A 60,948-nucleotide genomic window follows, 5' to 3' on the forward strand; every position below is an offset into this window, starting at 1 on the left:
ATCTCCCTCTATACGCAATGTTATTTCGCATATTTTATGAGGTATGCTGACTCTGGTATCTGCAGTTTCCACCTGAATGTATTCATTCGTGTCCACTGTCTCCAGATGATTCATCAGGATCTTGCGAGCTATTGTCACTTCTGCTGCGCTGTCTAGCATTGTCTGGGCCCACTCTCCGTTTTTCAGCTGTGTCCTCGGTATGTTTGATTATTTTAATACTGGCTACCTTCTTTCTTGGAAATTGTAATTTTTTACTTTGAGCAGGTTCCTTGTCTTTGGACTTGGCGTGCTCTTCCCTGTGTTCTGACCGTCCTCTTCTTTCCGATTTCTGCGAGGAAGTCTGAAAAGATCGAGAGGGACGTGTATCATTATCTTGATATCTATCAGGCTTTTTCAAATTATCCCTATTTCTAAGGTTGTATCTTTTCTCAGAGGGCTCCCTCTGGGGAGACTTGTGTCCTTGGTCCGGAGATCTTTCTCTCCACCGAGGAGACCTTCCTATGGACTGGAATATTTTTTCTTTGGGAGTGGATTGTTTATTTCCATCCCAACTCTTTTTTGGAGTGTTTAGATTATTTTTAATAAATATCTTTTCAGCATTTTCAGTTAGTTGGGGTTTTACCGGTTTCCCACCCAAACTATCTCTTCCTAGCTCTTCATAGGATTTTTCTATGATTGTGGCGAGTTCAATTGGTTGGTCTGCTATATCTGTTTCTTTCAATTTCTGGCGGATCGCCACAGATGCTGCTTCTCCTTTTATGTTGGCTAATAATATAGCCGAGACATGCTTGAACTCTTTCAGTAATTTCATACCCAGATTTAAAGCAGGTTCTGGACCGTATTCATTTTGAATCTGTCTTAGTACATCTGGTATTACCGCCATGGACGGAACACCATGTGTTTTTGTGTAAATGGAAGCAATGACTGTGCCCCAAGTGTCACAACCCTCCACATGTGGTGCGATCCCCATTGGAAGGCAGATAGTCAGAATTCTGTTTTTCTCACTAGGGGTAGTATCCGGAAATACTGCCTCTATTTGAGTTATTTTTTGTGCTAGCCAGAATGGAATTTGTTCCCGTTTTGCGGGTGTTTTACCAAGACATGATTGTATGTTCTGTGGTGTCATTTTGTTTGTGTTTCCCTGATGAGGGGTCAGCTGTGGAATGTTAATAGCTGGTTGGACTGTTGAAGTCCGCATTACATATTGGACTAATTGTCTATGTATTTTAATTTGTACTTTTAGCTGGGCTAAAATTTCCCGGTCTGACATTTTTTCGATGTCTGGATGTGGTGTGTAGCTGGCTAGAACCGGCCGTGTTGCTCCTGGTCTACCTAGTGGACCGAGCCTGGTAATGTGATCTATATGTTTTGGGGCGCCATTAAACCAGAGCATATGATCTTGGTAATTTAGTGGGATTTCAACGTCCTCGAAAGGAGTGTATTCATCCGGAGGTTCCTCTATTTTGTAATAGTGGAAGTGTTTTGTCACAGCGTGTGCTGCTGGAAAGTTTATCCATGAATAGAATACCTCTGTCTGCCGATATTCATGTGCCTCTACCACGAATATGACTGTACCACCTCTCGGTGTCAGTCCATTTTCTATGAGTTTAAGAGTGATAGCTTTTCTTATGTTGACCGGAATGAGTATAGCATTCGGGTCCGTCTGTAGGAGTCTACTGTAATCCTCTATGAGTTGAGTTGCTATTCTAGCTGTCTCCCTCTCTTCGTCACTTTCTATCATTTTACTGGCAGAAAGGTTTTTGTTGCAGATCAAGTTTCACGGAAACAAAGATTAGGTGCACAATATTTTGGAACACTGTATCCTTCAACGTTGACTAAACCAAAAACTATACATAGGAATCTCTTCCTACTAAGTTCCGGCGGATTTTAACCTCTTACCCGCTCCAGGCATCTTTTGGAGTATTTACGGGACAAAGGGTCTGTGTGAAAAAGCACGACTGAGTTACTCTAACGTCTTGCGTTAGTTTTATCGCCTTACCAAACGTTGGGCGCCATGTAGTGTAGTTCCTATATTCCCAATAGGCTCTGCGCATTGGAATAATATATTCAGCAGTGTAGACGTAGGACTGAGGTCGAATAGGTCTCTACTGACTGTATTAGACTTAAGGTTTGCCAGCTAGCTCAGAGGTCACTAGAAACGTTCTCGAATAAACGAGGAAGAGTTTAACCTCCCTGCATAGACAAGAAGGGATTAGCTTCTGACAACCGCATAAACATGACAACTTTGCTCCCTCTGAATAAGAGTGTATCTCTAGAGTCGTGTGAAAACAATAGATAGTTATTTCACTCAGTCAATAGTGCGTACTTAGTTTCACCAGAGTGCAGAGAAAAGAGAGACGGGCGTTTTCAATAAAAGGTGTAATTTATTGAACAGTCTTCTTTCTCATGCAAGAGAAATGAATTGCCATGATTGCAATACTTAATGCAAAGTATAGTGCGTACAGTAAAAGGAGTATTATGAAATAATACTGTAAAAGCATTGATATGGTTTCTTAGCCATAAGATACTTAAAATGGATAAAATATATACATACATATATACATTGACTAACGTACTCAACTGGTGCTTCTAAATACGCCTACCCCGGTGTACCTGACCTAAGCCTAATACGTGGGATGGAGTAAGTAAGTAGCAGTTTAAGTTAAGTTGGTTTTGCCAAGAATCTGATTCAAGAATTCTCTTTAAGGGTTTAGTCAGCTCCGTACCTGTGTAATAGAATGCAGGAGAGTCTGGTATCTCTCTTTCAAGACTCGATATTCCAGCAGCCCGCGAAGGCGGCTGAGAACACCGGAGCTGGATTTCTCGGCAGGAGAAAAGACAGCGTCTCTCTCAGTGCGTCAAAAGGGAGGGGCAGCGTCCGTGGGCTCTCGCATCAGCTGGGCTCTCGGGCAAGTAGATAGCTGCTCGGCTCCAAAACCACCACTGTGTGTTTGCTTAAGGCAACATTGGTATATTTATACGTGAAAGGTGCCGGGTTCGACGTAAGGTTGGACATAAGACGTCAATAAAGATGTCACTAAGAACTGGACGTTCTTACAGTACAGGAGTTCTAGGACGAAATCAAAACAAAAGCAAACGGGGATTTCCCAGGTTGCTGGAGGTTTGGTTTGTTTAGAGAACTCGTTGTGCTTTCTAGGAGTCCGAGGAAGTAGCCTTGTTTAATGTGACTGAAAGGACTACAACTAAATATGGATATGATTCTTATGCCATTATAGGGATATAGTGATTATAACCGGACAAGGGCATAAAATAGAAATATCGATTTAGGTTCCTAGATAAAAACACAATACTACTAAGCTAATCAACTATTGTGCCCCACTTCAAGATGACGTTGCCTAATTCACACATCGCCATATGACCCATGGGAGATCACTCCTCTCAGTATTTTTTACTTCCTTTGGGACTTGTCCCATACTAACATGGTGGCTCATTTTTTCCGTTGCCTGGTTGCCTGTTTCGGTCCTTTAACTCCTGTCGTCGGTATTTAAATGCACGCATTGTAACTCACACCATCCCTCTACCACAGGGACTTTGGACACGTAAACAGACATTCGTCCGTTGAATAATTAGAACTACATTTGATCTATTTTAAGCACATACCCTTTATACTTTTCACTAATGGTGGCTGTGTAGCATACCTATCACTTCCGGATTACTTACACATATTCTGACTATTTAAAGATGGTTGCCGACATGAACGCCAATACTCCGTCGGTTCGTATGATAAGTGGGAATACCCTGAGACGACTTTGCTGCTACTAATAGTAAGTGGATACCCACCGTTTTGTGTAATTCCCTAGTGTACCGCTTTTACCTATTTAAATTACTCCCCGTACCTGGCCATAGCATTTAGGCTGTCCTGTTCCTTGTCATAGTGTCAGCGGTCTTTCCGCTCTAACTCTACCCATCTATAAATACCACGTCCATTTCTAATTGCTAGAGCTTTCTCTTCTAGTAAAAGGTGGATATGCCTTGCTTTCTTACAAGACTACAAGAAGGGCTTAGAGAAGTACCAGACTGTTAGAAAACCTAATTTAAGTATGCTACATGCTGCCCGCATCGAGGGGTGTGGATAGTTTAACGTGTACTTTGCTTATTGGATTAACTGCATAACTGCCCCTTATAGTGAACCAGAAAGGTCTCTTGTTTGCCTACTATTGTTGCCATACGTGTTTTATTCCTGGCTTTGTAAAAAATATTTCTTCACCACAGTAAGAAAATGTCACTTCTTTCATCCTGTGCCCCTTACCGCTCACCTTTTAATTTTGTTTTTGTCTTGGTTATCCTTTCTTTTTTATCTCAAACTTAACTTAATTTCCCTTAGGTTTCAGCTGCTTATACATTGTTTGATTATACCCTTAATAAATGCTCTAATGACTTGTGAATTGTCCTACTAGGTACTGTAGTAGTGTATAATTCAATTTTGTATTCAATGTCACGACCCCAATAAGCATGTGCTCACCTACCTAATAGTAATAACTCTTGCTCGACAAAAAATACTTTTGGGTTTAAAAGCATGAAACCCATACTAGCAGCATGTTCTCAACGTCATAAAAAGCCTCCAAATTGCTCTTATGACTAATAATAACGTTTGGAGAGAAGCTCTTGCCAGCACCTAATTCAATGTAATCTTAGTTTCGGATCACCTTATTTCCCTTTACTAACCCGGCCAAAATTACCTCCCTCCCCGATTGTTATATCTGCTCGCTTCTCTCAACACTGGCAGTCCCTTTGGACCACCAAGCGTGCGTGCATTAATTACACGTTAATATTTCACTATCACTCCTTTCCTAAAGGCACTTTATAATAAAATAAAACAAAAATAAAATCTCCACACAGTGCTCTTCCTGGTGTCTTACTCTCTTGGATTCCGCATTAGCTCCTATACTCATGTTGTTTTTACTGCATCTTTTCTCACAGCCTTGAGAAAGCCCGGGTCTGATTGACCACGAAGGTCGAAACAAGTGTTGGCTGGTGCGCTCATAAAAGAGCATAGAAACTGCCCTATGGACCAAAAAGATGTTGATGTCAATAAAGTAACCTCATTTAACAATACAACACATGACAATTGTTCTTCTTTATATAAAGGAATTATACTAATGACTGATATTGTCTACCTTCTGGAAGGAATGCTCAACCCCCACTATATACTTTTTAAGGTCCAGAGCCTCAAGTACAGTTCCTCCATCCCTAACCTACTTAAGAAGCAATTCCATCAAGAACCAGGATCTCTGGACCGTTCCCTATCGCTGTGAACATTCCCTACTGTTGCAGTCAATGCAGTGTAAAAATTGAGTTTTAAAAATTAATAAATATTTTAATATATATATATATATATATATATATATATATATATATATATATATATATATATATATATATATATATATATATTTATGTTACAGGTGTATGTATATGTATTATTTAAATATATTTGAAACATTTTATAATTTATAGAAACAATATTTATTAATTATTATTAAATAAAAATAGATATTACATTTTATATATGTATGTTTAATTTATTTTTACATTATATTTATTATTTATAATTTTTAACATTTCCTAATAATTTTAACTAGAACTGGGGGGAGTGTGCTGGGCAGTGGAGCGGTTAAACCAACACACATTAATTACATTGTTTTATTTTTCTAAAATAACATTAACAATTAGTAAACAAAAATCTAATAATAAATACCAATATCATGAAACCGTCGCTCCCCTCGCACTCTCCTCACTTGAGGTGCGGACGGTCGTTCCCGCGCTCATCCTACGTCACGGCACGTGTTCGCCGCGCGTCACGCCGCACGTGCGCCGCCGCCGCCAGCCGCTCTCTCCCAGCGGCAGAGCGTCACGGCGCAGTCCGTCCTCTGTGTTTGCAGCGCCGCCGAGGCTCTTTGTGCTTCCTCGCGTTGATTGGCTGCACAGAGTGGGAAGCCGGAAGTGGGTACTGGTGGTGTGTGTTGTTGTGCCGCCGGAGAGGAGACCCCCGGCCCCCGCTCTTAGGCCGCAGCTGCGCCCGGCGCGTCTGGGGGCCCGCAGCATCCCCGGGGAGGGACACAGCTGCCGAGGATCACACGGCGGGGCTGAGCTCGACGCCGGGGCTCGCGGCAGCATGGCGCAGGTAGGGCCCCCTGGCAAGGGTGGGTGGAGGGACCCGAGCACTCCTCCAGGAGCCCTGTGGATATCAGGGGAGGGGGGGGCATGATGTGACCATTTGTGCAATGAGACACTATACTAGCACCTCAGTAAACCCCTGCTGCCCTCTGTTGCAGGGGGTGCACTGTCTAGTAGGCATTACTGCACTGTGAGGTGGACATCAGTGAAGTTTGAGTGGGAGCATCTGAAGGCTGTGAAATGCCTAGCCTTAGGATGCGCTAATGTGCACACTCCAAAAGAGCGACAAAGAGACGGAAATGCGTGGATTGAGACACACTGGGACATAGATACAGGAACCGACGCGTATTTACAGACACTGGGGTTTAGAGAGAGAGACATGGGGGCATAAAGACTTGGGCAGTCTGTCACTACCATTTAATGCAGACACAGGGTGGGAACTCACACGAAAAGGTAGGGACACGTTAATGGGGCTTAAAGGTATGGGTGAATTGGCACTGACAATTACAAACACAATGCAGAAAGATAGAAACAAACTTAAAGAAACTGAAAGAGATCGAAAATTGGGTAAAAGGCTTAATAAATGAATGTGGCCTTGAGGGGGTAGTGAAAAGTGAGGACATGATGCCAAAATCAACTGCATGACTATAAATTGCCCGACCCAGAGACACGGGCCGCTTTTTAATCAACACGAGGCAGCACTAGGCTAATGTTTACCCAAAATCACCAGTAAATTATGCTACAAAAAGTCAGAGAATAGCAAGTCTTAAAGCAGTCAGATTTATCAATTACCTGGCTGGAAAGCGAAGTTCCAACTACTGATAACACTGCAGCTGCTGGTTTAGGGAAGGCAGTGGGGCATGTAATCGGCAGCCCCTCTCTTACTTACACTCCCTCTGCTGTTCTCAACCTCTCTCCTCGGGCTCGACTCTGAGTCCATGAGGTCTCAGCGCTTTAAGCTGATATGCTTCCCACATCTCTAGGCCTTAGCATAACACAGTATGTCAGCAATGCGCGCACGGTAATGAGGTAATTGGACCTGCACAACATTCATTTACTCCATCTGCCTGAGCCTAAAAACTGGTTCTAAAGTGATTCTTTGGTTCGCACTTTATAAAACCCTAACTTCGTTGCTGCCCGCCCGTGGATACTGGCAGGAAGGGAGAGCCTGCACTTCGTGACAGCAGAGGATTCCCGCAGCGCCTTGCGCATAGGAGCCAGCAGACCTTGGAACTGTAACCAGCTGAGGACAGGAGGCGCGGGCAGGTGAGCTAGCCGGCGGGGCTGCGAGCACGCAGGCAGGGACTCCGATGACCAGGAGCCCCTGCGCGCCCATTTGACACACCTGGGCTGCTCTCCCCGCTGGCCACACCCCCCTGTACGCCAACCAACCAGCAAGTGCCCTTAGACTATACCTTGAACTATTGTCCCCGCTGCGCGGGAGCGCGCCGGGAGAAGCCCGGGACAAGGGCGGGACCGTCTGTGACCGTCCGGGGCCGCCGGAGGCCGGGCTGGGCCAGGTCATTTTTCATTTGCATAGCGGAGGTCACAGTGTACCACATAATGGATACGGCTACCGAAACAGAAACCCCGGGGAAAAAACCTAGATTACGTAATGGATCCCTGGAGAATTACTTTCCCAAGAGGAGCGAGGGGGATAAGGATCTCACCTTAGCGGAGCGTAGGGCAGAGCGGCGTCGCTCTGTTGAGAATATGAAACATAGACCCCTCACTGACAGTCTACTCGAATTGAACCGGGAAGGTGACTCGAATGGCCTAAGTGAGGATAATGTAAGTCAAGATGGTATCCCCTTATTGTTTCGTGACTTTGTAGCCACTCCTTGTTTGACCGAGGATAATATCATAATTGTTTCCCCCACCCCTAGTGTTAGTCGTGTGACCGATAAATCCAAATCTAAGAAGCAGAAAGTTAACATTTGTCCCGTCGCCCAGATCCATCGTCCGCCCCCTAGTAAAAAAAGAAGGAAACATAGGGTGGTCACAGGTAAAGCAAAAGCACTACATGTTGAGTTTGGTAAAGGGATTAAGACCCAGACCTCATCTGAGACTCCCACAGTAGTTGAGCAGGAGCACACCCCACAGGTAGTTGCTACACCGGGTCCTAGTCCAGCTTTAGCAACCAGGCAAGACGAGGTCCCTGATAACCCCAGTAGAGCTACCCCTCCTATCATATCACCTCCACTTCCGGCCGCAGCATCAGCGAACCTGGAATTTTTGTTAAGATCTCTCCTTCTACCAATTAATGAGTCTATTAAAAAGGTGGAAATTAGATTAACTATATTGGAAGCCGCCATAACTAGTATGGCTGCACATACCAAAAATAAAGGAAGTGTGGCGGTACAGCCGATACCCCCTCCGACCACACCGCAAAGTAAATCTAGAATTCCTCCCGCGTCTGCTTTGGCTAAGCAAACTGGTCAGCCCTCGGGGGGAGTTGTGCCCCCAACTCATAATATACCGCCATCTAAACAACCCAAAACACCAGCTACCGAGTTGGGAGCAGGGCCCTCAAAACCACCCCCAAAGGCCCCATCTAGTAACAATCAAACTGCACAAGGAGACGAGGGTAAAAGCAGAATGACTCATAAAAAGATCCCACAAGTAGAGATTCCCCCAGAAGCCGTGCCCTATGTGGTGATCTTAACGGGAGTCCCGCAATTATCAGAGAACAAGAAGGAGGGATTCTCTGACCTTAAAAACAAAATTATCCATTGGTTAAGGTTGCATAGGCCGATAGCACCTAACATAGACGGGGACATAGTTCATGTTAGACGGATCAATTGGCTGGGGAGTAGAACCAAAGATATTGAGGGAGACCTAGTGGTGGTCAATTTTAGAGACCCTCGGGCAGTCGATTACATTTTAAACTGGCCACCTGGGAATGGTGAAACCTGTGTTATTCCACGGGCCTTAACATATTTTTATCCCAGGTCAAAAGTTACTAACTCTAAACATACAAACAGACCCCAAGGTTATAGGCCACTCCTTATTCCGCCCTATATCAATAACCAATTTCAGTATGCCCATCAGCTGACTAGGGTGCCAGACCTACACTCCTCCTGGTCCATGGTCCCCCATAGACACATGCTGAACCAGGGTCCTAACATGAACCACTTGATGCCCTTTACCCCGCTGGATACCTACAATCGGTTCTCCCAGCTGTCTGGACTGGAAGAATGCGATTGAAGGTGGGGGCTAGGGGGAGGGGGAAATGATAATGAACCTCTAGGGGCTGAGGACTCTTGCTCTCGTTGGGATAGCACTGGCAAAAAAGAAGTTAGTCTAGCTGTAGACCATATGGTGACCACCTTTGTAACAACAGAGGATTCCAGGCCAGCTGGGCCCGTGATGAGCACGGCTGGCTGCTCTGCAACCCTCACCACACTAACTCAGGAGGGGGGGCGCCCTCCGACCAGGGTGGTTAAGGAGAGGTTGCCTAAGGTGGGTTATACTTCTATGCCTGGAGGAAGGAGGGTAATAAACCTCCTTTCTTGGAATATTGCTGGGCTAAAGCGGAATTTAGACATCCCGGAGTGGCACACACAAATTGAGCAGTTCGATGTCTGCCTGTTTCAGGAGACATGGAGCTTTGTTCCGCTACATAAATCGGGGTATACAACCCACTGTGTGCCCGCTGTAAGCAAGGGAAGGGGCAGACCTTCGGGCGGCCTGATAGTATGGATAAAAATAGATTTGGATTGGGTGGTTACAAGACACAGCTTGGAGTGTAATGATATACTCCACCTTTCGGTGAAAGGAGGGGAGGATGTTGTCAGGCTCGACCTTTTTAATGTTTATGCAAGAGGGACACAGGGTGCCTCCCCCTCCTTGACCCTAACATCCTTGGACCTGACCTTAGCTGAATGCCCCTGCTCAGCTAAAATTCTGGTGGGGGGTGATTTTAACTGTACATTTGAACCCCTTCTCGGAGATGATCCCTTAGGAATCGAAGAGGAGGATTCAAAATGGTCTATCCCATCCCTTTCCCTGCCCCCTGTTAGGAAATGGTCGTCCAGAGCTATACAAATTAACGCACTGACAAGGGACCATAAATTAAGAGCCCTGAACGGCAGGACAATATCCGACCGCTCAGGTGCTTGGACCTTCAATAGACTTTCGGGCCCGTCCAGAATTGACTACATCCTGATAGATGTTGGATCCTGGCCGGACCTGATTGATATGGAGGTCGTCCCAAGCCAGGATAGTGACCACAATCCCCTGTGTTGCAAGTTTCACTGGGGAGCACGGGAGGACAGGCGAGGGGTGGTCATCCCAAAAACAACTAAAGAAGTTATCCCTTTTAATAATAATCGCAGGCTGAAATGGGATAAGGCCAGGCTCAATGAGGGTGATATAGGAAGTATCAAAGCACTGGTTGAGGGCTTGTCTTCTACCTTAGATATATGGGTTGGTGAAAACAGGACCGTCACTCCCCAATACCCCACCCTTGACTCTGCCTATAAAATAACAATAGACCAAGTTGGTCAATTTTTCATCTCCAAGAGGAAAGGTAATAGGGCTCCTGCTATACCCTCTACTCTTAGTAAAGTATGGTATAATGACCAGTGTAAAAACTACAGGAAAAAATTGACAGATGCTTTGCTTTCAGGGAACCCGCCATTGGTTAGAGCGGCCAGGAGGGATTACCAGAAAGCATTGTCATTGGCCAAGAGGGAGTGGGAGGAACAGCATTGGTTGGATCTTGCCAATGCAGCGAGTGGCAGGAACCCAAACCTCTTTTGGGAATTGGTCAACAGATCAAGGCAGAGAAGATCCCAACCATTGGCTGATCATATAACTTGTCAGCAATGGTTTACACATTTTTCATCCCTTTACGGCGACTCGGAAGAACTAACTAGCCCAGGGGTGAATAGCCAGGGTGAAGGGGTTCCTGCGGATAAAAGCGATCTTTTGTTCTCAACGGGTGAAGTAGTTTTGGCGATTAGACACCTAACCCCAAAAAAAGCCGCTGGGCAGGATGGGATCCCTGGGGATCTATTGTTGGCGGATCCGGAGGCCTGGGCTAAACTAATCGCGACTATTATGAATCTGATCATGAGGGGACACCAGGTCCCAGACTCCTGGAAAGGGGCCGAGGTAGTCACGGTGTACAAGAAGGGGGCTAGAGATGACCCTGCAAACTACAGACCCATTAGTCTGATAGATATAATTCAGAAAGTGGTCGGCAGGGTCATCATTTCAAGAGTAGGTGACTGGATAGAGGAGGCTAGTATCCTCTCCCACTTACAAGCGGGGTTCAGAAGGAGGGTAGGAACGATGGACCAGGTCTTTCGTCTGTTCGCCATATACTGGAAGGCGGTTGTTATTATGAAGGGTAGTTTGTATATGGCGTTCATTGATCTTAAAACCGCATTCGACCTGGTCCCTCGCACAAAACTCTGGGGAATTCTAAGAGAGATGGGTATTCCCAGTGGGCTTCTGAGCCTAATTGTTAAGCTGCACGAGGGGAACTATGCAAGGGTGAGATGGGGATCCCAGGGTCAACTTACAGATAGGATCCCTGTGCGGAGAGGAGTGCGTCAGGGATGTGTTATGGCTCCGACTCTCTTCTCCCTATTTGTAAACGGAGTGGTGGACCATCTAATGGGGGTGGAGTCGGATGCCCCATCCCTGGCGGGGGAGAGAATACCCACACTTCTTTTCGCCGACGACACCCTATTAATTTCTAAATCCCCGGTGGGCTTGCAAAAACTCCTGGATCGGTTTAGCTCCTTCTGCACCATCAGAGGCTTAACTATCAACACATCGAAAACCAAGTTGATGGCCTTTGCACCCTCGAAAAGATTCAAAAATAATTTTGTGCTTAACAACGCCCCCCTTGAACTGGTTGAGTCTTTTGATTACCTTGGCGTCCGAATTAACAGCCACATGTCCTGGAAGGATCATCTGTCCAAAATGCTACTAAACCACCAAAGAGTATCCGGGGTGACGCTGAAGGAGATACGTGAGTCAACCAGCAAACCGGTCTCCCCAGCTATGACCATCTATGGGGGTCAGATCCTACCTGCAGCACTTTATGGATCGGAGTTGTGGGGGTTTGAAGGGATTTCTGACTTGATGACAGCGGAAAACAACTTTTTTAGGAAAGTGGTAGCCCTTCCCACTTCCACCCCCATGATCCCATTAAGATTGGATCTGGGCAGGAAATCAGTAAAGGATTTGGTGAGGCTCCGCCCGTTGTTATTTTGGTCCCGATTACGAAGAACTGAAGAGCTGGCAAAGTATGCAGAAGGTCTAGATGAACTACTTTTACTGGACACCTGTAAAAAAATAGCATGGTTAAATAACCTGAAGGAACTGGTTTTTACTTTGGGTCTCAGAGAGGCATGGGAGTTGCAATCACCTCCACCGAAAGAGGTCATAAAAAAACTATACTGGGACTGGGTACAGAACAATGTTATGCGGTCTAGGAAATTGGGCTCTCTTACTGACCAATTTCTGTCCATTAAGTGTACGCGCAAAATGGAACCTTTTTTAGATTTAATAACTAAACCACTGGATCGAGCACTCTACCTAAAATTACGATATGGGACGCTCCCGGTGTATGAGTTTACGGGTAAATGGAAGAACACAGTTGCTAGCTCACAGGGCTGCCCGGGTTGTGCAGCCCCTATGGAAACGGTGGCCCACCTGTTCTTCGCTTGCCCAGCCTACAAAGGGGCACGGAAATTCTGGCTGAAACCCGTCTGTAGGGAACTAGGACTGAGGTGCCATAGCCAGGCATTACGTGTCCTTACTACAGACTCTTCATCTGCTAGTATGATTTGTGGGGTGGCTAAATTCCTAGGGAGTGCGTGGAGGACACGTTGCCGTTTGCTGAGACTTCAAACTGGAAATTCCACTAGATAAGGACGTTTTTATTGCCAGCAAATTGTGTATGTTGTGTCACTGTTCCTACTGTATTTTAATCTTTTATCAGAATTGAATTGTTTTATATATTGTGTTCTTTTATGGTGAAAATTGCCGAATAAAGATTATTCATTCGAAAAGTACAAGAATGGACAACACAGAATATCAGAGATATTAAGTGTTCTCAAAACACGGACACTGTAAACGGCTGTGTATTACGAGCGCATATAATACCGGGAAAACTGAAACAGTTTAAAAGATGTTTTAGCGCTGCAGCAGCCCATGGTGTTAATCAAAACTCGGTGGGTGGCTGGAACTTTGAGTCTTTACCTGACCCGCCTCCAAAGTCCAGGGCTGTCTGCTATTGTCCGGTGACAGACACTGTCCTGGGCGGCCTCTGCAATCGCCGGTCACAAGCTCCATGTGAGCACCTCAGCAATTAATAATCGAACTTACCACTGTACTTGATGGTGGCCGGGCCAAGGTATGAAGAAGCAGCAGGCAGTGTTGCGAGCTCTCAGGCGCCATGCTGAGTGAGGCTTCCAGGCCTTCCAACACCGGTAATAAAGCGCTGCGCAGCCTAGGGCATAATGAGTTAGCACACAGAGTGACTGCCCGGCACGAGTCCCCACGGATTCCAGAATCCTATCTGGACGTGACATCATATCCCCCCCCCCTATCTGGACGTGACATCACTCTTCCCCCCCGCCCTCCCCCCACCCCCCACTCCGGCCGAGCCAGCCAGTACTCGACCACTGCTGAAGGCAGGCCCCGGGTGTCTCGGTATTGTCTCGGTATTGGGCCCAGCACTGCCTGGGCAAGCTGATGTCAGCACAACCAGCGGGCGGAAATTTCAATGCAGCCAGAGCAGGGCTATTAAGATGCATTGTAACAAGCTGCAGCAGTGAGCATTAACCGTTACTGAGCCTGTGTTGGTGGCAGCGCCCGGGTGAGCAAGTCTGCAGGGGGCAGCAGAGCCGGCGCACAGATGTCACAGGCGCCTGAATGGGCGCTAAGAGACTGACACAGTGGCATTAAAATGCGTAACAATGCATTTTAGTGCTGTGTTGCGGAACACCACACTGAAATGTGTTAGTGTCACATCTGATGCGTGATACTTGGCATGCCTGGCAGGTCGACCAGAGTTTTAAAGCCACACACCGGGAAATCTCTCAACAAAGAATAAATAATTGAAGGAGCACAGTTTATCTTCAACCGGAGCACAGAGTGAGAGCAGAGAGTGACCTAAGGGGCAACGAGATCAAACATCAAATGCAGTTTCAGAGCCGGTCGCAGGGCTGGTATTTAAAATGCTATGTTTGTTTTTTTATAACCGCTGCTAACTATTCCTGCTCCGCAAAATCTAAAAAGCTGCCCCCTGTCGTTGCCCCCGTGTCACTGCCCCCTGTCGCAAAAGGTACAAGGTAAAATAAATTTGCATAAATAATTCAATTATGAATCAGAATATTATTTACCTATTCGAAATCTGGAAAACTATAGGACAGAATCAAGACAGGACAGATACTTACTAGTCTTCTCTATCAAAACCCCGAGGCACCACGGCGCATCCCTCTCTTACACTCTCTCCCTCCCTCCTCGATGTTCTTCTGCAATCTTCAAATCTAATCAGGCTGTCATTCGGATCTGAATTTTCCCAGTCTGCTCTCTCTCTTCTCCTCAAATCTTCTCGACCCTCAAATCTCAGTTTGCCTTCGCTCCTCTTAGCCTCGCTTCCCCTCTCTCAGCTAATTCATATTCTAAAGTCAATCTAGTTATAGTCTTCATTTCTACATGTCCCACCCTCAATAGTTGCAAATATGAGTAGTATACAGAATATGATTGGACAGGACATGGGGAGTCTTCATCTCGCTATGCTGACATTCATTTTTATTAAGGTAACTTTACTTTCCAAACCCTTCCACTTCAGCTCATTCATTACTTTTTACATTCATTATTGTAACATTCTTAAATATCAATATCTGATGGAAGCTCCAAGAACGAGTCATACACGTCTTCTCTTTCCTACATTTTTTGTCCTTGAATCTTGGCAGCGGTGCATCTTTTTGGTCAGTAGGTCATGGTACGAATCTACTGAGCATGCACAACTCATTGTCCGACGCCATTTTCTCTGTCATACGTGAAAGCAGGTACAAATGCACACTATTGATATAAGAATTGTTAGAAATGGGATCCCTGGCTGGCCAGGGCTTGCGCCAAAGTCAGTCAGAGACTACCACTCCTAAGTCCGGGCAAGGGAGTTACACGCCAAGATAACCCCTGCTCACCCTCTAGGTAACGTGGCGCGAGCAGCAAGGCTAAACTTGGAGGCGATATGAGTTAAGTATTTGCGCACGCACCCCAGCAACAACACCCAAGGCCCACCACAAAGGAAACTCCACACAAGGTTATATAGAAAAATAGCCTTTGTATTACACCAAAACACATTAGATAAAACACACACTTTACAATGTGCCAACAGGCACGGGCAGAATTTACAGGGGATAATGTACAGGACAGGGCCACCTGGACCACTGTCAAGGGTATGCACTTTTAGAAATAACACTTTTAGAAATAGCACTTTAGAAGGTAAAATCACTGTGGCACATAATATAAAAATAGAGCACACAACCAGTAATCACTGGTAAAAGGACCTCACTAGCACCACCTGCGCTAGGAGGACAACAACCACCTAAGTATTACAATACCTGTAGGGGTGTAAGAACATAACACATGATGCAATGCATAACATTCATTCAGAGGTGTAAGGGAGGAAAACACATGATGCATCACAATACATTCAGAGGTGTAAGCAAAATGAACAATTGCGCCAAACTCACTTAAGTCACTACCTGTGACTGTCCCTAGGCCCACTGGCCTCTCTAGGGCTAGGACGCCCTGTGTCCAATGTCAGGGGGCCTAAACGGAGCAGCTGCCCACAAAGTGCTGGGCAGCTGTGTAGCAATTGATGGGGCCAACACGATGGGGGAGCCTCACAGGCTCTGCAGAATAACTGTCCCCTTGGAGCCTCGCTGGGCTCTGAATAAACAAATGGCCCCTGAGCCTCTCTGGGCTCTTAAACAACAATGGGGCCCTGGAGCCTCGGGGCTCCTAAATACAAATGCCCAAGAGCCCCTTGGACTCTGTAAAAAAAAATGCAGCCACTGGTGGAGCCTTCAGGGCTCAAAACAAACAATGCCCCCTTCTGGAGCCCTCGTGGCTCTGAGTAACCACTGAGCCTCTCTGGGCTCGAAAACAAGAATGCAGCCCGAGTGGAGCCTCTCGGGGCTCAAGCGACCCTGCAATGCCCCCGGAGGTCGCGCTAATGAGAGGGGGCGGAGCGAACACGGCAATGTGTCCCGACGCCCCCCTCTCCTCTTTCACAGCACCAGCACTCACCGGGTTCTGGCGGGGGTTGTCCCTGGTGCTCCGGCTGCTCCTCAGGTGCCGCGGGCAGGGCTCCCCTCCTCCGGGGCCTCACCGACGGCCGAGCCGCGCTTCTGCTGATTTACCCCGGGGCTCTCCCTGCACATGGGAGCCCCGGCAGGCAGCTTCCGCCTGCCTCTCTCCTGCCCCCGGCCTGCCTGACTTCCGGGTCGCGGCTGCGGGGGCGGGACTTCCGGTCGGCCCGCTCTCTAATTGGCCGGCCAGCAGGAACACTTCCGGGTCGTCGTGGGCAGCGCGGCGGCCCGTCTCCGGCACTTCCTGGCGGGGGTGAGCTTACCGAGGAGTGGGCTCCCTCGAGGTAAACTTAAAAGATAGTGGCAAGGTCCCTGGCAGGGTGGGCACCTGCCAGAGGGCCAATTAATCAAAAATAAGCGAGGTGGGCACTCGCTAGGCAGGCAAAGCGCTCCTCAGCGCTAAAAGGCAATTTACAGCGCTCCCTGCGCTAAATGCAAAATACAGCGCTCTTAAGCGCTAGAAGTAGATAAAGGCCCAGAAAAAGTCCTTTCAAGGGGCAGGGGGCAAGGCTGGGCCCAGAGCCAGCTCACTGGGTCTCCAGGCAGGGAGACACTCCAAGTGGCGGTCCTCTGGCCCAGCAGCAACAACAGCTGCCCCCTCAGGATCCTGGAACAAGAACAGATTCAGTGGGGACACAGCCCCATTTTTATACACCTAAATCCTTTGTTTGGAGGTGCAGGGGGAGAAACCAGTCGCAGCTGGTTTGGGAGTACCCTTGATGGCCCAACCACCCCTTTCTATTCACTGGCAGGGCTAGGGACATCAGTCGCACCACAGGGGGCGGAGCCAGCATTGTGTAGGGAAAAGCCCAGCCCATTCAGGACACAGGTACACTCCTCCCCAGCCATCAGCATGCTAATCTCCCACTCACCACCGGGGCAGACCCATCCAGACTCCTGGAGCCAGGCTCACCAGCCTGCTCCAGCCAATCACACGCCAGGCATATTTTACACTAATATGCCAACTCCTGGAAATGGCATTTCTACATATGACACACTCATGCAACACACACCATTGCGAAGCATTCACTCTCACGAGTTCGCACATATCACATTCGAACCTGTACACCCCACGCATCAGGAACTACCAGGGACACATACATTCCCCATGCATTCCTATGGGAGGGCAGGCCTATCTCATTACATGCACTCAGAGTGCGCACGCACTTTCCACTGGGACACAGTGAAAGTGCGCAGAACCCAAAAATCACCATCACCAGGTCACCATTACAAGCAAAAAGTCTAGGGGTGAACCTGCCATTAAGGCCAAGTCCAACACAACCCCCTTCCAGCCAAAACGCAGGGTAGACCAATCACCACCGTGATGGACTTCCCTGCTTGGGGCGATAGGACGCGGGCCTGCAACTGCAGGGACACCCTCCTGTTTTACGCCACGGTGAACCCATGGGATTCCTTCTCAACCCACTGTCTGGACCAACTGGGCTACCCCACTGGTACTCCCAAGCTGTCCGCGGCCAGGACCAGGCCCTGGGCCACCCAGGTGCCACCGGTCCTTGCCTATTTGCAGAGCGGGGGGTAGTAACCCCTGGCACATAGTAGCCATTCTCCACTCTCCCTGTCTGCAAGACAGGACTAGACTGCCACTGGTTCTCCAGCCTAGGGCCTACAACCTCAGGCTGGCCAGGAGTCTCAGGGAAGGCTCTCCTCCCCCTACCTCTTCTTCTAGGGTTCCTCCTCCTCCTGCGAGGGGTACCCTTACAACGCCACCCCAACCCAGGGTTTAACCCCTCAGGTTGCACCGGGGTCAGAGGTGGGCTCTCCCACCCTCTGCACCCCCTTCCAGAGGTCTGCCCTCTCCCAACTGGAGAAGTTCCTCTGGAAGAAGAACCGGTCAGGACACTGGTTAGTCGTCCTACCCTTCAGGTCAGGCTGATCCTGCACCTGGCATCCCAACCTCTGGTCTAAAACCTTTGGTGGAACAATTGCCTGGCACTCCATGACTTCTGGGGACTCACACGCAATCCCCCTGAGGCTGACACATGACCCATGTGTCGTGTGACTGTCTGCCTGGCGCAGATCTCCCGCCTCCTGTCCACCTGACAGTGCGCAAAGATCCCCCAGCACAGAAGTGGCGCCACCCGGGTCCCCCCAAGAAGATCTAGCCCAACTGGCTAGTTCCTGGTCCACTGGTGCATCCACTGGGAAACTCATCCCCCAATCACTCCTCACTTCGGACTTCTGTGCACTCCCTCCTGGAGTAGCACTGCCGGACACTGGAACCCCTGGAGCTCTAGTTACAGACGCTCCAGGTTCCCTAGACACTAGGAGATCCTCCTCAAGTGTACTAACCGGACAGCCTAGGTCCCTAACCTGGTGTTCCCTCAAGAAACCATCCAAGTCCTGAGGCAGGGCTTCGGGCGTCTGGGGACCCTCTGTCTCCCTCTCACTCCTGCTCCACTGAGCCAGGCAGTGAGCCCCTATACCCTCCTCGCTATCCTGGGACCTAGCTGGGCTACACTGAGCCCCCTCCACCACGCTGGGCTGGAGGATACCTGAACCACTACTTTTGGAGTCACTCCCTAATGACTCTAGAGAACCTCTGGCACTCTCCCAGCGGTCTGCTTCACTTGCAAGTTCCCAAGGATCCATGGTTTCACACCTCAATAAGTGTTGCAGTAACTCCGGCCAACAACAACTGAGCACCTGCTCCTTGAGAATAAGATCAAACAGTCTGTCAAAATCAGGTCCCGTGGGAACCTCTAACCACTCAATCAATGCACACTGACAGTCCCCTGCAAAGTCCTCCCAAGACTGGTGAGACAGCTTCCTACTGCCCCTGAATTTCAACCTATACCCCTCTTCTAGGGAAACAGGTACCATACTCTGGGAGCTGGGACTTTCTGCACTGAAATCTATATAGCTGCCACCACTGGACTCAACCCTCCCTGGAGAATCCAGACAAGCAACACTGCGCGCAGGGGATAGTCTACCCTCCAGAGCTACTTTGCCTCTGGTGGAGGCCCTCTCAGCCTCCTCTATCCTTTCCTGCGCTAAGACCCTCTCAGTCTCTAGCTGTTGCTTCTTAACCTGCAGCTGTGCCATAGCCTGGGCATGCTCTAACCTGAGCTTCTCTAAGGCCAGCTGGTGCTCCCTTTCTCTCCTCCTATCTTCCAGCTCCTCTGGGGACAGGGAAAGGGATGAGGCGCTGCCTCCTATACTGGACCCAGCAAGGGACTCCCTATCTATGGGGTCCTCACTATCTGCTGGCGTCCCTGTGCTATCATTTTCTTCCTCCTCTTCTGAATCTTCAGGGCTCCCCACAGACCCACCACCCTCCTGGTGTGAGGCCCGGGCCCTTTCCTCACTGCGCTCAAGATCCCTTTGTTCCTTACACCATCGGACCAGGTAGTTCCTAAGTTCGTACTTAGTATCTGACCCATCCACCCCTATGTCTCTCTCTCTACAGAACCCTTCCAACTCCTGCGTATTGTACCAAACTAGATCACTGAGATCAAAGACAAGCTCCATCTTGGCAGGACGTTCTAGAGGCAAGATCACACAGGGAACCTAAGGGTCTGAGCTTAAACAGGAGTACACAATTCACAAAGGATTCAGCAAGCTCTCTACCCCAGAGAATTCACACTCACTTGTCTAGTGCCACACACCATTCATCCACACACAACCCCCCCCACCCCCCCCTCGGACTGGTAAGGCAGTTTCTACCACCCCTGATTCCTCAACCTGACCACATGTGACACAGGTACCAAACTCTGGGCGCGGGGCAGGGGAATAAATGTACTGGACACAATTAAACAATGATACCTTCAGGAGAAGAAAATAATGGAACTTCAAAAGCAATAATCCCCTAAAATGTGGTCATCTAAAATGCAGAGTTTTGTAGTGTGGCCTGTCGCCACTGTGGTACAACGCAAACACAAATCCTTATCCTCACTGCTGCGTCCAATGTTAGAAATGGGATCCCTGGCTGGCCAGGGCTTGCGCCAAAGTCAGTCAGAGACCACCACTCCTAAGTCAGGGCAAGGGAGTTACACGCCAAGATAACCCCTGCTCACCCTCTAGGTAACGTGGCGCGAGCAGCAAGGCTAAACTTGGAGGCGATATGAGTTAAGTATTTGCGCACGCACCCCAGCAACAACACCCAAGGCCCACCACAAAGGAAACTCCACACAAGGTTATATAGAAAAATAGCCTTTGTATTACACCAAAACACATTAGATAAAACAAACACTTTACAATGTGCCAACAGGCACGGGCAGAATTTACAGGGGATAATGTACAGGACAGAGCCACCTCGACCGCTGTCAAGGGTATGCACTTTTAGAAATAACACCTTTAGAAGGTAAAATCACTGTGGCACATAATATAAAAATAGAGCACACAACCAGTAATCACTGGTAACAGGACCTCACTGGCACCACCTGCGCTAGGAGGACAACAACCACCTGAGTATTACAATACCTGTAGGGGTGTAAGAACATAACACATGATGCAATGCATAACATTCATTCAGAGGTGTAAGGGAGGAAAACACATGATGCATCACAATACATTCAGAGGTGTAAGCAAAATGAACAATTGCGCCAAACTCACTTAAGTCACTACTGTGACTGTCCCTAGGCCCACTGGCCTCTCTAGGGCTAGGACGCCCTGTGTCCAATGTCAGGGGGCCTAAACGGAGCAGCTGCCCACGAAGTGCTGGGCAGCTGTGTAGCAATTGATGGGGCCAACACGATGGGGGAGCCTCACAGGCTCTGCAGAATGACTGTCCCCTTGGATCCTCGCTGGGCTCTGAATAAACAAATGGCCACTGAGCCTCTCTGGGCTCTTAAACAACAATGGGGCCCTGGAGCCTCGGGGCTCCTAAATACAAATGCCCAAAAGCCCCTTGGACTCTGTAAAAAAAAAATGCGGCCACTGGTGGAGCCTTCAGGGCTCAAAACAAACAATGCCCCCTTCTGGAGCCCTCGTGGCTCTGAGTAACCACTGAGCCTCTCTGGGCTCGAAAACAAGAATGCAGCCCGAGTGGAGCATCTCGGGGCTCAAGCGACCCTGCAATGCCCCCGGAGGTCGCGCTAATGAGAGGAGGCGGGGCGGACACCGGCAATGTGTCCCGACGCCCCCCTCTCCTCTTTCACAGCACCAGCACTCACCGGGTTCTGGCGGGGGTCGTCCCTGGTGCTCCGGCTGCTCCTCAGGAGCCGCGGGCGGGGCTCCCCTCCTCCGGGGCCTCGCCGACGGCCGAGCCGCACCTCTGCTGATTTTACCCCGGGGCTCTCCCTGCACATGGAAGCCCCGGCAGGCAGCTTCCGCCTGCCTCTCTCCTGCCCCCGGCCTGCCTGACTTCCGGGTCGCGGCTGCGGGGGCGGGACTTCTGGTCGGCCCGCTCTCTAATTGGCCGGCCAGCAGGAACACTTCCGGGTCGTCGTGGGCAGCGCGGCGGCCCGTCTCCGGCACTTCCAGGCGGGGGGTGAGCTTACCGAGGAGTGGGCTCCCTCGAGGTAAACTTAAAAGATAGTGGCAAGGTCCCTGGCAGGGTGGGCACCTGCCAGAGGGCCAATTAATCAAAAATAAGCGAGGTGGGCACTCGCTAGGCAGGCAAAGCGCTCCTCAGCGCTAAAAGGCAATATACAGCGCTCCCTGCGCTAAATGCAAAATACAGCGCTCTTAAGCGCTAGAAGTAGATAAAGGCCCAGAAAAAGCCCTTTCAAGGGGCAGGGGGCAAGGCTGGGCCCAGAGCCAGCTCACTGGGTCTCCAGGCAGGGAGACACTCCAAGTGGCGGTCCTCTGGCCCAGCAGCAACAATAGCAGCCCCCTCAGGATCCTGGAACAAGAACAGATTCAGTGGGGGCACAGCCCCATTTTTATACACCTAAATCCTTTGTTTGGAGGTGCAGGGGGAGAAACCAGTCGCAGCTGGTTTGGGAGTACCCTTGATGGCCCAACCACCCCTTTCTTTTCACTGGCAGGGCTAGGGACATCAGTCGCACCACAGGGGGCGGAGCCAGCATTGTGTAGGGAAAAGCCCAGCCCATTCAGGACACAGGTACACTCCTCCCCAGCCATCAGCATGCTAATCTCCCACTCACCACCGGGGCAGACCCATCCAGACTCCTGGAGCCAGGCTCACCAGCCTGCTCCAGCCAATCACACGCCAGGCATATTTTACACTAATATGCCAACTCCTGGAAATGGCATTTCTACATATGACACACTCATGCAACACACACCATTGCGAAGCATTCACTCTCACCAGTTCGCACATATCACATTCGAACCTGTACACCCCACGCATCAGGAACTACCGGGGACACATACATTCCCCATGCATTCCTATGGGAGGGCAGGCCTATCTCATTACATGCACTCAGAGTGCGCACGCACTTTCCACTGGGACACAGTGAAAGTGCGCAGAACCCAAAAATCACCATCACCAGGTCACCATTACAAGCAAAAAGTCTAGGGGTGAACCTGCCATAAGGGCCAAGTCCAACAAGAATCAAAAACAGATGTTGTTTTCTTAAATATATAATTCTCACTGTCCACTTCTACACTGTCCCATGTTATTATTATTACTCTGGGCAAAAGCATAAATGTAAGCGGCCTTCCTCCAAAATCAGGCAAGCAGATGCCAGGCACGTGGTTCCACAAGACCACATGTTAGTCCCTCTTGCGCATGCGTAAAGTTTTCTCTCCAAAAGCAGGTTAGTGGCCTTCTACGTAATTCCAGTTTGCACATGCGCAAAAGTGTTTTTACAATTTAAGAGTAGATTTAGTCGCGTTGCACATTATTCCACATTAGTTAAGCATGTATAAAGCCTTCTTCCCTTGTGTCCATGTTTGGTGCATATTAGTTTAGTCTTTATCTACAGTTTTAACAGTTAGTATAATTGGTGAAGGATTGCTCCGAGCAAGTTTCGCTTTTCTCTTGAATCCTTGCTCCATCACAGTCAATGCACTCTGTCACTGCATCCTGTTGTGTACCTCATTGGTCGGTCAAGTGTTCTTGGGCTAGACCTGGAGCTTGCTTGGTCCATGTGTGAAGTTCTGCTCGAGTCTAGGTTTTTTCCTCTGAATTCTAGAATTTCAAGACCTCTTTGATAATAAAGGAAAACCATATGGACTCGGGCAGCACATTGCACGTGGAGCTGGCCGTGTCGATATTCCTGGCTGAGTTCTGGTTTCATGAAGAGTGCAGGTGCTATTCACTGTACTTTGAATAAGGCTTCTTCAGTCAGCTCTGTGCTGCATTGGTATATCTCAGACAGAAAAGACTGTATTTACCCTTAGCATAAATCCATGGTTGCATCAAGTCTTTACATTACAGCTCAACCGAGAACGCAAGCTGACAAAACAAGCAGAAGGTACTACAGGGAAGCATCTGGGTTGAGACAAACAGCACCAAGTGTGACAATGCGTGTGTGTGTGTTTTTTTCATTTTTTTTTTTTCATCTGAGACCTCCTCTGTCTGCTGTTGACAGAGCGGCGCACAAGGACTTTCTTAAAGTGTGGAAAATACAACTGTGTGTGCCAATATCGCTCTCCCAGGGATCAGGGACTCTTTAATGACAGCAATCAGACAACATTTCATGTCAGTTAGGGTTTTTTTTTCGAAGCTCAGTATCTGGTAATTACCTGGGCCCTATTACAGAAAGTGCCCCAGGGCGCATCGGGCATAGTGTTATTACAAAGTTGGGGTCCTTTCTGTGATACATTTGCACCAACGCTATCATTAGTGGATGGGCCCTCGTTTTCATGGGTCCGGGGCCCATGCAAATGAGGTAATCTCTTTCCGTCTGCGGCCGCACTGTTTTATGACATGGGTGCAGAGGCAAAGATAACTTAAGGAGCCAATATGACTGAAAGGAATGGTCTGTCAAACTGGGGAGCCGATAGAGAATGTCTTGCCTATAGAATCTCGGAAGCTGCGTCTCATGAAGGGCCGACAAGAGGGAGACTCCAGGGGGGACGTGTCTATTAGTATATGACTTACCATATGCACAACCTGTACGTGTGTCAGTGACCCGGATGTTCATCCCAAGAGTGCATGGGAATTGTAGTTCTCACATGCATACACAGTAAATACAATTTTGTCAAGAGACAAAAGACAAAAAGAGAAATAATAAATCTTGACAGCAATTTAGGAGTAACGTTACAAAATAGGCATAATTTACATGTATTGATAGGGTTAGGTAAAAGTGTGTAAATCAACCATAAAGAATCGTGTAATCTGTAATATATGTAGTGATTGATGTAATATGACCAAAAACTCTGTCGCAACCAGTATATTTACAATGAAAAGGGTAGTAGTGTGGAATCATGACGGGTTGTCAAGGGAAGAGCCAGCACAAGTCGCGCTGCATCCTGCCGAAGCTGTAAAGTATGCTCCCCGACAACCCGTTGAAGTCCGCCAACAAGGATTTCTGAGGTACTTACTGACCTCCAAGAACGTGTAGAATTCACCCGTTTTCTCACCAAGAACTGTAGCAAGTCACTTAGTTTGGATTTAGGTCCTGAAGAAAACTCCCCTGACCCTCATGGGCAGAAACATGTCGACCTTTTTTGGACAACATAGTGCATAGGACTAATAACACGTCCACACATTAAACTGTCTTTAGATAAATCTGACACCTAGACCATTAACCCCTTCCCTGCTGGCTCCATTCCCCTGCTGTGCTGGGGGGAGGGGGGCGCGCACAGCGCCCGCATGCTCATGACGAGCTCAGCTCGTCACAGGTGCATTGGCTCCCGTGGAACGCTCAGCACAGCAGGGGAATTCTCCCAGCACCTAAGCGTTCCACGGGCCATGACGAGCTCAGCTCGTCATGAGCATGCAAGAGGTGTATGCCATAACGAGCTGAGCTAGTCATGAGCATGCAACGGGGTAAAACATTTTTAGGTCTCGCCTAGGCATCGCTTGCGCTGTCTCGTTGAGACAAGCAGTATACCGTGTAGTGTATATAAGCTCCGCCCACTCTCCATCCATCAATTTCATTGGCTGGTGTATTAAATGGTATCTTCCGATTGGTTGTAGGATTGTTAGTCCCTCCTTATGATGGGCATATCTTCATTTGTGTCCTTCCACGGCTATTGTCCCCTTTACTGCACAGACTACTTTCTTCTGATGCCTTCTCACACCCCCATACCATTTCATTGCCGCATTGCCAATGCTTGTTTTATTTTATTTGTCTCTCCCCACTCTTCATTTGAGATCTCCATTTAATGATTTGAATTAGTTATGATTAATACAATCCAAGCAGAGGTTCGAACCCTTCTCTCCAGCTCCAAAGGCGGCAGCTTTCTGTGTTACGCCACCTCTCCTGCTTCAAGACAAGCTCCCTTAAAGGGGTTTATATTTGTTTCCCTCGCTGGGTAACCCTCCCACCATGCACCCACTCTTAACCCCTTCCTCCTCTCGCTTTCCATGAGTTCCCCATAAGTGCATGGGAAGTGTGCAAGCGCTATCACTTTAAATGTAAAGCAGCCTCAGAGCTCTCTTCCAGAGCCCCTCCCTGCCAGCCCTCACAACATCCTCGCACAGTGCTTTAGGGATTTCGCAGGCAGGGGTGGTAACCATTTTATAATTGTCATCTGAGTCATTCTCGGGAAATTGGTGGCATGTGCTACCTCCATTCTAGTGGAGAGGAAACAAAAGAGGTCGCTGTACTGTTCCTATGGGAAATGGGGGAAGTGTCTAGCTGGCATGACCACAGATGTTAGAGTAACATCCTGGGGCATCCATTTTGTTGGATATAATGGCCTCACACACCCCGAAGGATGTCATGCTTCATCATCGGCAGTTGCTCCTCGTCGGGGAGGCGGTGCAATCCCCGACGGGCTCACCTCAAAGAGGGGCTCTTTGGCGGAGTTCTTTTTCCAACTGCCTTATGGTGAGGTGGGGGTGTGTGGACCGGGCTAGGTGTGGTGGTGTGTGGGGTATTAAAATGTAGCAAGGGGTACCGGAATTCAATTTATTCTGGGGGTCCCCTGGCTGCAGTTAAAAAGAGGGGTTAGGCTCACTACGAGTCAACAAGTTAGGTCAGGTGACCCTAGATGAGGCTAAAGGTGATGAAGGTCGACATGTTTCACGCTATGGGTATAGTCACCCGCGATTCATCAGGACCGTGTAAATGTGCAGTGTCAAAACATGCTAGTGTCATGTATGTCTTATGTTTACCTCTGTGGGTACTCCTATGCCTAATGGTTGAGGACTACATGCCACATGAGGGGTCGGCGGGATTAGACATCAGGGAGAGCCCAAGGTTAAAGCTCGTTCCTCCTGTGTCCGCGCAGATCGACCTACCCTTCACCGCCGAGCTCGAGTACTCGAGCTCGGCGGTGAAGGGTAGGTCGATCTGAGTACTCGAGCTCGGCGGTGAAGGGTAGGTCGATCTGCGCGGACACAGGAGGAACGAGCTTTAACCTTGGGCTCTCCCTGATGTCTAATCCCGCCGACCCCTCATGTGGCATGTAGTCCTCAACCATTAGGCATAGGAGTACCCACAGAGGTAAACATAAGACATACATGACACTAGCATGTTTTGACACTGCACATTTACACGGTCCTGATGAATCGCGGGTGACTATACCCATAGCGTGAAACATGTCGACCTTCATCACCTTTAGCCTCATCTAGGGTCACCTGACCTAACTTGTTGACTCGTAGTGAGCCTAACCCCTCTTTTTAACTGCAGCCAGGGGACCCCCAGAATAAATTGAATTCCGGTACCCCTTGCTACATTTTAATACCCCACACACCACCACACCTAGCCCGGTCCACACACCCCCACCTCACCATAAGGCAGTTGGAAAAAGAACTCCGCCAAAGAGCCCCTCTTTGAGGTGAGCCCGTCGGGGATTGCACCGCCTCCCCGACGAGGAGCAACTGCCGATGATGAAGCATGACATCCTTCGGGGTGTGTGAGGCCATTATATCCAACAAAATGGATGCCCCAGGATGTTACTCTAACATCTGTGGTCATGCCAGCTAGACACTTCCCCCATTTCCCATAGGAACAGTACAGCGACCTCTTTTGTTTCCTTAGTGCAAAACACGGACACAAGCTGCAACTGGACCTTCCACCCACCTCGTGGGTGGTTAACCGTGTCCGTTGATCGATTGATCTCCTTCTCTAATCTCCCTCCTTTTGATACACACCTCCATTCTAGTGCCTGCCTTGTCATAGCAGCAAAAGTCTGAAGAGGTACTGAATCTTCGCTTCCAGGGCCCCGTATTTTCGGAACAAAAGACACATGAGATTACCAGTAGAAGTACTTGATATAAATGTACCCATTTGTGGTAACTACTTATTGTAAATGAAAGTTTCCTCCCCGGAGTATTGCCTCTTCCTGCTTCTGTCCGCTGGCCCTGCCCACAACCAGGCGGGCCGCGGTTCCCGGCGGAAGGGATTCAATCACCGAGTGGTATGCTCCCTCTATAATTTAAAATGGGCAGCAGGGTGGCACCCACTTTACGTAAACATACACACATGGGCAAAGTCGTGGGGTGGGCACCCGTGCACTATTAAATAAACATTGCAAGACCCAGGGTGGGCACCTGCGCATGAAAATAATTATTAAGCAGGGTGGGTACCCGCAATAAAGGCAGCACAGGCGGGGGAGTCCCCATGCTAGGGATTCCCTCCCAGACTCAAATAAAGCGCAGACAGAGCCAGGAGTCCTGGAATCCACAAGCCAAGCACTCCCAGGCGCAGGATGGCTGCCTAAAGTCTTAGTGAAAGCAAGAATAAAACAATAGGTCCAAAAAGTCCATCGGGCATCCAGGGGCAGGGCACGGCCCAGGGAGGCAAGCCTTCCCCTGGGCCCCAACAGCAGCACGCCCCTGGTAGCTTCAAGTAGGAGAGCAAGAACATTTTCATGGGGTCACAGCCCCTTATTTATACAGCTTTTTCTCATTGTGACACTGCACAGGGCTAGGAGGGAACCAGATACAACTGGTTCAGGAGCCCATAGGCACTTTGTTTTGCTCAGCTCCTCTCCTCTATTCACAGGCCAGGGACATCAGACATACCACAGGGGGTGGAGCCAGAATTGAGATGGGGAGGCCCAGCCCTATTCAGGTCCCAGGTGCAACTCCTCCCTCCCATCTACATGCAGATCTCCCTTTTCACCACCCTTTAGCAGGTCAGTAAATTATCCTCAGTTGATAGGCTTGAGGTACAAGGAGACACCTTCCTGTACATTTGAGGTTGGCAAACTTGGCAATGAACGCAGAGCAGGCAGACCTCGATGCAGAGCTCTGGCCAGGGACCAGGGTTCGATTCCTGCCCCGGCGGGTCTCGGGCTCATTAATTCCCCTAACCGGATATTCTCGCCTCAGTGCCTATTCTGATCATGGGTCCCACGCTGCAACTCTGGGCAATAGCTTGCTTAGTCTCCACAACGGCCCCCACAACGCGAGGGATGCCTGGTCTGCACCATGGGGGTGCCCAGGAGTGGACACTTCACAGGGAAAGCCAGGAAGGGTTCCCTTGCGGTATTCGTACAAGCGCCGGGAAACCCACTGCGGGTAGCTGTGCGCTATACAAGTACAAAAACATTTACATTTACAATGCTTGGTGGTCAGTCAGTAACAGTGCATATTTGCTCTGGATGAAGAGGTCAACGTGTTTAGAGCCCAGACTACACCCCGAGATTCTTGCTCCACTTGTTGCAGGGCTTATATAGCATCAGTTCTCTGGGCGAGGATAGTGTCAGGATTTGTTAGTTTGCCAGCAGGTTCTGACGAGAATCGACTCAACTCCCTCAGAACATGGTTCTGCCTGTAGAGAAGTACATTCACAGAGCAGAACGAAATACTGAAATGAAGGGAAATGGGAGAGAAAAGAGACAGCCAGCCCGTTGCAGTCTCAGAACTCTCCTGGCTTTTCGGTCTTGTACGACGGCACAGATATGAATGATTGTTCAGTACGTTGTTCGGTCACTGAGTGAAAGCAAAGCACAAACACTTTTAACACCAATAATAACCATAATTGAACCTGCAGTACTTATTGCTTACAAGTTTCAAAATGGCGTGTATTGGTGAACCTAGGTCAAGCTGAAAGGAAGCTAGTAAGGCGGACGTCAAGCTCCAGGCTAGAGTACTTGACTGTTTAAGGTGGATGCAAAACAACATATAAACGAAACCAAAACAGGATAAAAAAATTCAAGCCAGTCAACAGGCAGTAATCAAATAACTGGCGAAACCGCACAGGAAGAAAATATCAAAGGTGAGGGCTGAGACAACAGTGATTGAACTGGAACATCAAGCAAAACCCCAATGCAACACCAGAGGTGTGCCCTATTTCCAATTCTCTAAAAAGTTCCACTGCCTACCGTGATCTGGAACTCGCACCCCAGACCGGCCTAGTAGTCCTGGTGGGCCTGCCTCACAGGCCTGTCTGTCAGTGTCATATGGAAGTGCTTCACCCTTTGTTTAAACTGTACTTGAGGTGCTAAGTGCCTTTGAGAGCGACTCATGGAGGGCGATGTCCAGTCCTGTGGAATGTGCACATTGCAAACTTGGCCCTCCAACCGTTTTTGATGCAAAATAATTCAGAGATGAGTTTGTTCCTTTTTGGGCCTTAATAGGAAACACCTCTGTGTAACATCATTGGCCAGGCAGAATATCTTCTGGTTTGAGTGCAGTTTTTCTTTTTTAGAGGTTTTTGATGAACACCCTCGGTTTCACAACAAACAATGATCTTAAATTTGCCAGTTGTATTCTACTAACCTAACTACAGTGTCCCGTCATGCCCTGCTTATGATCTTACTCATCACTTATGACACATTAAATGACATCTCAAGCTTAGTCATTGATAAAAAAAATATAGTCTGAATCCCATCTTCACCAAGACAGCCTTTTGATAAACCGTTTGTAGTTGGGAGTCCATTTATATGTTTTATGTCAACGCCTAATTTCAACAGTGCTCGGCGTAGATGTGTGAATCCTCTCAGTAGATGGAGAAGGAACTCTGAAATGTGCATCAAATGAAGCTTTTCCCAAATGTTCTTGTAATCCACACAATCAAATGCTGTGCAGAATCCACTAACAGACATCCACCTTATTGTTGTTATAGGTTGTCAACTTCCACATGAAATACCAACAAGTGAGTGCTCATCTTTGGGATTGATAGAGCTTGCCCGTAAGAAGCTGCGTGCCCTTTCACGCTTCAGAACATGCCAATAAGAGGCAGTAACATGTGTAGCTCTGTTGTCTAATAATGAGCTGGCATTGCTGCTGCATGGAGGGAGCTGCTGGAAAGGCAGCTCCCTGTCTGTGAGAGCAGTTGTCACCTCTTTCCCTGCCTACATGTCTGCTGCCAAAGAAAGAAATTAACCCTTCTCTTTCAGTGGACGGGAGCTCTTTGACAGCTCCTGTCTGCTGGAACTGGAGTGTTTGCTTTAGCTTAGCTCCTGCCAAGATAAATTAAACGGCTATGTCCTGGGGGTGGGCACACCGCGACATAGCAAGAGGTATAGCCCTCTGGTATGACAGTCCCCTGGGTCATATGGCTCCAGGAGAGGTGATGTTCGCCCCCCACCTACTTTTATCCACACAGGCCCACCTGGGGGGTGGCGGTACCCTGGGCCATATGGCTTCGGGAGGGGGCCCATGTGCCCCCCTTCTTTGATCGGGAGGTGGTGGTCCCTGGGGCCGTATATTGACTCTCCATGTTTACGTTTTGAATTTGGCCCTTGGAAAGTGGTGGTCACCAGGCCCGAGGGTTCACATATACCCCTTTAGTTTTTTTAGGTCTCGCCTACGCAGAGCAAGCGTTGCTTAGGAGGGACTTTTAGCCATCTCTCAAGACTTTTGCCTAAACGCATGCATGTTTTCCATTGTTTCCTATTACGACTCGTGCACGTTTGGCGTTTCCCTTGTGGGAGCGAGCAGCGGCGCCATCTGTTAGCAATTATCGTACTCGCTCCCGCAAGGGAAATGCCAAACGTGCTTTAACTTTCGCGGCAGCAGAGTTTATCCCTTCCTGAGCCCAGTGGCCAACTTCAATCTCACTCCACCAGTTCTAAATATCCCTTGTGTTTTCTGAACAATTTTTTCTTTGTTTGCAAAGCAATTTAGGGCTTCAGCCCTAAACTGACATATGAGGTTGCCCTGTGATGTCCCTCTAGCACCACCACCTCCCGCCCGTCGCTGCTTGTTATTTTCAGTGCTTTAACAAAGGAGATCAGACAGATAATGTGAATCTCAGACTTTGCTTGTAAGTAAAGCATAACCTCCCCAGATGCTGTGTTAAACCACTAAACGGCATGCTAGCTGTTTTCAGTAAGCACACCACCACCCAGCAATCGTGGAATCTGCTTAAGAAAGACAGACTTGCAAATCAATCTGCCACAGAAAGATCGCTATCAATGCACAAACTAAAATGGACAGAGGTTTGGTTCTTGGTCAATAGGCAGTACAAACAATATCTAATTATAGAGCCCAGAACGCCACACTTCTCAGCTCTAGCCTCCACTCCCCACCTCCTGCATCCCACACCCTCTTCCCTCACTCTATTTTCCCTGGAGACCCACTGTGAGTAAGAGAATCTCTTTTTTGTCTCGGTTTCCCTCATAGTTAACCTGTTAACAAAGTTGAGAAAATCACTATTGGATTTCAGAGATTAAACCTAATTCCATTCTTAGCCATGGGGTAGCCAATTCCGTTGGCACCTGATAGTCATCAAGACTGGCTGCGGACCAGGCACTTCTGGCTAAGGGTAGCTGAGATTAAGATGGCATCCAACCTCAGTCTTTAAGACATTGTCTACTCACTGAATTCCTTCCCCCCTCTCCTGCGCACTGGAGCGTATTGTGAAGGGTCTGCAGCTTAGCCAGACAAACTATTCCGGAGCACAGCCAGGGGTTTTCTTGAATTGCTTCACAGTTTTGTTTCTACCGTGACCATCCACTTTCATCAGCCTCCTACCAAAGTGTCTCATTTACATATTTGAAAATGAGACACTCTGCTAAAATCATGCCATTTCTAGTTCTTCGACTCCTTGGTGTAGATAGATATTTTCTCTAAACTTTATTCTATCTGTGCACAGATTTTTGATGTGTTTTTGTTAAGGATGGTTGCATTTAAAATGTACTTCCAATCAAACTTCGCAGTTTAAATAAAAGCTAAGATTCTGCTGCAGCACATTTATTTAATTGCTTTTTGTCACTGCTAGACCATGGGGAATCCGAGATTGATTATTTTATTGTAACTGCTGTCTTGCGGTACACTGCACCCACGTTTTACTCTTCTTTATCTTTGAAAATACTTTCTTTATATGCGTTGTGAGTTTCACCTATATGATGAGCAGCGTCTGCTGAATCTAATCTCTTTCCTTCGATGCCACATCTTTGAATGAAGCCTTTTGTCATGGAGTCTTTCCTGAACTCTGAATCATGATCAAATTGAAGCTGCACCCTTTTTACCTAGCCTGGTTTCTGGCAGCTGCTTAACTCTTCTCTCCTAGTAATCCGAGCACAGAAGAGAGGGGCATAGCTATGATTTTGTGTAGAAGATGCAGTTATATTATTTACTTGTAGGAACCATCGCAGTTGATTAACTTGCTGTGTTCTGCAGATCGTGTTCGAATACCGACAAGGCCATTTCATGCTTCTGAGGTGGGCACCATAAAGTGGGCAAATATAACTTTACAGCGCTCCGAGGCGACAGAAGTGCGATACCTAGCACGACGTAAAAACAAGTTATTGTTATCAAACCATCCTTGTGTTCCTTTACTGTGGACCACTGCTTTTCCCACACACACACTCCATATCCCATGAATAGCTGGCATGGCTTAGGTGGTCAAAGAGCAAACGCTTTTTAAATGAACTACTTGGCTGATATTCAAACATACCTGAATGAATATAGTTATAGCAATTAAACTAGGCCCAATCTGTTCTATTTTATTTTTTACAGTATTTGTGATTTTTTTTTTTTTTTTTTAGAAAAGCAGTGCTACAATGTGACAAAAACATTCTTCTAACGTTGCTTTTAATGTACTATACAAACACGCTCCTTTCTGTAAAGGTCATCAAACGGGTGTGCTACATTCAGTGAAACTAGGGTCTAAACCTGGTGGTATTAGTGATTCTTCTAAATGCTATTATTATAAACCACATGCATGTGACTGGTCCGCTCTCCCTACTCTAAGCAAGTTTTATTATTTCTTAAATAAAATGGAAATTCGCAACTTAGTTTAGCACCCAGGATATTATGCTGCATGGCTATATACTTATAAGGTCCCAATGGCGAGACCTATTGGCGATGCCAGTGCTTGTTTAATTTAACACTGGGGAGGTGGATCTTCACAGGGCTTCTAAAAGCCTGAGGAAAGGGGAGGAGTGGGTCTGTGCGGACCCCCTCCTTTTGTTAAAAAAAATCCCCAGGGAGATGGTGATCCCCAGGGCATAAAAATGCCCTTTGAGGGGAGCCACATGGGTCCCCCTCCATTTATATTGACTATACGCTTCATGCCTCTGGGACCAGGCCCTCCCAGCTGCTTTGCCAGCTCTGGAGACCATGCTTCTTGAGACGCTTTGGCATCTGTGGCATAAAAAATGCGTTTTAAAATTACATTGTACTGTTCATTTACAAGCAGTTTAAATGTTGGAGAAAAAACCCTGACATTTTACATTATTTTGTTTTACAATTCTTGTCCGCTCAGCTGACAAAAACCATTACCTAATAACTGAAAGAAAAGTAAAAACCATTTTCCAGGAACAGATATGCAACAATTAGTATCAGGTTCTGTTCCAGAAGCTGACGACGACTGTGATTAGGTTGAAAATGGTGTCTCACCGATCCCACGTCCTAAGGATGGTAAAAAATAAAAGGCAGACAAATAAAGCATTGTCAGGATGTCTATTATACACAGAGGGAAGAAGAATAACCAATAGGGCATAAAAGCTTGTGTTTGGAATAGAAAACCGGGAAAGGGTATGGCCATTGCAGCATGCAAGGCACAGCTCTTAAACAACCCATCTAAGTTGGAACCACAGCTATATATGTTATTTATATATTTCTATGTCTCATTTCTGGTTTCAGCCCTGAGGAAGCTCTCAGTGTGGGAGCGAAACGCGTTGGCTGATATAGGTGCTCCATGCATTTACCAGTTCAAACCGGTTGCTGGTGCACTTAGCCTCTGCTCTGGCACAAAACTGGACAAAGGGGAAGGGGTGTAACCACCCCCTCCCCAGGTCCTCCCATAGGTGGGACCCTAGAGTTAGTCCAACCCCTAAACTTACTATAAGAATCGGAGCCCTGTCACTAGGACTTTAGATTACCCTGGACAAAACTCTGAAACCTATATCTTGGACCTTCGACATTCCATATCGCCTAGAAGACGGAAGAAATCTCCCTTGTGGTCAAGGAGTGACCACACTGTCCAAACAGGCACCAACTGCATCTTTGCCCGTCTGCATTTTCAAGGCTCCCGCCGGATCCTAAAGAATCTGCAACACAGGACACGGAGTTCCAGACATCTGACGCTGACCCAAGCTCCCAGCAAAGCTGAGACCCTTAGAGGACACGAGAGACGTTGGACCGAAACTCCTGGACATCCTGCATTTTGGGTTTCAGCTCAAGGCCCCTTCGCGGTTCCTAGTCCGTTGGCTAGTGAGCCCCCACGAAGGGCCATCTTTGATTTCTTGAGCTTTCCAGGTTGCTGCAGACGTGCTCTCACTCCTCTCCAAAGGAGTCCCTCAGACCTTGCTGGTCTGCACCGAAGCCAATCTTGTCATCTTGCCTAGGTGTCTGTTGCCAAGGCTTGTAGGATCCAATCCAGATTCTTCCGCTGCAGCTCTCGACATCCTTCGTGGGACAGCTCAAATCCACCCCTGGTCGTCGTTGACGCCTCATGGACCTCGTGGCTGAAGATTTAAGCTTCACCTCTTTCACCTGAAAACACCCGACATCGGTTGGCATCTTCCCATCGCCTTCCTGGTCACTGGCTAGTGACCCAGACTCTGTCCCTTTTTGTTCTAGGTAGCCCCAGTGATTCCACAGGCCCTAGGCCTGCTTTCTATACCTCACATGGTTCTTATACCACTATTTTAGTATATGGTTTGGGTGGCCCCTAGGGCATAACCTATACTGTGCAACTTATCGTATGCTAATTAAGTTTCTTGTATTGTACTTTTACCTCTGACCTCCTAAAGAGACCAAAGGGGTTGTGTTTAGAATAAATACATATATATATATTTGATATATACCTTGTGTGGTGTGCTTTCATTTGATCATTCAAGAGATTATTATTGGTAAAACAACTTGCTTAACTCGCCTTTAAGTCTTAGCCTGAAGGCTGCTCTCCACAGCTACCACTAGGATAGCTTTCTATAATGTTGACTTTACAACCTACCATCAGTAAGGGTCGTTTTGACTGGTGCAAGGTGCCCACTAGAATAGTGGACATCATATGCCAGGCCAACTTCTCACAGGCCAGGCGATCACCTCATTTATATTGAACACAGCAGGTAACCTAGTGTGTAAATCTACCCAGGCCAGATTATCTCACACTTCAGGGAAACAATGCACATCTGAAATCGTTATTAACTGAACGTCGTCGCTCTTAGTTGTATCAAGTCAAGCTGTAGGAAGGAGGGATCATCACTCTTAGTATTATCACTCCAAGCTGTAGGCAGGAGAGCACATTATCACTCTTAGTTGTATCCCATCAAGATGTAGGGAGGAGAGCACATTATCGCTCTTAGTTGTATCCCGTCAAGCTGTAGGAAGGAGGGCACATTATCGCTCTTAGTTGTATCCCGTCAAGCTGTAGGGAGGAGAGCACATTATCGCTCTTAGTTGTATCCCGTCAAGCTGTAGGGAGGAGAGCACATTATCACTCTTAGTTGTATCCCGTCAAGCTGTAGGAAGGAGGGCACATTATCGCTCTTAGTTGTATCCCGTCAAGCTGTAGGGAGGAGAGCACATTATCGCTCTTAGTTGTATCACTCCAAGCTGTAGGGAGGAGGGAACATCATCGCTCTTAGTTGTAACACTTCAAGCTGTAGGGAGGAGGGACCATCATCGCGCTTAGTTGTATCACTCCCAAGCTGTAGGGAGGAGGGAACATCATCGCTCTTAGTTGTAACACTTCAAGCTGTAGGGAGGAGGGACCATCATCGCTCTTAGTTGTATCACTCCCAAGCTGTAGGGAGGAGGGAACATCGCTCTTAGTTGTATCACTTCAAGCTGTAGGGCGGAGGGAACATCCTTGCTCTTAGTTCTATCACTCCAAGTTGTAGGGTGGAGGGAACATCATCACTCTTAGTTGTATCACTCCAAGCTGTAGGGATGAGGGAACATCATCGCTCTTAGTTGTGTCACTCCAAGCTGTAGGGAGGAGGGATCATCGCTCCTAGTTGTATCACTCCAAGCTGTATCACTCCAAGCTGTAGGAAGAAGGGAACATCATCGCTCTTAGTTATATCAATCCAAGCTGTAGGGAGGAGGGATCATTGCTCTTAGTTGTATCACTCCAAGCTGTAGGGCGGAGAGAACATCATCGCTCTTAGTTGTATCAATCCAAGCTGTAGGGAGGAAAGCACATAATCGCTCTTAGTTGTATCAATCCAAGCTGTAGGGAGGAAAGCACATAATCGCTCTTAGTTGTATCAATCCAAGCTGTAGGGTGGAGGGAACATCATCACTCTTAGTTGTATCACTCCAAGCTGTAGGGATGAGGGAACATCATCGCTCTTAGTTGTGTCACTCCAAGCTGTAGGGAGGAGGGATCATCGCTCCTAGTTGTATCACTCCAAGCTGTATCACTCCAAGCTGTAGGAAGAAGGGAACATCATCGCTCTTAGTTGTATCAATCCAAGCTGTAGGGAGGAGGGATCATTGCTCTTAGTTGTATCACTCCAAGCTGTAGGGCGGAGAGAACATCATCGCTCTTAGTTGTATCAATCCAAGCTGTAGGGAGGAGAGCACATAATCGCTCTTAGTTGTATCACTCCCAAGCTGTAGGGCGGAGAGAACATCATCACTCTTAGTTGTATCAATCCAAGCTGTAGGGAGGAGAGCACATAATCGCTCTTAGTTGTATCAATCCAAGCTGTAGGGAGGAGAGCACATAATCGCTCTTAGTTGTATCAATCCAAGCTGTAGGGAGGAAAGCACATAATCGCTCTTAGTTGTATCAATCCAAGCTGTAGGGAGGAGGGATCATCATCACTCTAGGTTGTATCATATCAAGCTGTAGGGCGGAGGGAACATCATGGCTCTTAGTTGTATCAATCCAAGCTGTAGGGAGGAGAGCACATAATCGCTCTTAGTTGTATCAATCCAAGCTGTAGGGAGGAAAGCACATAATCGCTCTTAGTTGTATCAATCCAAGCTGTAGGGAGGAGGGATCATCATCACTCTAGGTTGTATCATATCAAGCTGTAGGGCGGAGGGAACATCATCGATTTCAGTTGTATCCCTCCAAGCTGTAGGGGGGGGGGGGGATCATTGCTCTTAGTTGTATCACCCCAGACCATTTAAAAAAAAAAAAAAAAGGTTTGATAAGCCGTAGAAATGCTTATTCTTCTCCGGTGTGAAGGAAGTCTAAATGGTCTCCAATGATGTAAATTTGTTTTACTGCTCTTCATTTTTTTGTAGATAATAAATAATCCATTATTTTGCAGTTTTTTCTTCTCTCTCCTACCAGTCACACCACAATCACAATAGATTGTTTATCCTTTAAATGTCTCAATCATTTTAGAGGGGAAATGTGATAGCACTTCAATAATAAAGTCTGTGTTCACTTAACCGCAGTTCACACTAAAGATGATACATGCCAATATTCCTATATTTGTTGATCAATGAATAATGCCTGTATTTTTGTTTTACGCTCTACAGATTGGGCCTTTGAATGGTTATGAGATACGTCAATATAGAGCCCGAAGTAAACGGAAGCAAACTGCAGTTGGACAAGTACGGAATAGTTTGCACAAGACCAATCCCCCTCACACACGTCCTCAGCATGAAGGCCGAGTAGCCCCCTTGGAAGAAATCTCGTATATATGTGGTGACTGTGGGAGAAGCTTTGTGGGACACTTGTATTTTGCTGAGCATCAGAAGACACACCAAGAGAAGACTTATAAATGTGTTAAATGTGACCAGCCCTTTTTGCATGAAACTGCCCTGCTTCGGCACCTACAAAGCCACTCTGGACCGGATCCCTTCAAGTGCACGGAATGTCACCAGTGCTTTGGGAAAGACTCTGAGCTGCTCCAGCATCAGTGCGTCAAGTCCGCGGCGCATCAGTGGAAGAACAGTGGTGAGACGCCTGAAATGTCTGCAGGCCGTCAGGTATCTTTGAGAACTCGGACACGGAGAAAGAATTGCCACCAATCTACTCTCTATGCTGGAAGCCTCAGTGGCGCTTGGCACCTGGACCAGCATGAAAAGGCTGGCGCAGCTCCACACCACATCCCCGGTCACACTGGTCACCAGCATGTCCACAAAGGGGCTGATTTAGAAAGACCCGAGAAGAGGCACAATGGAGTTACCCCATACCAGTGCCCTCACTGCAAGTCTACTTTCCGCTTGAGAGGCAGCCTGACTCTGCATATGAAAATTCACAGAAATCTATGGAAACCTGATTAAAATCTTGGAAGCGGAATCAAGAGAGGTAAGGGAAGAAGGCGCCACCCACAATTCTGAGCTGATCAGCTGCAGGGAGTGCCACTGATGGGGAAATGTGTTGACCAAATCTGAGCAAAAAGGAGCTGCCACTTCCTGCATTGACCGACTCACCACAAAACTGAGCACGTGTGTATGTCGGAGGGTCACCAAGCTGATTTCCTAAGATTGCTGCTATTGGAAAAAGAAGCTGTTGGAGACTTCATATGTAATGAGCAATTCTTGTGCCCCTCAACAATGAGGCTGCTTGACACAATAAGGGAGTTCAGTTTAAGGCACTGCCTAGTGATTCGTGTGGAATCACTAATTTAAGTTCCATCAATTTGGCCAAAGCTCTTTGAGCATAAACCTTTGAAGATAAAGAGCCCGTGGGTGACCAATGTCCATGTTCAGAGCCGCAGCATCTGATCCTTGTGCTACTCCGTGGAAGGACAGTGAGAAGAAGAGAAGCGGGTCAGGGCCTCACAGGATCACCGACCACAGTCTGGGGCTTATGCGTCACAACAGCGTGTGCTTAATGAAGGATTCTGAGCAGACACCGTCCTTCCCACAAGGACAGTGCGTACATCCCAGGCAGCAGCCTAGAAGCACGATGAGAATGATCATTGAGAACTGGGGCAGTACTTTTATATATAGTTTTAATGTTATTCGTACTAATCTTTCTGCTTGAGGTCCAAAGACGAGGAGGTGCAGATGAATAAGTATTCATTATTAAGGTGATTTAAGTTCATAGGCGCTCAAGAGTGAGGAGTTTTGGCTCCAGGGAAGACTTGAATCCGGAATGGGAGATTCATTCCATCAGCTGAGCGAGGGGTGCAAGTAAACCCAGAAAGCTTAACCTAAGAAGTGTAGTGTGCTTTGGAGACCGGTAATAGCGCTTTTCTGTGTTCAGCCCCTATGCTTGCTCCCTGCGAGTCCGTACACTGCCCTAACTACCAGATTAAGGAGTTTGTAGCGAGCTTTAGTTTACCAGCAGTAGCCTGGCCTGATGATAGTAGTGAGAACGGGATGTGTATCTGCAGAGGGATGTAGTAAAGTTAAAGATGTGCCACTTGAGGTTAGTGGTATAATCGTGATACAAGTGCTGCGTGTGGTTAAGAGGGTGGAGCAGCATTGATGGAATGAGTGTGGTGTGAGTCTTTCTAAGACAGCATTGAAGCCTCAACATAGAGTGCTGCTCGGTGCCAACTAGCAGGATGTTGCGATATCTCATTTTAGTCAAGAATCCGGTAGTGTACAAAAGAAGACCTGCATAAATGTAATGTTAAATATTTGGTACCTGGCAGCGGTGTCCTTGGATGTAGGCTGGCATAAGACTGCAGTACAACTACACACTATTGATTCCTGGCAGAGACGCAGGAGGGCGGTGATGGAAGGGAGGGGTTATGGTGTAGGGTGATTTAGTTTTAGTTTTTATGGAGTTGAGCATGTGAGAGCAGAGGACTGTCTGATAGCTGCTGGAAGTCGATTCTGGATTGAATTACCTTAGCCTTGTCAAGACTCGACTACGGGAACGCATTATACGCTGGGATGCAGGCACAGTACTTAAACAAACTACAACGCCTGCAGAACTCGGCAGCACGCCTAATCCTAGACATCCCTAGAACAGAACATATATCACACCATCTAGATACATTACATTGGCTCCCCCTGGCAAAACGAATAAGGTTCAAATCTCTATGTCTAACATATAAGGCACTCCAGGACAAGGGACCCTTGTTCCTCAGAATCTACCTAAAGCCATATACCCCCTCAAGAGAACTAAGATCAAGCCAGGCTAAGCTGATACAAGTTCCCAGGTTCAAACAGGCAAGATCGGGAGGCAGAAGCTTTATACTGCATGCTGCTAAAGAATGGAATCGTCTTCCCCTTGCTATCAAAAATAGTACCTCCCTGATGTCATTTAGGAAATCAGTATAGACATGGCTCTTCAACCTCCGCTAAATCCAGCTCCCGCGTCATCAGGACAAGGTCTCTTTCCCCAGCGCCAAGACGCCCAAGGGCATACGAGCGCTTTACAAAACTACAAATCAAATCAAATCAGTCTTTGAAGTTGAGCGTTGGTTTCTTTCCTGTTTGTACTCTTTACAGGCTTTTGTCCCCCTAGTGTCGCCTTCTGCAGGACTAGCCTGATTTTTCGTCTTGGTTGGTGTGTCACATTAGGGTTGGAGTTTGAGTCTGCCTTGGTTTGTTCCAGATGACCTGTTACTCAGGAGGGCTGAGATTTGTGTAATTTTCTTCTGATTCTTTGTGGACACACCGTCTATTGTTGGTATCGCAGTCAAGGTGAGTGCTCCAGTGCTCTCTGGAGTGTCACTTGTTGATGTGAGAGACAAGGAGAAGATGGTTGCCAGCAAGTAGGTGATAAAGATGCTGTGGTGGGGGTAGTGCCTTCTACCAGGCAAGCTGAATGCTGGAGTCCTGGTGACACAGAACGTGTTCCGTGGGGCCTGGTCCTCCTCTGGTGGGCACAGGAGATAGCACCTTCCGAGCCTGCTAGCGAAGCGTCAAAAACATGCGCTGAATTTACTAATAATGGTTGCTGCAACCTGTTTATCTGCCTTTTAGGTTGGCGGGTGTTTATTCAATATATTTATATTATGTGTGTAGTTTATGTATGGAGTAAGATAATTTGCATAGACCATAACAATACTTTATGGTACTGGATATATTGTAGTAAGAACACATAAGGGTCTTTCTGGGTTTGAAAGTATTGCTTGCGTGGCATACAGGGGACAATGGTGGTGGTCTCAGATTGTGATTGCGGCTACTGGTATATGCTTTAATGTCGCAATGCTTCACAGTCACTTCTAGAAGAGTCTCAACAAGCACAGAGCTTGGTCTTTGCAGTGAGTCATGTATCCGTCACCTCGTTAAAACTTTAGTGCCTCTAGAAAGGTTCTTAAAATCAGCATTCCTTTAGAGCAGAATTTAAAATGTTTTCTTTGCAAAAACTCTACTTACTACATTCTCAAAAAAAAACTAAAATCGACCTTGAATTTCATTTTTTCTTCTTTCCCTTCTTTATTTTTGAAAGCGCCTCTCCTACCCTTCTGCCATATGCGAGCCTCTCCTGCCTTTCTGCCGTATGCGAGCCTCTCCTGCCCTTCTGCCGTATGCGAGCCTCTCCTGCCCTTCTGCCGTATGCGAGCCTCTCCTGCCCTTCTGCCGTATGCGAGCCTCTCCTGCCCTTCTGCCGTATGCGAGCCTCTCCTGCCCTTCAGCCGTATGCGAGCCTCTCCTCCCCTTCTGCCGTATGCGAGCCTCTCCTCCCCTTCTGCCGTATGCGAGCCTCTCCTCCCCTTCTGCCGTATGCGAGCCTCTCCTCCCCTTCTGCCGTATGCGAGCCCCCGTATGCGAGCCTCTCCTCCCCGTATGCGAGCCTCTCTTCACCTTCTGCCGTATGCGAGCCTCTCTTCACCTTCTGCCGTATGCGAGCCTCTCCTCCCCTTCTGCCGTATGCGAGCCTCTCTTCCCCTTCTGCCGTATGCGAGCCTCTCTTCCCCTTCTGCCGTATGCGAGCCTCTCCTCCCCTTCTGCCGTATGCGAGCCTCTCCTCCCCTTCTGCTGTATGCATACCTCTCATGTATATAAACTGCTCTAAATCTCATGCCTGTTTGACTTCGTTTTTTGAAACAATACCTGTGCAATCTAACAATATATGTTCATTCCAGAAAGCATTTGCTACTCCCATAGCCCCCACCAATGGTCACATCTCACTCATTAATTAGCAACAAAGAAACTGGAGTCCATGCAAGGAGTGGTTTCCAGTAACCCATGGAGTGAGCACTCACTAACTCTGGGCCTCTTGAGTAGTAGTGTGCTGTTCACCCTAAAGCGCTTCAACACCTCATCAGGGTTAGTTTGTGCTATATAATTGCAAGTTGGAGACCCTGTCAGCAAGCCATGTGGTGTAGAGTTAACACAATGAGAAACCCTAGAATTGAGGGAAACCCTAAAATTGAGGGAGGTGTGGCCAGGGGGTGCAGGGAGCGCCAGAGTTGAACCCACAACCCTAAGGAGCTCAACATCTTCCAAAAGATTGACTTTTGCTAAATGTCTTGGATTCTAGATGGAAAACTCTGTAGTCATTTCAATGTACATAACAGGTCACTAAATGGTCTACGTGTCAAAAGTCCAGCTAGTTCCAGGATAAACTGCCAGGGACTGGCTGATTTCAGGATAAGACAATGCAGTGGGGTTCTTGCTCTGTGCAGAGACAAAAGCTTTCTAAAGAAGGGGTTTATTATAAACAGGAGAATTTCCCTACCGGCTTGTAGGAGAGCAAGACAGAAGCTGGTTGGAAGAGAAAGTCTGCCTTGTAAAGTTTTAAGATAACACAAGTACAAACAGGAATGTAAAAGCAGGGAAACGATAGATAAACTATCATTAATTAATAAAAAGATATATATTTTTGTTAAACTATCATTAATTATAGTCTGTCTGCTCTTCGGAAGTGATCTCTCTGAGAAGGGGAAAATATCTTACAAGACATCAAGGAGCAGGTTAATCTCAGAGTTCAGGGAGTGCTGGGTCGTTCTCTGTACCAAAGGCACACGCCTTGGAATCTACCTGGCACCCTTGGAAACAATGACAATTCGGATAATGATATGAACACAGAAGACAAGGAAGAATAGCGAAAGGAACACAGGACCTGGGAAAATCTAGGAGGGAATAAGGACCAGGACTGGAATACATAAAACTAAGTACACTGGAAATCTGAATACAAGCTAGGACAGGACAAGAATAATGAGGCAGAACAGGAGCACCAGACTCCAAGACAAGGAATCGGCATATACAAGACTGGTCTGGATGTGCGCAGTCAGAACTAGGGTCAAGGCAAAGAGGGAAACAAAGAGGCAGGGTAAACAAGAGAGCGGCAACAGACAAAAGTAATCAGAACAGGAACATAGAATCAAACAACAATGGAAACTGAAAGCCAAGGCAAGCCTGGAATATAGCTGAAGGATCTCACGGAGAGCAAGGAGACCTCGCAATGGAGTCCGGTGCGAGCCACTGCACTCTGAGCTCACCAGGCAGAAAAAGCAAGATGCTCTGGGGAAGAGCACGGGTGCAGGGAGACACCCAGGTGCTGGGAATCGGGGAACTACCAATGAAAGGAAGGCAGAACTGGGACTTGGAAAAGGGAAACAAGGAAAACTAGCAGACATTGGACACAAACGCCAGGAACAGAGTATAGGTCGGAGCTAAGGGAGTTAAAAGTCACAGCTGCAGATATAAAGAGGTTAGAAAAGCCGTGGGATCCAGGAATCAAGGTAGCAAATAGAATGATGCAGAGGTCGAGGAGAATGAGGACTGCCTCGTGTCCTCTCTCCGGGATCATGACACAAACGCCAGGAACAGAGTATAGGTCGGAACTAAGGGAGTTAAAAGTCACAGCTGCAGATATAAAGAGGTTAGAAAAGCCGTGGGATCCAGGAATCAAGGTAGGAAATAGAATGATGCAGAGGTCGAGGAGAATGAGTACTGCCTCGTGTCCTCGCTCCAGGATCATGACACAAACGCCAGGAACAGAGTATAGGTCGGAGCTAAGGGAGTTAAAAGTCACAGCTGCAGATATAAAGAGGTTAGAAAAGCCGTGGGATCCAGGAATCAAGGTAGCAAATAGAATGATGCAGAGGTCGAGGAGAATGAGGACTGCCTCGTGTCCTCTCTCCGGGATCATGACACAAACGCCAGGAACAGAGTATAGGTCGGAACTAAGGGAGTTAAAAGTCACAGCTGCAGATATAAAGAGGTTAGAAAAGCCGTGGGTTCCAGGAATCAAGGTAGAAAATAGAATGATGCAGAGGTCGAGGAGAATGAGGAATGCCTCGTGTCCTCTCTCCAGGATCATGACACAAACGCCAGGAACAGAGTATAGGTCGGAGCTAAGGGAGTTAAGTCACAGCTGCAGATATAAAGAGGTTAGAAAAGCCGTGGGATCCAGGAATGAAGGTAGAAAATAGAATGATGCAGAGGTCGAGGAGAATGAGTACTGCCTCGTGTCCTCTGTCCAGGATCATGACACAAACACCAGGAACAGAGTATAGGTCGGAGCTAAGGGAGTTAAAAGTCACAGCTGCAGATATAAAGAGGTTAGAAAAGCCGTGGGATCCAGGAATGAAGGTAGGAAATAGAATGATGCAGAGGTCGAGGAGAATGAGTACTGCCTCGTGTCCTCTGTCCAGGATCATGACACAAACGCCAGGAACAGAGTATAGGTCGGGGCTAAGGGAGTTAAAAGTCACAGCTGCAGATATAAAGAGGTTAGAAAAGCCGTGGGATCCAGGAATCAAGGTAGCAAATAGAATGATGCAGAGGTCGAGGAGAATGAGGACTGCCTCGTGTCCTCTCTCCGGGATCATGACACAAACGCCAGGAACAGAGTATAGGTCGGAGCTAAGGGAGTTAAAAGTCACAGCTGCAGATATAAAGAGGTTAGAAAAGCCGTGGGATCCAGGAATCAAAGTAGAAAATAGAATGATGCAGAGGTCGAGGAGAATGAGTACTGCCTCGTGTCCTCTGTCCAGGATCATGACACAAACGCCAGGAACAGAGTATAGGTCGGAGCTAAGGGAGTTAAAAGTCACAGCTGCAGATATAAAGAGGTTAGAAAAGCCGTGGGATCCAGGAATCAAGGTAGCAAATAGAATGATGCAGAGGTCGAGGAGAATGAGGACTGCCTTGTGTCCTCTGTCCAGGATCATGACACAAACGCCAGGAACAGAGTATAGGTCGGAGCTAAGGGAGTTAAAAGTCACAGCTGCAGATATAAAGAGGTTAGAAAAGCCGTGGGATCCAGGAATCAAGGTAGCAAATAGAATGATGCAGAGGTCGAGGAGAATGAGGACGGCCTCGTGTCCTCTGTCCAGGATCATGACACAAACGCCAGGAACAGAGTATAGGTCGGAGCTAAGGGAGTTAAAAGTCACAGCTGCAGATATAAAGAGGTTAGAAAAGCCGTGGGATCCAGGAATCAAGGTAGAAAATAGGATGATGCAGAGGTCGAGGAGAATGAGGACTGCCTCGCGTCCTCTTTCCAGGATCATGACACAAACGCCAGGAACAGAGTATAGGTCAGAGCTAAGGGAGTTAAAAGTCACAGCTGCAGATATAAAGAGGTTAGAAAAGCCGTGGGATCCAGGAATCAAGGTAGCAAATAGAATGATGCAGAGGTCGAGGAGAATGAGTACTGCCCGTGTCCTCTGTCCAGGATCATGACACAAACGCCAGGAACAGAGTGTAGGTCGGAGCTAAGGGAGTTAAAAGTCACAGCTGCAGATATAAAGAGGTTAGAAAAGCCGTGGGATCCAGGAATCAAGGTAGCAAATAGAATGATGCAGAGGTCGAGGAGAATGAGGACTGCCTCGTGTCCTCTCTCCAGGATCATGCAGACCGTTGTCAGCTGGCGATGTGTGCTGTTTCTGTACTGTAGTTGAGCCTCAATCCAGATGGCAGGGCGTCAAGGAGCTGGTGATCAATGAGGCATCTGTTGCCTAGTTTCTCAAGACATTAGCCGGGTATGGTCCGAGGGTGTTGGGTCTGCAGACGGTTTCTTGAGCAGAGACATGGCAGTGGCATGATTCCAGGTGTCCAGAAATGTAGCGGAGTTGATGGAGGAGCAGATGACGGCTGTTAGTGCTGCACTGATCAGTAGGATTCTGTATGGCGTAGGCATGGTGGAGGCAAGGATCTGCTGAGCCTCCTTAGTGAATGGTTTTCATGGTAGCAGCAGTGTCTATGGTGGTAATGGCAGGCCATGACATCAGGTCACAGCTGTGAGGGAAAGTTGAAGGAGCCAGTGAAGTCGAAGGTGCTGTATGTGAAGATGATTTTGGTACAGAAGAATTAGAAGATCTTGTTGCAAAGGTCTTGTGAGGAGGTTGTTATTGGAGGCAGCAGGTGGCGCTGCCATATCTTTGATAATGGTTAAGATTTCCTTGCTGCTGTTAGTACTGGCATCGATGCTATCTGCAAGAGCCTAGTGCTTGGTGTTCCCGATCTGCTGGCTGTAGCATCTTAGGGCTGATGTCTTTTTTTGCGGAGACTTGTTTTCCATGTGTTCTATCGCTTGCAGCGGTGTTTCGTCCATATAGGAAAGTGCTCCTTTTGTCATGGTTACTATCCTACTTTTTGCCTGACTCTGAATGCAACTTTGACTGTGTACTGGGTCCCTGTCTATCGGCTTCTCTGGCCTTGTGTTCTTTCCCAAAACTGTACCTATGTCCTTTGTTTTCACCATGTGCACACCTCAGGCTCACATATAGGTCCCTTGTAAAAAGTACCACTGGTACCAAGAGTCTTGTGACCAGAGAGAGTCTCTAAGGGCTGCAGCATGTATTGTGCCACCCTTTTAGCCCCTCACCAAACACATGCACGCTGCCATTGCAGACAGTGTGTTTTGGTGCATCTAAACCATACCTACCAGCACTGCCAGAGGCATAGGTAAGTCACCCCTTCAGCAGCCTAACTGCCCTGAAGCAAAGTGGACTGTACCTCTTGTGAAGGCATAACTGCATTAGCAGGTATGCCCCTATAGTGTCTGTCTATTCTTAGGCAATGTAAAAGAATTGTCAAGCCATTCTGAGTACATGTGAAAGCAGGAAGGGGGGGAGGGAGGCTTATAACTCACTAGAGCTTAGGCTTCAACATACGTTTTCATTTTTTTATTCTTTATTTCGGTTAACAACCTTAAAAGAAACAGTTTAAAATAATACATTACATTTCTTACATACTCTAGTACAGTATTTAACAATATTTGACCGCCCGAGGAAAGTTATAATTAAGGAGGGATCACTATCAGCAACAGTACCTCATAGTAAGATTAACATCCATGAATCGAGGAACAGTTACATAGCTCTATAAAAACAAGTCACCAAGGTTAAAAAGAAGCACAACACTAATCACTACTTTCAGACCAGTTCCCCATGTCGCTATCCTAAATTAGGACAACACACTCTAAACACACTAAAGGTTTAAAAAAAACAAATTCCATTTCACGCCCCACTAATAATTATCAATCTAGTTGTATTTATCATTACAGCATACATTGCAATTGTAATAATTGGTTCGAGTACAATATAAAGTGCAAATCAAAGTGCATTTCAGTAGCTGTTCTTCGTAAATACCAGCTATCTATTTACATTTGGTAGCCATTCCTCTTTCTAACTATCGCTACCGATAGGAGGAAACGGCTCAAGCTAAAAACTATTGATCATGAAGTGTCTCCTTTAAAGACTCTTTCACCATCTTTGATATAGCGGAGGCCCAAAAGTTGACATATTGGTTTTAGCCATTTTTTTCTTGCATGTAAGTAAGCAGGGCATATAAATAGCACATGAGCCTCATCTTCCCTCAAGCCCATTTCACATGGTTCGCATAGGTCGGAGCCAAAACTGCCCCCTGGGCCTTTGTTACAGTGCCATTTCGAGGTCCTATATTTTATTTGAAGGACATTGTAACGGAATTTTAGATATAATGATTTGGCCATAGGCGGGTAGATTTTATCCATAAAGCTTTCTAATTTCATATCCATTTTTAGTTCAAAAAACTTAACTGTCCGTGTCCCCAGTTTGGAATTTTCCAATAGGGAATCTTTTATATTCCCCATATCTGTTCTTTTTTTTATTTTTTTTTTAAATTTTTTAAAACCTTTATTGTATCAAAGCACACAGCTATTCAGCCTAACATCCCGGAGGCAAGGCAGCATGGTATCAGGAGGAGTAGAGTGCAAAACGATTCATATCAGGACAATGCAGGTTGTTTTTTATTTTATATAGGAACAAGAACCAATACAGAGGCGCCAAAGGGCGCAAAAGAGAGGCAATGGAAGAAAAGAAATGCGTATGAGTCAGTAGGAGGCGTCAGAGGCCAGGTGAAAATTTAGAGAAGAACGTAAGTAGGATGTAAGAAGGGGGGAGAGGAAGGAACAGGAGAATTACAACATGAGTAATATAGCTGGTGTCGTCGGCTACGGTGACAGGTGTTCATCACGGGGAACAGGCTCCGGAGGTAGGCACAGGTCACCCCTGTAAGCATTCCATGCCCCCCACACCTTATTCCATGTCTGAGGCCTCCCCCTGGCAACGTACACCGTCTTCTCCCTTAGCATACACCAATCCATATTGGCCTTCCATTGCACCACCAGGGGGGCCGTGTTAGCGCCCCATTTCTGCGCTATATCCCTCTTAGCAACCATGTTGCCCAGTGTAGCCCAACGAGTCTGCGCCGTGTTGTAGTCGTTCGGCTCCCAGACATTGAGGAGGCACCTACGCGCCTCCGCTGCCAACTCGACTCCAGTCACCTCCCTCATCACTCTGTGTACTCTCTCCCAGTAAGGGGCAATAACGGGGCACTCCCACAAGATATGCATGAAAGTAGCTAGGGCTCCGCAGCCACGACGGCAAAAGCCATCAGGCGAGAAGCCCATGCGCACAAGCCGGGGGCCGGTAACATACACCCGGTGGAGGATTTTAAACTGTACCAGCCGCAGACGCAAGGAAATGGCGACCTCCTTAGGGGAAGACACAGCACTCTGCCAGTCCTCGTCGTCCAGTTCCAGGCCGTCGGCTATCCACTGTTCTCGCAGGCGCTGGAGGAGGTCGACTCTAACATTGATCAGCTTCCTGTAGGACAGAGAAATGGCGCTATCAGGCATATGTCCGTCCAAAATTCTGTCCTCCAAGGGGTAGCACTCGGGGATTTCGCCCTCCTCTGGCCTAGCGGCAATTATCGCGTGCCTCAGTTGGGCATAACGGAAGAACTCCGATCCACCCAGGTGGTATTCAGCCTGTAGTTGTGGAAATGACTTGACCTCCCCCTTAACTAACATGTCTTCCACCCTAGAGATACCTATAAGGTCCCATTTGTCAAAACCCTTGGTGTGCCAGAGCTTGCCTAGGATATCGGAATCATACAGAGGGGTAAGTCTCGTCAGTCTGCCCTGCCAGCCCTGTATCTTGGTGATCGTCCGCCACGTGTGGACCGCCGCCTTGGTCGGGCCTGTGAGGTATCGATCGAAGGATCTGGAATATAGGGCGCGGTAATAGTTACCTCCTTGCAAAAGCCACCTATCCATAGCGTAGCCCGGGCTGTCCACCGGGCCATACAGGCCATGGTTAATAGCAGTAAGTTGAGAGGCCCAGTAGTACCTCCGCACATCTGGTAGCGCGATGCCCCCGTCATACCACGGCAATGTAAGCTTCTGGACAGCGACGCGGGGCCGACCCTCCCAAAGCAGGGCACGCTGCAGGCTCTCGATCTCTCTAAAATAGCGAGCCGGAACTAGGTCCTGGGTATTCTGCAAGGCATATAAGAATCTGGGCAGAGACATCATTTTGAACAATGCCGCCCGGCCCAGGAGGGAGAGCGGAAGCTTGCGCCAACTATCCACATCCCTCCGCAGTCGTTGGAGAGGCGGGAGTAAGTTGCAGTCATACCTCGCCTTAGGATTACTCGATATATAGATTCCTAGGTACTTGAAACCTTGTCCGGCCAGCTGTATGTTGCAGCCCCTAGGGAGGCGCGGCGTGTCACCCTTAAGAATGTAAAGGGAGGATTTGGCCAAGTTGATCACCAGGCCAGAGTAGCACCCGAACAGCCGGAGCACGTCGCACGCCACAATGAGCGACTTACAGGGAGAGGTAAGGTAGAGCAGGATGTCGTCCGCATACAGGGAGACCCTATCTTCAAAGCCCGGGGACCAGGTGATTCCATGCAAGTCAGGGTGTGAGCGTAACATAGCCGCAAGTGGCTCCAGAGCCAGGGCAAACAGGAGCGGAGACAAGGGGCAACCCTGTCTAGTACCACGGTGAAGCGCAAAAGAAGCAGACATGCGACCGTTAACTGTGACAGCAGCCAGTGGGCATGCATAAAGAAGTTGCACCCAGCCCAGGAAGCCCGGTCCAAACCCAAGCTTTGCTAGCACTGCCCATAGATAGCTCCACTCCAGGGAATCAAAGGCCATCGTGGCATCAAGGGAAGCAAGTACCGCCGGTTCCTTCAGAGCGTGAGCCCTGGCCATGACCCCATGCAATCGTCTCAGGTTGAGGGCAGTGTTGCGGCGGGGAATAAAACCTGATTGGGCCGGGTGTACCAGGTCACTGATTACACCGACCAGCCGATTAGCAAGTAGCTTAGCCAGGATCTTGGGCTCCGCGTTGAGGAGAGAAATGGGGCGGTAGGATCTGCAAACGTCCCGCGGCTTGCCGTCCTTGTGAGTGACCACTATGGTGGCCAGTTGCTGATCTAAGGGAAGGACTCCCTCTTCACGGGCCTGGAGGAACATATCTCTCAGATAAGGAGAGATCACATCCGGCCGGATCTTGTATAACTCAACCGGTATGCCATTGGGGCCAGTAGCTTTACCCGACCGCAAGGCGCGAATCGCCAAAGCAATCTCGTCCGCGGTTATATCTCGATCCATATCGGCACGGTCCTCTTCAGAAAGACAGGGGAGGTCAATCGCTGAGAGGAACTCAGCTGAATCGGTCTCGGAGCGGTCTGAACTGGCTGTATAGACACCCCGGAAATAGTCCGCAAAAGACTCGGCAATAGCGCTCGGGTCTGTGACCGCCACTCCGTCCTCACCCAGGATTTCCGGAACCACCCGGCTTGCCATCTCCCGCCTGTCCAACCAGGCCAGCAACTTGCCGGCCTTGTCGCCGACGTCATAAATGCGGCCCTGCTGCTCCTTGGCCAAAACCAGGGCAGCATTCTGAGCGAGATCATGGTACTCCGACTGTTTCAGGGAGAGTTCGTGTAGGAGAGTAGGGTCTGGCTCAGGCCCCAAACGGGACTCGAGATCCAAGACTTCTTCTTCCACATGCAGAAGGTTGGCATCACGAGCTCGCTTAGCCTCCGCGATGAGAGCTAGGGCTTCACCCCGCAATACAGTCTTGAACGCCTCCCACATGGTGACCGCCGAGCCAACGGAGCCCGCATTTTCAGTGAAATATAAGGCGATGGCCTTAGTCAGGAGCGCACGTGTCTTATGGTTGCGGAAATACCAGGGGTTCACCGCCACCGGACGGCTGGACAGGATAATACCAAAATCGAACGAGACCCACAACTGAGAGTGATCAGAGACGCCCCTTGCCAGATAGCGGGCCTCGGACACGGCAGGCGAATGCGCCGCCAGGGTGAGAACGTAATCTATACGGGACAGGCTCCCATGGGCACCGGAAAGGAACGAAAATTGGCGGAGCGCAGGATGCAGTAGCCGCCAACAATCCACTAGACCCATGGATTCAAGGAAGGACGGCAGCCACATTTGGGAACCCCGTAGGTCCCTCGGCGGCTGGCGATCAAGGGTGCCAGAGCAGACGGAGTTGAGATCGCCCCCTAGGATCAGCAAGCCCGAAGGCAGGGACAAGATGGCGCCACCAAGGTCTTGAAAGGTGCTAGATTGGAGGCCTGGGGGAACATAAACCGAAAGCAGCGCTAAAGATCGCCCCTCCCATCTTCCTGCCACAGCTGCGTAGCGTCCCCTTTCATCAAGCAACGTGACGTCTATTTCAAGGGGAAGGGACGCACGCACAAGGATGCCCGCCCCCCGGGAAACCGAGGAGAACCCAGAGTGGGCAACCATTTTGTAACCCTTACGATTCAGGGCCCTACAGGAGTTCCCCACCAAGTGCGTCTCTTGCAGAAGCACAACATCAGGCATGTGTATCTTTATCAGTTGAATTACCACCCCTCTCTTAACTCGGTCACCTAGTCCATTGACATTCCAGCTAAGCACTTTCAATTTCCTACCCCCCATCATCCAACAGCCCGCCCCACCCGACTCCAACCAACTCAATCATAAAGGTTACAGTAAAAAACACATTCCATTGCCTTAAGAAAGAGAAAGAGAAAGAACAAACGAACAATAAAACTTGCATAGTTGCACCCCCCACCCTGCACCCCTGCATATGACTAAAAAGCCCCCCCAACCAGCAGTGTGCCTGTCGCCCCATAACTACTCTACAAGAAGACACCCAGAGGAGTGAGGAATCTCCGCGAACACCCCCCGCCACCCTCCATGTACAGACAGGAAAGTTAATACGGTATCATAAAGCAACATCCGATAGTCGTGTGAGGTAGAAATAACAGTCGATGAATCACCCACTATAGAGCCAAGTCTCATAGGTCCGGGCCACCAGCAGCACCACCTTCATGTTCATCCTGAGCGTCTCGGCGCGGTGATAAAGTGTCCAGCCAGTCACTTACATTTTCAGCAAAGTCAAAGAAGAGGGCACGGCCCTCGTGTTCGATCCGGAGCTTGGCGGGGAATATCATGGAATATTTGAGACCCAGGTCCCGTAGTCTTCGCTTCACCCCGGCGTAGCTCTGGCGCTGTCGCTGCACCGTCCTGGTAAAGTCCGGATAGAAATGGACGTCGGCATTCTGGAACTTAAGCGGTCCCTGCCGTCTGGAAGCCTGCAGGACCGCGTCTCTGTCTCGGAAATTGAGCAGCCGGGCTACGATGGGTCTGGGTGCCACGCCCGACTTCGGCGGGCCACCCGGCACTCGGTGGGCTCGCTCCACCGAGAAAAAGTTGCTAAGGCCAGGCGGTGCCAGATGGGTCTTGATCAGGTCTTCCACGAGGAGGTCCGTCGCCGCCTCCTCTGACCCCTCCGGTACTCCGACAATGCGAACGTTCTGCCGCCTGGCACGGCTCTCAAAGTCCTCCAGCCGCCTTGAGAATTGCTCCGCAGTCCTCTGCAGGTTCCGGACCTCCGTTTGTAGGTCCGAGACGTCTCCCGTCAGACTGGATGTCTTGATGTCCAGATTCTTGACTCTATCATTAGTTTTACCCAAGTCGGCTCTAATGAGAGTCAGGTCGACGGCCATAGTGTCCACTTTATGCGTAAGGACCTCATGCTGTTGCTGCATGTCCGCCCTGAAACTTGTGATGGCCCCCATAATATCGCTCAGGGTGGGCTCAGAGCCGTCCGGCGAGCCCGAGTGCGGGATGTTCCTGGCAGAGGGACCAGTAACAGGCGGCGTCTTCAGTTGGGTATAGCGATCAATCCTGTTCTGTTGCTGCTGCGTTTTGCCGCGGACGCCTCTGTTCGATGTCTTATCGGGGTCCCCTTTGCCCGCCATGTTGGGTCCGAGAGAACAAAGGGTTATGCCAGGCAAGCCCGAGCCCAATGAGCCGGAGATTTGTACGGGCTGGACCGTAGGAGGCCGTCACAGGAATGCTCCGCTATCCAAAACACCTCGTTGTTGGTGAAGGCAGGCAGGCACTCCGCGGAGCGGCAGTGTGTAGTGGCGGAATCCGGAGAGACAATGGCACTGCACTGGCACGGAGTCCCACTCGACGTAGCTCAGCGTAGGAAACACCGATTCGTGATCTAAAAACGGTTCTCGCCTCAGTGGACCATCAGCAACAAGCATCCACCCTCGTGGATCAGGATTGCAGGCAGGATGATTGCGGAGGATCGGAGGGTCCGCGGAGCTCCGAGCTTACGCGGCCATCTTGGTTGCCCGCGAAGCTCCTCCCCCCCCCAATATCTGTTCTTAAGCAGTTTATTTGAACTATGTGTAATTTAATCCGGGTCTGACCAAAAGCTACTTAACCCCCAGTTTTGTGAACCACTTTTCAATGTAAGCCAGCCATGCTAAATGCGTGGAGTTTTTTATAGACATTATCTCTTTTAACGCCTCTCTGTAGTCAATTAGCTCGTCAGTAGACCATAGACTAACCCAGTATAGCAGAGGACGTAAAAGGGCATGGTCATCAGAACGGCGAAAGTTAAGGTCCCATAAAAGAGGGATAAGGGGAGTAGAACCAGGTACACCTAGGAGCTGTCTAATAAAATTATTTTCTGGAACTAAAAAGGTGCTTTTCGAAGTATGTCCCTACAGTTCTGCCCCATAAAGGGAAGCCGATTGCGCTTTGTACTTGAACAAACTAATTGCTGGCGAGATTTACTTAAAATTACTATTTCTATATTTCCTTAAAATAGGGCCTTGATTCTGGACTAATCTGATCTTTGAAATTTCTAATTGTGGTTTCCAAGTTGTTTTGCTATCTAAGGTGATACCCATGTATTTAAAACTTTGGACTTGCTCAATTTTTTCATTATTTATTGTGAACATTTTGTTAAAACCTTTATGTGGGTTGATTGTCATTATTTTAGTTTTCGAAGAATTGTTTTCAAGTTTCTTATCCTGGCAATACAACCTAAATTTGTTAAGAAGGTTCTGTAGTCCCTTAGGGGTTTGGGAGATTAAAATTGTATCATCCGCGAATAATAATGCCGGAACGGCTTGACCACACAGCTTGGGAGAGTCATGCTCGCAGCCCAAGAGGGTGTCTGGGATGTCATTAACATAAAGAGAAAATAGGGTTGGCGCCATAACGCATCCTTGCCTAACACCTTTCACTATATCTATTTTCTCATTTAGCTCCCCATTGGGGCCCCATCTCACTCTTGCATAATTATTTTCATGTTATCTAATCAGCTGTTGAAGAATGTTCCCAGGGGCACCCATATCATTTAGCGTTTGCCATAGTTTCCCCCTGGGAACAAGATCAAAAGCAGCTTTTAGATCAGCGAAGGCCACATATATGTGGGAGCTCTTTATCTTAATGTATTTCCAAAGTATGCATAAAAACCAAAAACCTGGTCCACTGTACTGATTTTCGCTCTAAAGCCAGCCTGGCACTTTGTAAGAATAAAATGGTCCTCGACCCGTGCATTAAGCCAACTATGAATTTGACGGGCAAAGATTTTTTGCAGAACATCGATCAAACTAATTGGTCGATAGTGTGATGGATTAGACCTATCGCCTTTCTTAAAAATTGTCACGATTTCTGCACCCTTCCAGGTCTCCGGGATTGGAGCCCCCCGTGCTATTTTATTTGTAAGCAAGTTAATATAGGGTGCCTAAATAAAATCCTTGTGCTTCCAGGGGTCCCCGGGTATTCTATCTGGACCTGGAGCTTTGCCTGATTTCACCGCCTTAATTGCTAGGATAGTGTCATTCAAACTAAATGTTAAAGGGCTATCATAAGGGGCTAGCTTAATTTGTTTTATTGCCCAATCTTCCTCATCTACTTCACAAGAGTAAAGCAGGGAGAAATGCTTAACCCATGTACTTTCCTCAAGGAATCTATCTTTTGACTCTGTAGCCCTTTTGGTGCCTCTTGCAATGAGGCTCCAAAAGGAAGTCCGGTCATTTGACTTACAAGCCTCAAGCAAATCTGACCATAGTCTTTCATCCCACTCTTTCTTAGCTAATTGGACGTTTTTTTTGTAATGAGTCCTTTTAGCTCTAACAACATCTAGTTGATTCCCCTTCACTGCTTTAATAAGATCTGTTTTAGCACTTCGGCAAGCTTTGTTATACCAGAGATTTTCCTGTGGGGGAGGATGGCGACCAGGTTCTAACTTTTTTTATAGCTTTCGTTAGGATTCCACCAAGTTAGGTAATTAATTCACCATGGGTTTCTATCATAGGGGAGTTATCAGTATCTGTATCAGCTAGCGGGGTCATGTGTTTGACAAAGTTGGTAAATCTGTTTAATGATTCCCTCGTTGCCCAAGACTACAGGCCACCTCCGAGACCTACGATTATTTAATTCTATAGGTTCAGGTGATGGTTTGGGATCTTTGCTATCCCTAATATTAGATGAGGCAAAGAGTAAATTCTGAGCAGTCAAGGAAAGTGGAAAGTGATCACTTTCTATACGCTTATCCACCATTATGTCCACCAGCGCTGGCCATAAGGCCAAGGAGACTAAAATATAGTCTAGGTGGCTTGAACAGCCCCCTCTAGTGAACATTGGCTGACTAGGACAGTCAGGGGGCAAGCGTCCGTTACATGCACGTAATCCATATTCCAGTGTCATACTCAGTACTTGTAGGGCATTAGTTGTGCAGGCTACTTTGTGATTTGCATCAACATAGGGGATGTAATTAGCGCTATCCTCATCCCTGTAAATGTCTTCCAAGCCCAATATGGGCTCAAAATTCCTATTAAAATCGCCACAGATAATCAACATAGGGTTGTGGCCTAGGTACGAAATGATTTTACATAGCTGGATTATTACTTCTGATTCCCTACATGGGTTATGCGGCCTGTTGTATATATTGATCACATAAAGTGACCCATTTTTTGGCTTTTTCAGTTCTATGATCAGAATATCTGGGCTATTTGAATCTATTTGTTTAAAAGTAGTCCCCATTGTGATTCTGGCCCATGTCATCAAGCCCCCAGAGGGTCTATCCCCATGTGTGTTTACAGCTGGGATAAAAAAGGACCTATAGCCAACTTTATGAACATTTTCTACCCCCCAGGTTTCTTGGAATAAAATAAGATCCCCATTTTCAAGGTATTGATGCCAAGCTGGGTCGGGTAAATTCTTTTTATTCCTGCGATGTTCCATGGAATTAATTTAGCTTCCCTTATTCTGCTACAATAAATCTGTCCTGAAACCATAGTAGCATTCCCACTGGTCCCTGATGTTACTAGATCTGTATTTGAAGAACGAACCACTAGGCTGGTTGGATCAATCGCTCCTAAGATACGTTCGGTACCACCCTTTATTCTAGGGATCGATGTTACGTCAGTGGGCGGATTACCCAGTACCTTTGGAAATTCTGGTAGTTCTTTTCCATAATAATTAAATGGATCTGGAATGTTTAAATTAAAAGGTTGATCAACGCCATTTGCCCTTCCCAGATACCATAGACTATTACAATCGTGTATCCTATTTTTCTCATGCATGGGATTATTGCTTTTGGGGTTCATTCTATGAACTAAAAGGTCACACATTCTAGGGGCATTATGTGGTCTATTATATGCCGAGATTTGATCCCTCTTGAGTCAGTCACGATCATTTAACCCTGAAAGAACACCAAACCTGTTTTCTAAACTAATCCCCCCAATCGTTAACAGGAGCACCTGTTTGTCATTGTATTCCACCCTGGCCTTGTAGTGTTAGGGTATGTCTTGGGATATGTCATGCTTCGCCGTTTTCCTTAAAAAATTCTAAAGTAAGTGGGATGATAGTACCACTCCTACGTTGAGGGGGGAATATATTTAACAAGACATTGGGGAGTACAGCCAAGTTAGAAAAGTTCAATACTATGCAATCTCCTTTAAACTTTTTGGGCTGTTCCCTATCCAGGCTACCCTTCTAGCCATCTTAATCTCCCCTGCTAACTGTTGTTTCCCCCAGGGAGCCATCTGCATATTACCTGACAGCCAGTGCAAAGCCTTGCTTATCAGGGATGTTGGAGATTCTGATTGGCCAGGTGCCAAAGAAGGTACATTTGCCAGTACCAACACCAAGGGTGAGGCTTCTACTATGAATTGTAAGTAATCTTTTTCTAAACCTGGTGTGGTCGTTACAGTTGGTCTTAGTAAGGAATCTTCTCTTATCTCTGGCTGGTTATATTCTGTTACTGGTACCTGTCCAAGGGGGATAGTCGGAGCCACGTTTTCACCTCCCTCTGTCCCACTCACAGTGTGCTCTTTATTTGTGTGGGCTAGATTTGAGACTAGGGTTGTTGTATTAGCCACCTCTTCCGCTATCTTGTTCTGGGCCCCACCCAATTTCTTTACTTCAGCAGTGAGTTTGTCTATTTTTGCCACCAGCGGTTTAATGATGGCCTTGATCTTAGTCGATCATGTCCGCTATCCTATTGAATAACTCATCATCCAGGATTTGTTTGTCACTATCTTCCCCATACCCCCTACTTTTATCCCTTGTTTTTACTGGTGATGCAACCCTTTTTCTCCCTGATCGTGACCCTCCGCAATTAGGCTGGATTTTTCTACATGTTCTAACCGCCCTAATTACAGGCACAGGGATGGGGGGGGGTTCCTCTACTATTGTGTCCACCTGTGTGGGAGAGTCTTCTACTAAAACATCGACCTGTTACTCGGGGTCAATTTCTTGATCAGTTTCTGGGTCAACCTCTAAAAGTACACTTTGATTAAAAGTTTCGCTCTCACGAAGATCAGTGTCAGGGACTTCGCTGCCTACAGCCTGAGATGGTATATCTATCCATGGAGAATTTGGAGGTGGGCTCAAGGAATGGAGAATGGGAGATTGGCTTAATCCTAGTGACTGCCTTCTTTCACTATTAATTTTTGTCCATAGTGTTAGACACAGTGGCAGGAATCTTTTTTGGCATACTGTATAATATTAATTACAGTGAGATTTCAATACCATACAATAATAATGTACAATACGAAAGGGTAAGACTAAATAGTGTTCCTTAGTAAGGTAATGATCATACACAATATGTCTTACTTTAAGGGGGTATCTTTATATCGGCACGGGCAGTGTGTCGTGCCCAGTCCAGTCACGGCCTGTCTCGGACTATCTAAGACTGTCCGCCCTTTGTCCGGTGTCCCGCTCGCGCCCCGCTGAGCGTTATGGGGGTGACTAAATAGGAGGAGCAGGGGGCGGGAAGAGACACCAGGTGCGCTGCGTTGGTCGTGCGTGGAGATCTCTGGGTCTCGCAGTCCCGGCCCCTGTGTGCAGGCAACGATGATACCAAGGTAGATTTCACTTCCGCAAAGCTAGCAGCAGAAGTGAGCGAATTCCGTGTTCCAAAGAAGGTGGGTTTGTCTTCCGCAGTGATAGCTCCTAGTAGCAGGGATATGCAAGTTCAATATCCGTGACCCAAAGAACAGCTATGTTCTTTGGGTCACATATGTTTTGTAAAAGGGAAAAAATAGCTCTAGCGGGACAAATATAAACAAATCTCCCAGTCCACTTTCTTCTTTGTGGCTGATGGAGGAATAAACCTCCTACTTTGTTCATATGACTTCGTTTTAGGGAAGAAAAAGGGGGGTATATTTTTTAATTACACACAATGAAAGAATTGCTGACCAGAATCTAGGGATGTACAAACTGTCAACACTCTACCTTAGAGTTTATTGATTACGTAGACAGAGTTGTAGAAAATTGTAGAACACCTAAAACATTGCGACTCACAATTGATTAAAATAAATTCTATACATGAGACTGTGAACAAAACATGAAATATACAAGCTGAAACAGGTATTCGCTGTAAGGCGGATCACTGGCCCTTGTTTGAGGGCATCCATAGAAGGAACCGTCTCCAGGTACCAGCAAAAGACTCTTATGAGCCCATGTAATGCATTCAAAAATTCAATTGACTGCGAACATTTTGTGGTCTCAACCCAGTTGGGGTGGATTTATTTTCTCATCAAATCAAGTGAAGACCGGTGCTGGTCCTGTTTGACAAGGGTCACCACATTTCAACCTCTACATTATAGCCTCATCTAGACGAAGCGGGACCGGAAACACCCAAAATTGCCATTAGGAGCTGTCACGTACAAAACTGTGTCCAGTCAGGGTATGCATGTCCCATCTGAGAGTATACCGTTTCTCGTACTTAATGTGGAGTTCCCCGTTGGGTACGAGAAACAGTATATTTGTCACAGTGAACTCCGTATTAGGAGCTAGGTTTACAGCTCCAGAGGACCCTCTCTAGCAGACCCTGCACCAAAACGTTTAGTTTGGCGATTCTACGTTCAGAGGGGAAGCCATTCGGGATCTCTCTCCCTTTCCTGCCGGGTGAGGGCTGGCTATGCTCTGTGAATCATTGACATTTACCCATACTTGCAGATGGGGCATGCATTACGTGACCGGATGCAGACTGTACATATAGGTCCTAATGGCAATTTTGGGTGTTTCCAATCCCGCGCCATCCTGATAAGGCCCTAATTGAGAGGCCGAAATGCGTCCACCCTTGTCAAACGGGACCAGCACATTTCTTCACTCGATTTGCTAAGAAAAGAAATTACCCCAACTGGGTTAAGAACACATATTTAATGTTTGCAGCCAATTTAATTTTTGAATTCATTAGA

General features: G+C 47.8%; 1 protein-coding gene across 1 annotated transcript; it reads left to right on the top strand.

Moving 5' to 3' along the window:
* The first annotated feature begins 5,938 nt into the window (after positions 1–5,938).
* LOC147725810 (uncharacterized) lies at positions 5,939–42,709 on the top strand. The gene is made up of 2 exons (XM_086959987.1): positions 5,939–6,145; positions 38,314–42,709. Exons 1-2 carry the CDS (start codon positions 6,137–6,139, stop codon positions 39,061–39,063), a joined length of 759 nt encoding a protein of 252 aa, XP_086816113.1. The 5' UTR covers positions 5,939–6,136; the 3' UTR covers positions 39,064–42,709.
* The last annotated feature ends 18,239 nt before the right edge of the window (positions 42,710–60,948 follow it).

This window comes from Lissotriton vulgaris, chromosome 3_1, assembly GCF_964263255.1.
Source record: "Lissotriton vulgaris chromosome 3_1, aLisVul1.2, whole genome shotgun sequence".
In the NCBI taxonomy this organism is placed as follows: Eukaryota; Metazoa; Chordata; class Amphibia; order Caudata; family Salamandridae; genus Lissotriton; species Lissotriton vulgaris.